This window comes from Equus asinus, chromosome 10 (assembly GCF_041296235.1).
Source record: "Equus asinus isolate D_3611 breed Donkey chromosome 10, EquAss-T2T_v2, whole genome shotgun sequence".
NCBI lineage: Eukaryota > Metazoa > Chordata > Mammalia > Perissodactyla > Equidae > Equus > Equus asinus.
Genome location: NC_091799.1, coordinates 46,719,838 through 46,790,813, shown reverse-complemented (window position 1 = coordinate 46,790,813; position 70,976 = coordinate 46,719,838). Strand labels below are relative to the sequence as shown.

General features: G+C 47.0%; 2 protein-coding genes across 5 annotated transcripts; one reads left to right on the top strand and one right to left on the bottom strand.

Moving 5' to 3' along the window:
* Positions 1 to 17,211: 17,211 nt before the first annotated feature.
* On the top strand, positions 17,212 to 27,597 carry GRHPR (glyoxylate and hydroxypyruvate reductase). Of its 2 annotated transcripts, XM_070519170.1 has the most exons (10): positions 17,291 to 17,448; positions 19,117 to 19,247; positions 19,652 to 19,724; positions 20,255 to 20,371; positions 21,425 to 21,547; positions 21,624 to 21,712; positions 22,863 to 22,967; positions 23,652 to 23,787; positions 25,190 to 25,320; positions 27,279 to 27,597. In XM_070519170.1, the coding sequence occupies exons 1-10, from the start codon at positions 17,366 to 17,368 to the stop codon at positions 27,398 to 27,400; spliced, it is 1,110 nt and encodes a 369-aa protein (XP_070375271.1). In that variant the 5' UTR covers positions 17,291 to 17,365; the 3' UTR covers positions 27,401 to 27,597. The 2 variants fall into 2 exon arrangements, with proteins under 2 accessions (XP_014716634.2, XP_070375271.1); XM_014861148.3 differs by lacking the exon at positions 21,425 to 21,547 and having other exon boundaries at positions 17,212 to 17,448.
* Positions 27,598 to 28,453: 856 nt separating this feature from the next.
* ZBTB5 (zinc finger and BTB domain containing 5) lies at positions 28,454 to 66,105 on the bottom strand. Of its 3 annotated transcripts, none has more exons than XM_014861151.3 (2): positions 65,881 to 66,105; positions 28,454 to 32,885 (listed from the first exon to the last, which is right to left on the bottom strand). In XM_014861151.3, the coding sequence occupies exon 2, from the start codon at positions 32,879 to 32,881 to the stop codon at positions 30,848 to 30,850; it is 2,034 nt and encodes a 677-aa protein (XP_014716637.1). In that variant the 5' UTR covers positions 32,882 to 32,885; positions 65,881 to 66,105; the 3' UTR covers positions 28,454 to 30,847. The 3 variants fall into 3 exon arrangements, with proteins under 3 accessions (XP_014716637.1, XP_014716635.1, XP_014716638.1); XM_014861149.3 differs by lacking the exon at positions 65,881 to 66,105 and adding an exon at positions 65,354 to 65,878; XM_014861152.3 differs by lacking the exon at positions 65,881 to 66,105 and adding an exon at positions 65,504 to 65,842.
* Positions 66,106 to 70,976: the final 4,871 nt, after the last annotated feature.

The window sequence follows — 70,976 nt, the reverse complement described above, 5'->3', positions numbered from 1 at the left end:
ACAAAACCAAGAGTTGATTCTTTGAAAAGGCAAAATAGACAAATCTCTGGGAAGACTGATCAAGGGAAAAGAAAAAAAGAAAATATCCAAATAAATTGCATCAGAAATGAAAAAAGTAACATAACTAGAATTAAAACAGAGATTTAAAACATAATAAGATAAAGACAGTCAAATATCTGGAGATTTTATCTTTTCATGTGGCTATATTTGCAAATAAAAGATTGTTGAGAAAAAGATAATAAGAGAATGCTATCAACAAGTTTATGTCAACAAATTTGAAGTATTAGTAGAAATAGATAAATTCCTACCAAAAGTGGGGGGAAAAAAAAGATATTCTGAATAGTCCTAGAACTGTTAAAGAAATTGAAGCAATAACTGAAAACCTTCCCACAAAGAAAGCTCAAGGCTCCAGTAGTTTTATAGGTGAATTCTACCAACATTTCAAGGGATAGTCCTAATCTGATATAAATTCTGCCAGGGAATAGAAAAGTAAGGAATACTCTCAAAGGCATTCCTTGAGGCCAGTATAATTTTAATGCCAAAATTAAACAAGTATAGCATGAAAAAGAAAATTACACATCCATTTCACTCTTGAATCCAGAGGTAATAATATTATCCTAAGTAACATATTATTAAAATAATCCAACTGTGTATAAAAAAGATAATGTATCATAACCAAGTTGAATTTATCCCGGGAATACAAAGACCGATTAATATTAGAAAATCTAGACAGGTAATTTATCACGTTAATAGATCAAAGAAGAAAAACCGTATGATCATCTAAGTAGATGCAGAAAAGGCATTTGGTAAAAGTATATATTTATTGGTGACAAACCTGTAAGCTGACTGGTAATAGAAGATGATTTCCTCAGCCTGATAAAGGATATCCATTAAAAAAAATCTAAAGGAAACATTACTTGATATGTAAACAATAGAAACATTTCCTTTAAAATCAGGAAAAGATAAGGATGCCCACTATTACCTTTTTTCTTCAACACTGTGCTTTTGAATTTATTTTTCTTAAATACATTAATATATTTAGTGGCAGAAGTTTTTTAATAAATTAATAAAATAAAGAAGATAATTAATGGTGTATATTTGAAAAGAAAGAGAGAAACTGTCATTATTTGCAGACGACTTGATTGTCTATTTAGAAAACCCACAGGAATATACAGGCCAATTATTAGTTAGCAAGTTGACTGGATATGAAATCAAAGGCAAAAGTCGATGAGATTCTTAGTCATTAAAGAAAAACACAAATGGTAAATAAACTTATGAAAATATGCTCAACCTTAGTAATTATCCGGGAAATTCATCTTTAAACAAAGATATGGCATTTTATACTTATAAGATTAGTAAGTATTTTTAAAAATCTGATAGCAGTAAGGGTTGGAGAAGAGGTGGAGTAACTAGAATCCCCATACGCAGCTGGTGGGAGAGGCATTGGTAGGACCGCCTCCGGGAGCCACGGGTCCCATCTAGCTAAGTTAAGCTGAAGATGCCCTGGACCCGGGAAATCTATACCAGGGTACACGCCCCAGAAAATCTCTTCCGAGTGTGCACAAAGAGACATTGACAAGCTCGCTTATGACAATATTGTTTATCATGACCAAAAAAAAAACACCTTAAATGTTTCTTGATAAGGATGAAACATTCATGAAAAAGAAAAATATAATATTGAGTAAATAAGCAAGATATAGAAGGACATGATCCTGCTTAAAATTGCAACATTCCACCCTTACTTCTCTGACTTTTTCTTTTTCCCTTTTGCACCGCTCACATTCTAATATATTACATAATTTACTTATAATTTTTAAATTTTGGTTATTGCTTGGCTCACTCCACGGGAATGTACACACTACAAGAGCACTGGTCTTGTCTGTCTTGTTACAGGGTTAGAATGGTGCCTGACATACACTAAGCACTCAATAAATATTTGTTGAGTGAATTTCTTAAGTGAATACAAGACAGTATGAAACCACGTATTGAAAGTTTAAAAGTATGCAAAACAATACTACTTCACACTTATGGAAGAACACCCCACTCAGGCTCAGGTTACCTCTGTACAGCGGTGGGGCATCCACGAGCCTTCAGGTGTCCCCGTAAGGTTTTATTTCCTAAGCTGGACAATGGAGACGGGAGTGTTGTTAGATTATGACCAAGAATTTCTGCATGATGGAAAAATTTCGCATTACCACTTTCTTTGCAATGCTGGGAACCACAAGCACCTGCGGGGTCTGTTAGAGTGTCTGAGGGTTTTCCCACACCATCTTGTGGGTCAAGCGTGCAGAGGGGGCTTCCTACGAGCTCAGCTTGGAGCCAGGTGCGGCGAGGGACTGGGGGTTCTTCCAAATCTCCCGAGGGGGGAGTCCCACCCCGAGAGAGAGGAACGGCAGCCCGGGGGCCAGCCCACTGGATGAGACGGGGGACGGGGAGCGAGAAAGCGGCTGGTCGTGCCCGGTCCTCAGCCTCGGGCCGGCCCGGCAGAGGGGCCTCGCTCGCCCTCCGCGGCCCTGGGGGCTTGCTGCCGGGCCCCCGTCGGCGGCGCGCTCCTCGGAGGCAGCCCCGGGCTCTGCTTGGGGCCCAGTTCCCCAGCGAGCGCCTGTGCTCTGTCGCCGCTCAGCCCCGCCCCGGGGTCCCGACCCCGCTCCGTCCACCGCGCGGGGCTGCTGGCAGGGTCCAGCAGGGAGGGAAGAGTCGCTGGACAGTGGGGACCCGAGTCTCAACGCAGTCCTGCATTTCCTCCTGTGAGATGATACGTTTGAACACAAACATCATCCATGTTGTTACATGGGCTTCAAAATGGTCGATTTCACCCGCTGAAGAACCATCAAGGATTCGAGCGTAATTCACTAAATCATCCCTATTGTTACAGGTCATGGTCGCCATTTTCCTGAACTATGAACAACACTGTAGTTAACATCTTTACGTCCTTAAATTTTTGCTTTGCTCTTTTGAATTATTTCACTAGGATAAATTCCAGAGGAAATAACTCGTCGAAGTACACCAACGGCTCCCATGGCTCTTGCTCCCTTCTGCCAAGCTGCTGTCTCCCGGGGGGTGGGCCCAGGTGACGCAGGCCTGTGGTGGGGCCACTCCTGCCCGGGCATAATGCAAAATTTGCCAAATTCCAGACTAATCCTGACAAAAGACAGGAGGAGACATTTATATTTTATACCAGGTTAAAAAATGCCCTGCTTGGAAATGCAAATCAAAAGTACACTAAGATATCACCTTACACCCATTAGAATGACAAAAATAACCAAAACAAATAGTAGCAAATGTTGGAGAGGTTGTGGAGAAAAAGGAACCTTCATCCACTGCTGGTGGGAATGCAAACTGGTGCAGCCACTATGGAAAACAGTATGGAGATGCCTCAAAAAATTAAAAATAGAAATACCATATGACCCAGCTATCCCACTACCCAAAGAGCTTGAAGTCAGCAATTCCAAAAGTCCCATGCACCCCAATGTTCATTGCAGCATTATTTACAATAGCCAACACGTGGAAGCAACCTAAGTGCCCATCAACTGATGATTGGATAAAGATGTGGTACATATATACAATGGAATACTACTCAGCCATAAAAAAGAACAAAACTGTCCCATTTGCAACAACATGGATGGACTTTGAGGGCATTATGCTAAGTGAAATAAGCCAGTTAGAGAAGGACAATCTCTGTATGACTCCACTCATATGAGGAATTTAAAAATGCAGACAAAGAGAACAGATTAGTGGCTACCAGGGGAAAGGTGGGGTGGGGTGTGGGCACAAAGGGTGAAGTGGTGCACCTACAACACGACTGACAAACAATAATGTACAACTGAAATGTCACAAGATTGTGACCTATCATTAACTCAATAAAAATTTTAAGGACCAGCCCTGTGGCGCAGTGGTTAAGTTTGCACGTTCCTCTTCTCAGTGGCCCAGGGTTCGCCAGTTCAGATCCCGGGTGCGGACATGGCACCACTTGGCACACCATGCTGTGGTAGGCGTCCCACATATAAAGTAGAGGAAGACGGGCACGGATGTTAGCTCAGGGCCAGGCTTCCTCAGGAAAAAAGAAGAGGACTGGCAGTAGTTAGCTCAAGGCTAATCTTCCTCAAAAAAAAAAAAATTTTTTTTTAATTCATGAAAAAAAACATGCCCTACTTGGCAATATTGTAAATCCAGTTGACAGCTCACTTAAGTGGACAACTTTGAAATTTTTTTTTTTTTTGAGCAAGATTAGCCCTGAGCTAACTACTGCCAATCCTCCTCTTTTTGCTGAGGAAGACTGGCCCTGAGCTAACATCCGTGCCCATCCTCCTCTACTTTATACGTGGGATGCCTACCACAGCATGGCGTGCCAAGCTGTGCCATGTCCGCCCCCGGGATCTGAACCGGCGAACCCCAGGCCACGGAGAAGCGCAACGTGCACACTTAACTGCTGCGCCACCAGGCAGCCCCTATTTGTTAAAAGCTGGGAGAAGTCAGACAAAATGAGACTTCATTAATATTTAACATCTGATAAAATATTTACCTTGCAGATTTAAAATGCTCACAAAATACTACCATTTTGTGGTGGTTTCGCCACACCATCTTCGCCATTGGGCACTATTATTTTGTTGTTTTTCCCCCTAGACAAATAGGTCTGCTTCTAACTACGCGGTTTGCAGCTGCAGGCCTGTGAGCTCCATTTGTAAGGCGAGGAAGGGGAGGCGTGTAACATATGTGCCTCCTGGAACCAGCTAGTAATAGTATGTTCCACCTGCTAAGAAGACCTTCTGCCGTGCTGTGCCAGCCACTGTTCTTGTATTGTCCTCTAACCTTTGCTCCTGTTAGATAGGTACAGTTTCCCCACTTTACAGAGGAGGAAACTGAGGCACAGGTCCCTGGGACATATCACTGTGAGTATAGCAGGTAGAATCAGAGAACAAAGACAGCACTGATGTCGAGAGGCAGGGACCCCGGTCCTGGCTCTGTCCCCAACTCTGGCTCGTCATTCAACCCTTCCGGGCCTTCTCTCTGCCCAGGGAGCAGCTGAGGACCAGCGACGGGTACTGTCGTGCGGGTTCTTCCCACACCAGGAGCGTCACCATATCGGGGCTCAGGTGAGCACATGGGCCACGCCGATCCCCGGGGCAGTGGAGCAGCACGTTCTGGGGTCACAACGCTTTCATCGCACGCTCAGGAGCCTGAAACTCAGCCTGGTCCTTTCCTTCATTCCCCAGACACTGTGTGAGCACTGACTGAATGCAGCAGGGCTGGCCTTGGGGCCAAGAAGCCTGGCTCCATCCACCTTGTGACACCAGCTGTGGGGCCTTGGTAAGTCACTTCTGCGGCCCCTGACCGCAGTTTCCGCATCTGTACAATGGGGATAATAATGACTACCTTGGAGGGTGGCTGTGCAGCTTAAATAAGGAGAAGGGTGTGACTGAGACCACACGAGAGGCCTTGCAAGCGTGAGCTGAAACGGGCTCTCCAGGTGTCCTCTGGCTATGACTCAGGGGCCTGCCGGGGAGTGTGGCCTGACGCAGAATCCCAAACAGACCACAGGGGAGAAAGTGTCAGGCTGGAAGGGGGCAGGAAGAAGGGTTGGGAAGGGTCCTGGGAGGGCTCCCTGGAAGAGGTGGTGCTTGCACTAAAGGAAAATCAGTACTATTGAGTGGTCAGAGCTGCTGCCGGCAGCTGAACTTCCATTTAGAACCCGGACAGCAGACTTCCCACAGGAGGTAGTGTAGGTAACAAACCTAGAGGGGACACCCCAGAATGTCTTGGGGAGCTCTGCCCACCCTCTCTGGCACTGACAGATGCATTCGTTCATTCATTTCGTAAGTGTGTACTGAGCGCCTGCTGTGCGCCAGGGGTTCTCCCAGTGTCAGTGAACAGAACAAATCCCTTCTCTCGGAGCTCACATTCTGGAGAATAGAGGAAAACCAGACAATAAACCAAAAATAAGGATTATCAGGCCGGTGGTGAGTGCTAAGGGGAGAAATGAAACCAGGAGAGGGGAGTAGAGAATGAATGAGGGGGGTGTGAATCAGGGAAGTCTGTGAAGGCCTGACTTTTGGGTGAGATCTGTAGGACATGAAGGGAAGCGTGTTCCAGGCAGAGGGAACAGCCCGTGCAGGAGGAGCCCTGAGTGCTGGGCAAAGAATAAGGCAGCAGGGATCCCCCAGGGAAGCAGGAGAAGGGAAGGAGTGAGGTCAGAGGGCATCGTGTGGGAGTGATGGGCCACGAGGGGCCTCCACATTACCCCCACGGAGAAGGGAGCCCTGGGAGAGCATCCCAAGGAGCGAGGAGTGTGGCTCTGTCTGCCTGGGAGAAGCGATGGGAGCAGGGCAAGGCTGGGGAGGAGATAGCCAGGAGGCCATTGCAGAGGACAGGGAGCCTGGACCAGCGTGGCAGCCGTGGAGAGAGAACAAGGGTCAGATGCTGAGTGTCATCAAGGTGGAGCCCAGAGGATGTGTTGATGAGCTCAACTCGGCCCCCCAAGCCCTCCTGGGGCTGCAGGACCTCACGGTTCCCTGGGTCCTCACCAAACAGCACCTGGAGCCTCCTCATTCCGCAGGTGACCATGGAAATAAGACCTTAAATGCTTCATTTTGGTTTTTCTCCTGAAATAAAACCAAATGTAATCATGGTAGGAAAACTCCCCTCGAGGGCACTGCTCCCTCCAGTGGAGGCAGGGACTGACCAAGATTTGCAGGCTGCGCTGACTCCCAGTTTAGACACTTTCCATAAATTAATTACAGAGGTAAAGCCGGAGAGGCAGGCCGGGCAGGTCCCGGGGCAGCTTTTCCTTCTTCCCAGATGGCTGGGCCGCTCCTCTCAATGCCTGGGGCTTTGGGTAGCTGCTGGACACCTGATTTCTGCCTGAGGTTTGTGCTCTCATGTCTGCGGGTTAAGCATCTTCAACACAAGAGAGGGCCTAGGAGAAAACCGAGGCTTTGGTCTTTCTCCTGAGGGCAACGGGGAGCCATGGAAGGTGGCAGGCAGGGAAGGACAGGACCAGGTTTGCTTTTTCGAAGAGACCCTCTGGCAACTCCAGGAGACTGGATGGCAGGAGGTGAGGCTGGAGGCCAGGAGGTCCAGGTGGGACCACAAGGGAGGGGAGGAGAGTGAATTGTGGCTCACCCATGCCCACCTCACCCAGGGCCCTGAGCTCCTGTTGGTGCAGCCTCTTGGGGCCACTGACTCATTTCTGAACAGTTTTAGATGAATAAGCCAGTGGTACCTGTCACCTGAGCTGTTTGTCCCTGCTCATCACACTTCAGGGTTTTGGCCCCAAAGCTGCAGATGAGAAAGGGATTTCCGGAGGTGGTTTGTGGGACTTTTGCTGAAATAGTTGGGTGAACTTAGCCCATGGCCTGCAGGGAGCCGACCCATCCCGGAGCTCTGAGCTCCCCCTTGGCCTGTGCTCAGTCAGGGCTGGGCCTCGGTCCTCATCCAGGCAGGAATGGCAGCCTTGGCCTTCCAGAATGTGCCTGAGCTCTTCCCTCGGGTCCTGCTCAAACCCTTTTCCTCATCAGAACCTGCATGTCCTGCTGTCCTCACAAGGCGGGCCCAGGCACCCTCCGCCAGGAAGCTGTATGAGGCCCAGATCTCCCTGGAAGGTGCCTGTGGATGGGGTGCGGGCCTAGGAAGCCCCGCTCCCTTGCCTGGGTTTAGGCAGCGCCGAGCTGTAACTACACTCCAGAGGCCCCCGTGGGATCAGACTGAAGCCCCCTCTGCAGGACCTGGCCAGAATCGGGCTGTCTGTCCTCCTTCCCTCCCCTCTCCTGCCTCCCTCCTTTCCTGGCTCATTCTGGGAGCACTTCCCGGGTAAATCGCTTGCACACGAGTCCTCGCTAGGGGCCTGCTTCTGCAGAACCGACAGAGGACACAGCTTCACTGCGTTTGCTCCCGCTCGAGGAGGCGTCCTCCCCGGAGGCTGCCTTATGGGGTCGGCCGCGTCTGCCAGGCCCACACAGCCCTCCTGCCATGGGCTCCCCCGCCACCCTGCCGTCCAGTCTGCCCGCGGCCTGTGCCCCCCAGGCGCCCGGGTCTCCGGGCCATCGGTGCGGGCCGCCGCCCGCCCCGCACCCCGCCGCTCGGCGGAGCCCAGCTCCTGCAGAGAAGGGGAGCCGGGCTGGTCTGCGGCTGCACGGGGGCCGCTCTCCGTCCAACATGCCGGCCGCTGCAGCTCCGCACCAACCCCCAGCCGTGTCCGAGGAGGACGAGGGGACGGCTCTGCTCAAAATCCCGGCGGAAGGAACGCGCTCCCTCCACAGGGGGCTGGCAGTCTGGCTACTGCAACCTTCTCTGGGCCTGTCCTCAGCAGAACGTTCTTGTCTGCAGCCAGCCGGGCCAGCGGCTGCCCGGGCCACCGTCGCCTGTGCCCGCAGGCAGAAGAGCGGCCGAGGGGGCCACGTAGCTGGGGGGGAAGGTTTGTTAGGCCAACTTGACCCTTGGAGGGAGCCTATGTCCAGACAGCAAGCAGCCTGCGCAGGTCCCCTCCTAACGCTCAGCGTTCGGGGCTCACTGACTCACAGAGAACATGTTCCCCAAGTGTCCACTCTAGCTGGGCCTGGACACTACCCTGTTTTGCCCTGCTGTTGCTCCTGGTTCACTGGGAAGATGGGCCGGTAAGGAGAAAGGTGAGGGTCACAGGGAAAACGGGGTGTGTATGGTGGGGGCCAGGTCAGCACAAAACCAGAGGCTTGCAGCCAGCTTCCAGGCCTTAGGGAGGGGCCCTGGGCAGAAGCAGATGCTCCAGGAGATGCCCTGAGGCCAGGGATGAATCCCACCTGGGGATGTGGCCCAGGGAGCCAGTAGGGCTGGCTGGGGCTTGGATCAGGGGCAGTCATGGGTGTGGTGGTCAAATGCTTTGGTGTCACTCTGACCTGGGTGTGAGGCCCAGCACAAACCTGGTGACTTGGGCGGTCCTCTGCCTCTCTGAGCTCAGTCTCCAGGAACCCTTCAGTGCCAGCTCGCAGGACCGTGTGGTGATGCAGAGCGCAGAGTTTGAAGCCCAGCACAGAGCTGGGCTCAGTCTGGGTGAAGGTGGCTCCCCCATGCCCCCGAGGCTGCCAGGCTGGAGCCCTCTGCTCCCCAGAAGAGCAGGCCAAGGGGCTGAGGACCGGGCAGGTGGCTTCCTATGCCAGATGCAGGGCTGTCGTGGGCTGAAAGTCCAGGGGCAATCCAGGTCTGCTGCTGAGTCCGGGAGATCTGGGTGGCCTCCCGTCCCTCCCTCTGCCTGGAGAGTCCAGCCTCCAGAGAGCCTGTGGGGCCGGTCCTGTTAAGCCTCTCTCCTTCCTCGGGGAGGCCCCGGCCCCCCAACCTGTGGCTCCGCACGCTCCCCCCATCCCCAGGGACACACCTCACTGGGAACTGAAACTCAAACACATTTCCCAGGGGCCTGGGCTGGCCACGGGACCCACCTGGGCCCTCTGCTACCCTCTGTGGGCAGAGCTCAGCACTCTGGGTAACATCAGCCTCCAGCTGTCAGATGGGGGCCCAGGCAGGGGCCCGGATGACAGCCACATTGAGTCTGGCTTTCTGTGCGTCATCAAGGAAGTTCGTTTCCCTCTCTGGGCCTGAGTTTCTACATCTGTGTAATGGCTAAGTAAGAGGTCTCTGCCATTGCACTTTGAGGCCCAGAAAGGTGAAGGGAGGCCAGGCTAGAACCCAGGCATCCTGTCCCCCAGGCCGGGGCTCTAGGACCATGAGGGTGAGAAGAGGGAAGCCCCCTGGTCTCATACTGTCAGGCCCAGAGACAGTGAGGAGGAGCCAAGAGCTCAGGGCTCTGGAGTCCTGAACCCCAGCCCCTAGCTTTCTGCATATGCCCTGCCAACATGCCCCCTCCAAGCACAAAGCAGGGGCAGGAACTCCCATCAGGGAGAAGAGAATCAGTCAGATTATCTGGATTCAAATCCAGTTCTCCCCCTTAACAACTGTGTGATCTCAGGCAAGTCACTTCACCCATCTGTGCCTGAGTTTCTTCATCTGTAAAATGGGGGTCCTAAAATTGGCCTTTGCGTGGATTAAACACACTCCTGTGCATGTGAAGCACCTGGCACGGACAAACACCACCAAGTGGAAGTTCCCTTTCCTTGGGGCCTCTCCCCCTCCTCCCTGTCATCGGGGCCTCATCGTCCACTGCCCATCACGGCGGCTTCTACTTCTCCTCCCTTTTAGCACAGGCCCGTGGCCCATGCTTTCCAGCCTCTGGGCCTTTGCTCCAGCGGTTCATGCTGCCCCAGGAATGCCTTTTCTCCCTCTCTCATTCCCACCATTCCGAATCTCACTGCTTTCACCATTATTCAGCTCAAATGCCGCCTCCTCCAGGAAGACGCTCCTCCAAGAAGCTCTGTGCCAGGGGACAGGAACACAGATAACAGGGGCACCAGAAGGGGCAGCTCTCTGCCCACGGTGTCCTCCTCTACCTTCTGCCTGGATCAGGCTCAAAACAGATGGAGAGCATTTTTCTCCCCCGCCCCGCAGTACACAAGAGTGCCCACTAGGTGGAAATAGAATGACAAGGTCCGCAGGGATCCGCAACAAGGAGGCGGGCCTGCCTGCATCACTCGTTCTTTTCTGCAACAAGGATTTACTGAGCGCTGTGGTGTGCCATGTGCAAGACTGCAGGACAACACTTGTAAACAAAGCAAGGGCTCCTTGCTCTCACGGAGCTTCTGTTCTAGTGGGGGGCGCACAACAGAAACAAATAAGGAAATAAACAAAGCTGGAAAACCTGGGACAGAGGGGGAGGCTGTACGGAAAATGCCTGGGCTCACTTGAGCCCAGACCTCTGAGCGAGCATTTCTTCAGTGAACAGCAGGATGGGTAATCAGTCAGGATCTCAGGGACTGGCCGAGGTGGGAGATTCCCCAGCCCCTTGCTGCTGCTTCACGGACCAGCAGCCTCGGTGTCACCGGGGAGCTTATAGGAAATGCACATTCTCCCCCTAGTCTACTGAATCAGAATCTGCATCTTTACAAGATCCCCAGAGAATTCATGAGCATGTTCAGTAAGATGCTCTGCTCTGGTCCAGAGCTCTAGGGGTGACCCACACCCAGGGCCCAAATCTGACCCCCTATTTTTGTGTGACTCACATGCTAATAGTGATCTTGCCCAGGAAAAGAAACCTAAAGAATAATATTTTATGACACATGAAAATTATATGTAAATTCCCATTCCGATGTCCATCAATAACTCTATGTTGGAACACAGCCGCGCCCATTCGCTTGTGTATCATCTGTGGCTGCTTTCACACAGACCACATGGCCTGCACAGCTTCAAATATTTACTATCTGGCCCTTTGAAGAGAAAGTCTGCTACTCGCTGCTCCAGTGCATCCTCCTCGAATGAGGGAGGAATCAGGGCTCTGAGGGGGCAGTTGTGTCAAGGCCTCATAGGAGCCCTGCTTATATTTCCATAGGCCCCACACGTCCTGCGTTCATGGCCTGTGGTTTGGGCAGTTGAATTGGCTTTGCCTTCTCTGTGTTTGGAATGATAGCCTGTTTGAAAAAGGTCCGTGCCTAAGATTTATGGTGTAATCAAGACATTTTAATGAAATTTTTATTTCAAATAAAGCTAGTTTGGAGCCCAGAATGAGATGTGCGTACCTAGTAGAACTGGGTTCTTCTTACTAGAGTGTACATGACCGATATTTGGCCTTTTCCTGAGAAGGGGGATCCCTGGGCTCCTGAAGGGAGGGGAGAGCTTCAGGGGGTCAGTGCAGGGAGGAACCTTTCCTGCACCCTGCAGGGTGCTCTGAGGGTCTGGGCTGGGCCAGCAGGTGAGCACCTACCTCAGGTCACCAAGTACTTCCCTGCTGCATCTTCCTTAGGAGTTTGGAGGTCTCGGTGCTGCCAGGGTGCGGGCACCAGCAGAGGGCAGCAGAGGTCACAGTGGTCAAGGCCTGGGTTCTGCCGGGGGACGGGGGTGGTATGCAGCTCAGAGCCGCTCTCCCTTGTGCAGCCGCATCCATGGTTCCCGCCGTCCTCATGGTGCTGGAAGCAAACTCCTTAGGCGGCCCCAGGCTGGCCCAGACCTCTGGGCCCGCCATGCTCCCTGTGTGTGCCAGCTTCTCAGCCAGGAAGATAGCCGGCAGCTCCCCATCTGGGCCTATGCTTTCCACCTCAGGACCTTTGCTCCTGCTACAGCCAGCTGCTGACCACAGTGCCCTCCCTCTGCCTCCCCACTCCCTCTCCAGATGGTCCCCTGACCCAGGGCTTGTCTCCACGCTGGCTCCCCTGAGAGCCTTCTTTGGCCTCTAGCAGGTAGTTCCTCTGACTCTTCACAGCACCTTGAACCTGGAACCGTTCTCAAGATCAGGAACGCTGTTCCTCCGTCTTCTCTCCCTGTTGGGTGGGGAGCAGGGGGACAGCACAACCACTTGGATTCACACTTGGATTTAAATATCAGCTCAGCTGCTTACTCGCTGTGAGACCTCGGGTGAGTTTCTTAACCTTTCTGAGACTCAGTTTCCCCATCTGCACAATGGGGACAACAACAGCAGCCACCGCAGAGGTTCGGTGTGAAGATGACACAAGATAACACCCGGAAAGGGCAGACAGACACACAGCTGCCGCCAAGAATGTTCGCTCTAACAGCGTATTGGAATAATATTGTTACCCACCGTTTGTTGATTGAACAGCTGGGTGGCACGTAATCCTGAATCCGAGATTTGACAAGCATTTTGGGCCCTGCACTGTGCCTGTCCTGGTGGGCGCTTCTCTGGACGTCCCTCTTGCAGCCACGCCCTCCCTGCCCCCAGTCTGCCGTTGTCCCCCTCGTCCGATCTTCAGGTGTCTCTGGGCCCGCTGCCCAGGCGAGTCCCTCTATGTCTGAGCGGGTGTGGGCAGGGGGTAGGTTACAAGGTGAGCCCTGGAGCGCTGCAGAGCAACCCCAGCCTGGAGGACCAAGGTTGGCCTCTAGCTGGAGCTGGGGGACAGTGTGAGGTGAGTGAGGCAGGCACCCAGGAGAGCTGGTCAGGGCTCAGGGGGCTACTGGGTTGGCTCAGGCCCTCAAGTTTCCAGGTTCCAGAAGTAGGAGGTGGGGACAAGTCTGAGAGATCTGGCAGAAGCCAGACGACCAGAACAGATGTGCAAGGGCCGAGCAGAGCCCTCAGCCAGGCTGACGTAGGCCAAGAGCCCTGAGCACACGGCACCCCGGACCAAGGGCAGGAGGGGTCCAGGGCCCAAGGCAGGGCAGGGGCTGCAGGCAGCAAATGCCACAGCTGTGGGCAGTGAAGCCAGTGGGCACAGGGAGGCGGGCAGTGCCCGTCATGGATGTGGACGTGGCTTGGGCCTGTTTTCTCCCCCTGGCAAAGGGGTAAGGATGAACATCAATACTGTCTGTCAGCGTTTCCCTGAGGCCCGGCCCCGGGCTCAGTGCCGACCATCCACCATGACAGGCAGCGATTGTCCCCAGTCTGTGGTTTAGAAACCAAGGACCAGACAGAAGAAGTGCTTTGCCTGCTGCCATCTGGCTGTTTGCGGCGGAGGCAGACCCTCTGGGCCAGCCTTGCTCTCACAAAGCCTGGGAAATGACACAAACCACAGCTCCCACCTTTCTCCTTCTGAAGGGCCCTCAGATGTGTCCTCGCCTGTGCTGGCGCACCATTGCTGCGTGATGCATGCCCACAGACTCAGCGGCTTAAACAACACGCCTTTACCATACGACCAGAGGGAGCGCTCCGCAGGACACGATAGGACAGGCAGTTAAAAAAAGACCCCAGGACACCAGATCTGGTCTATGAGAGCGAGAGAATTCCAGATCAGTGGGGAAAGATGGATGATTTCATAAAGGTGTTGAACAGCTTGCTAGTTCTCTGAAAAAAATATGGATTAAAATTTCAGTAAAAATTTAAACCATAAAAGTACCAGGTCTAGAAAGCATGAGATATATATTTTTAAAAACTAAACCCAATGTGAGAAAGGCCTTTTTATGCGTGGCAACTTTAAAACACAGCCCCCAAATTCTTTCATACTTTTCCCATCAAGAGGTCTTGGGATCTGGGATCTGGGCTCTGTGACCGTGTGACCAACAGAACACAGCAGCAGTGAGGCAGCGCCACGGCCAGGCTCAGGCTGTAGGAGACTGAGAACTTCCCCTTTCTGCCCCTTGGAGTGGCCCAGGCCACATGCCGAGGTCCCATGGAGACGGGCGGGCCAGCAGCCAGCCAGGGGCCCAGGTGCCAGCCAGCATCAGCGCGCACACCTGCGAGCCAGGAAGCCTTCCGCCGGCTCCAGCCCAGCTACCACACGGCCACACGGCCAGAGACAGCCTGCGCGAGAACACGGCGCCGGCCCCGGCCAGCCTCCACACCCACCACTGACCGTAACAAAGTGACTGCTGTTGCTGTGAGCCACTGGGTTTTGGGATAATTCATTACAAGGCAATAGATGCACTAGGATACACCGGGTGTGACAAACCTGGAGGCCACAAGAATTTAAAAATTCTGCATTAAAAATAATTAACAAAATCATAAGACAATAAAGTGGGGGAAAGATCATATTTGCAATGCATATTACAGACAAAGGGCTAATTTCCTTATTGCACAAACAGTTCCTACACGTCACTAAGACAAATGTACCATAGACTGGCTGGCCACCTCGTCTGCGGTATTTTGTTTTCACAGCCCAAAGGGACTAAGACAGCCTCCCCACTCCCACAAGGCTTGCTTGGGGCTTGAGAGCTCGGGTCTGGAGGCAGGGTGCCCGGTTCTGCCTCTTAGTAGCTGTGTGACCTTTAAGCAATGGCTTCAGCGTCCGTGCCCTCAGCTTCCTTGTCTGTGCAGTGGGGAGAGCAACAGTCCGTGCCTTCCAGGGCGTTGAGACGTTGAAATTAGTGAGTTCCCACGCACAGCGCTGAGGACAGTGCCTGGAACTTGTGAAGAGCTCTGTGAATCTTAGCTCCTTGTTCCATGCTGGGTTTGCCCAGTGAAGCCCGGGTCAGGCCTCCGACCCCTCTCCAGTTCGGATCCTTCCTCTCCCCACCAGTTCACTGGGTCCCTCCTCCTGGGCCCTCAGCTAGCTCCATGTGCCGGCTCATGCCTACCCAGCAGCACTGACTGAGTGCCAGCTGGGTGTTCTGCCTTCAGGGAGGGGACCCACTGACATGTCATGCCCCCTCCTGCCCCTGGTGGACAGACTTGCCAAGTGTCTTCGTCTGTCCTGGTGTGAGGGAGGAGCTGGGCTCTGGTGTCACCACACCACTGATTAACAGAGGATGGAGCCACAGGGCTGTGCTGTCCCCCACAGGGCCTGGTCTGGGGACAGAAAGACAGCTCATTGTGTCAGTGTTTGAGGTATTTCAGAAAGTGTCCTGACGTGGCCTGGCAGTGCAGATACCAGTTGGTGGGTAAGACATTTATCAACGTGTTACTTGGGGGGTGCAGCACTGGCCAGGGATCCAGGTGGCCTGGGGGCAGCTCGGGCCGCTCTGGCAACTTGCTGTGTGATGCCAAGCTGGAGATGTCACCTCTCTGTCCCTGTCTCCTTTCTGGGCCCCGCAGGGGCAGAATGGATTCAGATAAAATCAGCCGAGAGGAGACCACCAGGCAGGACTTTCGCTCTCTGGGGGCTCCCAGGCCTGGGAGCAAGTACTGGAACAGCTTCAGGCAGGGATGAAGCCAGTGGAGCCCCCCACTTGTCCTGAGTCTGGCTTCAGCATCTGCCTCTCTGACCAACTGCTGGCCCCGGGAGACCGGAGCGTGGGTTTCCTGGGCTGTGTTGCTATTGGTCGAGCACCCACTCTGTGTGTTACACGCTGTCATAAGCACTATCCAGAATTCATCCTCTCAACAAGCCAGGGGGCAGGTTCTCCCCTTTTACGGATGAGGAAACCGAGGCGCCCAGGAACGTAATGACTTGTTGTTAGTGGGTGGCGGAGCTGACATGTAAACGCAGGCAGCCTGGGCCCAGAGCCTGCGGCCCTCAGCCCTCTCCTCCACGGCCTGGGTGCTGAGGAACAGCTGGCATGGCCCAGGGCTCGGGCGAATGTTTAGCAATCACAATACCCCCAAGGTAAGGCTCAGAACCCCACTTTAGGAACAGGCTTAGGAAGAGGATGTGAGCTGACACTGATGCGGGGACGGCGAGCCGAGGAGTCGAAAGAAAGATTTCTTGGACTCTCAAGGTCTGGCAGTAGTGCTCTTTTATTTAGAGAATAGTGTGGAATAACATGGGGGCAGGACCCATGGGCAGTCAGAGCTGCTGCTGCAATGTGTTGAGGGTTAGGGCTAAATTTATAAGGCACGGGTACATGACTTATTTTTACTGGAAAAAGAAAAGACGATGTAAAAAGTCATTAAATGGTTTCAGTGCAGATGGGGTCCAGTTATTGTGTGGTCATATAACTTTAGATACGAATCTGGTCATATAGATCGGCATGTAGGCGAGGATGCCCTGGGCTTCTCTCCCTGGGGCAGCCTTAATCCACACCATAAAATCCTTGGGTCATATAGATTGGCATGTAGGCCAGGTCACCTTGGGCTTCTCTACCTGGGGCAGCCTTGATCCACATCAACACGACCACACAGCTGGTAAGCGGCAGAGCCAAGACTCAGACCCAGGTCCCTCTGCCTGCAGACCCGGGCTCTGCCATGACCCACATGGCCCCAGCACCTTGGCCTGGCCCTCTGCATGACCCACCTCCAGTCAGTCAGCAGTGCCCAGCAAGCTGGGGGGCTCACAACCAATTAAGCCCCTCCAAACTGTGGGCTTCATGTGGGAAATTGCACCAAATATTAAGATTCAGACTGTCCTGGTCCAGCCTCCTGAGTATGCACAATAGGCCAGGCTCAGAGCCCAGTGTGTGTGACCAAGGGTCCCTGCCTGGAACAGTGTGGCCATGATGGAACAGACCTAGCGAGGATGACCAGCGCATCAACACCCTGGCAAGGGGTATGGGCCCTGACTGCATGCCCCTCCCACACCACAGACACATTCTGACAGCTGTCAGCTCCCTGACAGACATCCACACACGCTCACACAGGACTCTCCCCTGATGCCCTTTTACTAACCCCAACCCCACACACACCTGCCAGTCTCGGAGGCTCTGGGCCAGTGGGTGCTCAGAGGCCCTGGGGACCAAGGGCCAAAGCATGAGGCTGGAACCGGCCTCAGCTCGAGTAACAGTTGATCACACACCCACAGCTGCACAAGGCACTCACACTCGGAGCCTCACAGTCACACCCCACACAAAGACATCGTCACTGCCACCGGCCCCAGACATGCACAGTCGCCGCACAGCTGCAATCCGACCCGCCCCACTCGAGGCCCACCCGCGGCCCACCCGTGCCCCGCCCCCGCCAGCCCGGCCCCGCCCCTTCCGAGGCCGCGTCCCGCTTCCGGCCAGCCGGTCGGGTCAGGGTCCTGCGGCTGCAGGTTGCATGAGGCCACCGCGACTCATGAAGGTGTTTGTCACCCGCAGGATCCCCCCCGAGGGCCGGGCCGCGCTCGCCCGCGCCGCAGAGTAAGAGCCCGGCTTCCCGCGCCGCTGCGCGCGCCGAGTCCCCTCCGTCCGGGCGCGGGCTGGGGTGGCGGCGCGGAGGGGCCTGCGGGTCCCCGGCCCCCGATCCCACCCAGCGTGACTCAGCGTCTCCAGGCGCGCCTTTGGGGGCGCCCGGGGCTATCTCCGGAGGCCCCAGCTATTTTCACTGGGGAGGCTGGGGCGGTCCTAGGGTCAGAAAGCCGGGATCCCGCGCTTGGGCCTTGGCTGGACTTTCTACCCTGCGCCCGGCCGGGACAGTGTTGGAGTTTTGGGGACGCTTAGAGAAAGTTCTCTGGGGCCAGCTTTCTCCAGGCCGGTTGCAGTGACGCCGGGACCTGCAACTTCCCTGGCACTTGCATGGGGGTGGGGGAAAGGGCTGGAGCCCTTCCTGGTCATCGGCCTGGGGAGAGGGACCGCCCCAACGCAGGGTTCAGGCTGTTAATCCTTTAGTCTCCGAGGTCACCTTTGGCAGGGTCAGGGACCTTGGCAGCCATTGGCCTGGTCCCTTTGGCCAGTGGGCAGGGGAGTTTCATGACCCTTATTAAATTGAACCCTGCATGCCAGCCCTGCCAGGTGTTTCATATAAATGAACTCTTTTAATCCTTGCAATTAGTTTGATCCTGTGAAGTTGGTACTATAAGAAAAATGGAGAGGTTAAGCACCTTGCCCACAGTCACACAGCTCTGCGTGTGGCAGAGCTGGGATTTGAACTCAGCTTGTCTGACTGCAGTCTGAACCCTGCGCTATACACCATACACCGCCAGTGCCAGGCAGGGAGCAGATGGAGCCTAGCTTCAGAAACCAGTGCCAGGGGAAAAGGAGATGCGTTTATTTAGTTCAGTGCGCCACAGCCTTTGCTGAGGATCTCTCGTGCACCAAGCGTTGAGCGGGAAGAGGGGCAGCAGAAACAAGGGCAATAACGGCAGCAGCTCACACTGCTGTGGCACCGGGTGCCGTGCTCGTGAAAAGGAGGACAAAAGGTGGCCTGTGCTGGGCTGTCGGCGGTGCTGCAGTGGGGTGCTCCCTGAGGTGCCAGCAGCCGCACTGTGTCTTGCACGTGAAGATGCTCCATCCATGTTGACTGCGCTGAATTCGGTGGCAGTGGCAGGGCTGGGGGACTGCCCAGTGCGCCCTGGAACTGCTCTGTGTGGACTGGCTTTGATCTTGTCCGTCCTGGCCAAGTGCAAGTAAAGAGTTTTCCATTTCATGGGCTCATAGGATAGGACGTGCAACTGGATGTGGATCCAAGCGGCATCTGATATGGACCCCTGCCCCTGCCGCTGGCCTTCCTCACAGCTGGCCACCCCGAGAGGGGGCTCCCTGCCCACGAGGCCTCCTGTGAGAGTGGGAAAGCTCTTCCTTGCATGAGCTGAGGCTGTCCCCGTGACTTTCTTCTTTCAGTTTAGGCTCTTGTCAGCCCTCTGCTCTGTGACAGCCCTCCACCCTTCAGCCCCGCTCAGGGCAGTTCTCCGGTTGCCCATGCCTGACCCTACTTGCCTCAGCCAGCCCCAGGCAGCCTAGGCCCAGAGCAAGCAGAAGGCCCTGTTTCGCGCTCTGAAGGGGCCTGCAGACGTGGCCTGGAGGACTCGGGAGGCCTGCGGTTGTCTGCGCCTCTCCCCTGCGGCTGAGTGGTCTTTCCTTTGCCTTCAGCTGTGAGGTGGAGGAGTGGGATTCGGATGAGCCCATCCCCAACCAGGAGCTCGAGCGAGGCGTGACTGGGGCCCACGGCCTGCTTTGCCTCCTCTCTGACCGCGTGGACAAGAGGCTCCTGGAGGCTGCAGGTGGGTGCACTAGGCGGGGCCGGGAGGACTCCGAGGATGTCCTGGCTCTGTGGGGCATGTCAGGCTGCTGCTGCCAGCTCCCCAGGTGCGTCTGCAGTGACGCTCGGAGTCCCGAGGCTTGCAGTACCAGGCCAGAGGAAGCAGTTGTGTGCGGCTCTGCCTGGCATGCGCATTGCCTCTCTCTCCTGGCTCTGAATCCCTGGAGGGAGGCCCCAGGAGGGCAAAGACCGTGGCATGGAGGCAGGCAGGTGTGGGGAGAGCACCTGAGGCCTGGGCCCTCGCCCTGCCGTAGCCTTGCTTTTGTGACCTTGAGCAGGCCTGCCCCTCTGAGCCTGTGTGTGGCACGTGGGAAGGCTCTGGATCCCACGAGGAAAGATACAAACGATGCTCTTTCTGCACAACAGGAGCCAATCTTAAAGTCATCAGCACACTGTCCGTGGGTGTCGACCACTTGGCTTTGGATGAAATCAAGAAGCGGTAAATGCAGCTTGGGCTCTGGAAGGAGGCCTGGAGTGAGGGGTGACCCGTGGAGAGGGAGGAAGAGGAGCCAAGTATTTATTTGTTTTCACTTCTTATCTCCCGACTATTCAGTGAAAATGCAAGGTGGCTCATGATAAAATCTGCCTACATGTACACTGGTCAGAGACAGTGGGTGACATCTGTCCAGGTTCAGCCTTTCACATCCGTTATCTTTTTTGACCTCTGCAGCAACCCCTTGAAGTAGAAAAGGCAAGTATTATTTCCCTCTTTAGATAAGGAAATTCAGAAAGATTAAATAGTTGCCCCGGAGTTTGGACTCTGATCTTTCATCTTCATATCCTTCTCAAAGTGGGAAATAATTGAAATGGGAGTGAGGGCTGACCATTTCCTGAGCGCTCATTTACAGCTCTGAGCTCCCCGGCAGGCAGTGCAAAGAGGGAGCCGAGCAGCCCCATGGAAATGTCATAGCAGTAGAAATTGGTGAAGGTGCTGGAGGCCAGTGTCACTATCACACGTTTGATTCACAGTGGGATCCGTGTGGGCTACACCCCAGATGTCCTCACAGATGCCACGGCGGAACTCGCCGTCTCCCTGCTGCTCACCACCTGTCGCCGGTTGCCGGAGGCCATCGAGGAAGTGAAGAAGTGAGTGAAGGCCTGGTGGGAAAGTCGGCTCTGCTCAGCAGCTGGTTCCTGGGCACCCAGTGTCCCCCTGGCCCAGATGGTATCCCTGTCCCCAGATGTGCCCCATCTAGTGAGGGGGGACAGACTCAGCCAAAATACTGTAGTACACGGCGGAGCTGAAGTGCGCAGGGCATGAAGGGAACTTGCGAGAGAAGTAAAGGAGGGACAGGTAAACCTGGCCTGGTTGGTGAGGAACGGAGGGAGGCTGAGGCGGGGGGCGTCCTCTTGAGCACTTAGAGGGCCAGGTCTGCCATCACTCACGCAAGGCAAAAATCCACAGAGCTCTGGAAACTGAAGGTTGTTTCCTGACCCTCCTGGTGGGACGAAGAGGATGCTGTTTGTGGTTTGTCCCCCCGAAGGCAGGCTGGGTGTGGGCACGTCTTGCTGCAGATGCGCCCGTGCGTGGGATACAGGTGCTGCCCTGCTGCTGCAGAGGCGTTTCACAGAGTACAGCACGTGCACATCTTTCTAAAGTCCAAACGTTTGAACAGTCTGGCCTGAGGGTTCAGATCAGGGATCTGGGTCTATATATCCAGAGTTGGGGAGGGCTTTCCAGGTGCAGGACCGGCCTGAGCAAAGGTGAGGCGGCTTTAAATGCAGCCCCTCCGAGGATGTGGGCCCACAGCCTGGGCTTGGGGGGACGTGGCAGGGCGGAGGCTGGACGGCAGCGTGGGGCTGGTTAGACGCAGGGCTGAATGTGCGCTCACCCTCCTGAACACCAAGTCATCAGCCTCATTGGAGGCGGCTCAAGCCAGGCTCCGTGCCCCTGTCTACCCTGAGCAGCGGGGGGTGGGCCTGTGCCTTTACGTTTTGTTATTTCCTTGGAGCGCTGAGAACACTGGTTTTGGAATCTCATATCCCGAGTTTGCTACCTGCTGCTCCCAGCTCTGCCCTGGCTGTGTGACCTCAGACAGGTCACCCTTTCAGGTCTCAGTTTCCCCATCTGCACATTGGGATGAGAACCGCTAAGGCCCCTTCTAGCCATCAGATTCTGTGTCCTTGATGGCTTTGCAGGACGAGTCGTTCCTGCTGCTTGTCCGTGGCACCAGGTGGCTGTGGCTGTAACTCAGGCCACACAGTGGACTCACTGGCCTGGAGGACAGGGTCTACCCTTCGGACCACAGCCCCTGCCCAGAGGTACTGGGTCTGTGTGGTGGGCCCTCGTCATTGCCCAGGGCTCGGGCCTCTCACCTGCCGCTCTCCCTCTCCTCAGCGGTGGCTGGACCTCGTGGAAGCCCATGTGGATGTGTGGCTATGGCCTCTCGCAGAGCACCGTCGGCATCGTCGGGCTGGGGCGCATAGGTAAGGCCCCGCTTCTGTGTGCCCGCCCGCCTCTCGTGGCTTGGTTTGAGTCTCCGGCACCCCGCGTCTGGATGCTGACAATCATGGTTTGGAAAGGGCCACTGTAACTGCGTGTTATCAGTGCACTTGGTGTGCAACGGGCATGTCCCTCAGAAAAGACGCAGCTTCAGAAAACACAGGCAGAAAACCCCAGGAATTCCTTAAGACTTCACAAGATGACAGAAGCGAGTTATAAGAGCCAGGGTTCCTCGTGACTGCAGCTCCCTGCAGAACAGATGAAAGCGATACTGGCTGGGTGGGGCCTTAGGGGGTTTACTGTGGGAGAGCCCGTGCTCCCCTAGGCCTGGGTTCTGGAAGGCATTTGACTTGTAAAGCCTCAAGTCAGGAACCAGAGGGTCCAGTGGGCAGAACTTACCTGCAATTCTGCAGATGAGGCGGAGCTTTTTTCTCCTGTGGCCCCCATTTGGAGAAGTCTGGCATAAAGGCTTTTGCTCAGCCAGGCAGCCCTCATGGCTCTCTGGCCTCCTGCCTGGTGCAGAAGTGAGAGTGAGGATGGAGAGTGGATGATCTGGCCAGCTAGCAGCCCTGCCTCTCACACCAGAGAGTTGCCTGGAGGAGCCCACCAGCTCTGGGCCATGTTCTGAGTCTGAAAACCCAACTGCCCGAGCCTGTGCCAGAAGCAGCAGCTGTGAAAAGGTCTTACAGATCTGGGGCAAGCTGGCAATGCCACCAAAACGTCAAACGAGGTTTGGGGCTGCATTAACAAAAGCAGAGGGTCCAGAAGGAGGGAGGGGACTGTTTGGTCAGATCTCTCCTGGGATGCTGGGTCCAGTTCTCAGGAAAGTTTAGTAAATGAGCCTCAAGATGGCTGGGGCCACGTGAGGACAGCGTTAGCTAGTCACAGCCACAGAGGAGCTGTGGTGCTGCTTCCAGATGTCTGAAGGGCTGTCACATGGACCCCTGAGGTCAGTGTAGGCTGGCTGGGGGCTGGCTACACTGGGGCAGGACCAGTTAAAGCTGGGACCTTGCGGATGAAAGAACCCACTCACCCCGCACCCCCCACGGGGCTCACTGTCCTTGGAGCTGCAGGGTGCCACCCCGCCCTCTGAGGGCTTCGGAACAAGCCATGACTCTGACTCCTTGTCTCCAGGCCAGGCCGTTGCTCAGCGTCTGAAACCGTTCGGCGTCCAGAGGTTTCTGTACGCGGGGCGCCAGCCCAGGCCTCAGGAGGCAGCAGCGCTCCAGGCGGAGTTTGGTGAGTAAGCCCTGGACCTCCAGGGAAGGCCCCTGTGGCTCAGTTCGAGGGCTCTCCCTGTTTTGTGTGATGGCAGCATTTGCAGGCAGAATGCAGAGCTCCAGGTGTGTCCGGGGCCCATGGTGTCCCGTGGGTGTTATCTAACCTACCTGCTTCTGGACACAGAGGCCACTCAGGGAGCACCTGGCGGAGCAGTGGGGACGGGGGCAGATGTAAGGAATTGCTGGGAACTTTCACTCACAGCTTCCTTCATAAACTGGGAGCCACGCCCCGCAGCCTCGTGTCCAGGTGGATCCAGCCCTCAGGCAGGTGCACAGTGTGGTGAGCAGAGGGCAGGCTGGGTTTCGGCCCTTCCTCACCCTGTTGGCACATTGGGCCGTGAAGTTAGTGAAAGCCAGAATGGCCCAGATCCCACTGTGTGACCTTGAACAAGATCCTGCCCGTCTCTGGCCTCAATTTCCCCATCTGTTAGACCAGTGGGTTGGACGAATGATGTAAGACGCCAGGATCCCACGAGTGGCTGTCAACTTCGTATAATTATCAGAGTTGTCCAGGTAGAGACAGGCCTTCAGGAAGCATTTGGGAGTTTCCATTATGGGAGAGGGAAAGACAGGTCTGGTCTCCTGCACTCTTGCTGTCCCTAACCTGGGACTCAGCATCTCATGGAGCCCTGCCCTCCCCCAGTGTCCATCCCCCAGCTGGCCGCTGAGTCTGATTTCGTCATCGTGGCCTGCTCCTTAACGCCTGCAACCACGGGGCTCTGCAACAAGGAGTTCTTCCAGCAGATGAAGACAACGGCTGTGTTTGTCAACATCAGCAGGTAACCTGGGGCCGCCTGACACCCCTGGGTCACCAGGCAAGCCTCAAGAAGGGCTGTCCCTGCTGCTGTGATCTAAGGTTTTTCTTCTCCATGGCTGAGCTCGCTACTCTCCATACCAGCCAAACAGCCAGCTCAGAAATAGAGTCAAGGCCCCAGAGAGCTCCCCAGGCTGGGAGCGAGGAAGAGCCGCAGAGCAGGGCTGGGCCTGTCTTGTTCCCAGCAGTACCCAGCCTTGCTCAGGGCCGGACACATAGCAGAGTTGGTTCAGGGAGTGAAGGCATACGAGCAGCGAGTTACCAGGAACCTGGGCAGGCTGTGTTCCTCTGTACCACAAAGGGTTGGACTTCACCATCTTAACAGCCCTTCGGAGGTTAACCTGCCATTGCACTGCGCCTGGGTCTGTCTGTGTAAGTCAGGAACAGCTTGAACCTTTGTGCTCCTGGGAAGGCAGACCCAAAACCCAGTTGTCTTGGTTCATCAAAATGTCCCCAGGCTGCTTTCAGGCCACTGGGCATGTTATGGGAGCACAGTTTCCCTCTCTGCCACTGCGGCCCCTTCCTAGCTGGTGCCCTTTGTACCTGCTTAAATCAGATTGGAAGTCAACAAAGATGAGAGAAGGGATTGGATGAGGTCACCCCCAGTGCTCTCCACCCCAAAGGTGCCTGAATTACTGCGGTTTAGCTACAAAGGAGGTGACCTGGAAGAGGAGGGAAACATGCAGGAGCCAGGGCTCCCGCTGATGGCCCCAGCGCCACAGCTCCCGTTGCCTGCACACCTCCACGCACCCAGGCATGTGCAGGATGCTGCAGTATTGATTATGGCACGAGTAGTACTTAGTGCACAACAGCGAGTCTAGCAGATCGGCTCTTCACTGCGGTGGCTCAGTCACAGGCAGGAAGGCTGCTCACTCAGGTCGACGTAGTTGGGTGCATCCTGTGTCTCTGCCCTCGGCTAGGCAGCTGCCTGATGGCATGCTGCAGTGGGTCTCGGGGAGGGTCTGGGAACCCACCACATCAGAAACACCTGGATGGGGTCCCACACTGATGCCCACTCCCGGGCCCTGTCCATGCAATAGTGCCTGACAGTGAGCTTTAATCCTCCCAGCCCTCCCGGGAGCTGGCTGGTGTTCCCCCTGTCTTACAGAGGAGCCTGACACACAGTATTTGAGACACTTGCCCAAGGTCACACAGCTAGAAAGTGGCAGAGCTGGGGTTCTCTGATTAGAAGACCTGTATTACTCTACTGACTTACTATAAATAAGTATACAATAAGACTTATTGCCTTAAAAGTCAGTGCTAAGAGCTAAGTGGGTGGGAAAATTCATTCTGTGGGTTGTTATGCCCTAAAAGCGGCCTGGGCAGAGGGAACTTCGGGGCACCCACATCACCACCATCATTCCCAGGGGAGACGTGGTAAACCAGGATGACTTGTACCAGGCCTTGGCCAGCGGTCAGATTGCAGCTGCTGGACTGGATGTGACGACCCCAGAACCACTGCCTACAGACCACCCTCTCCTGACCCTGAAGAACTGTGGTAAGAACTGCGCTTTTCCAGTGCAGTCACAGAGGACCACGGTGGTTAAACGTGGTCTGGAGGGGCTGGGTATGAAGCTACCACGGGCAGTACCGAACACAAAGGGACACACCCAGGGACCGTAAATGTTTGCGCTACTAGTGACACTGGTACATAACAATGTAGGGGAGAGCCTCCTGAGCATGTCCCTAAAGGAGTGAATGTATTATATTATTTAAAAACAGTGGATTAGGGGCTGGCCCAGTGGCGCAGTGGTTAAGTTTGCGTGCTCTGCTTCAGCGGCCCAGGGTTTGCAGGTTTGGATCCTGGGCACAGACCTACACACCACTCATCAAGCCATGCTGTGGCAGCATCCCACATACAAAACAGAGGAAGATTGGTACCAATGTTAGCTCAGCGACAATCTTCCTCAAGCAAAGAGAGGAAGATTGGCAACAGATGTTAGCTCAGGGTCAATCTTCCTCACCAAAAAAAGAAAAAGTGGATTGACTTCATGTCTTATATCCATAGCTAGTCATGGGTAAGACCCGTTACTATAAATTACTGTTAGCAGTTCAAGTGTGAGAAATTAGTGTAATTACAATACCAATATCTGTAACTTGTGCCAGTTATTAAGCTGTTGTCTTGGTTCCAAACCCACCCTTGTGTATTCTGCTTTGTGGCGCAGGGGCTGGGACTCTGCACACCCCATTTCTGCTGGGCCCTGTCAGGGTGATGCTGGGGGCAGCAGGCCCCAGCTCCCTCCCACCTGTCTGCCTGTGAGCGGCATGCAGCAGCAGTTCCTTCTGTAGCGGCTGGTGAAGCCAGCTTGCAACTTTCCAGCATGTGGTTAACCATCGTGCCTCCTCAGACACGGGCCACAGCCAGTCAGTGCCCCAGCCACAGAGGGCTGAGCGCAGCTCCAGAGGGGCCCTTCCTTCCGTCTTAACACTCCCTCCTTTTCCCTCTGCCCCCCAGCCCTGGGGAGGTGGATGCTTTAGTGCAGGGTTCTCAAGCTTTCATGCTCATCAGCCACCTGGAGGAACTGATCCCATGCAGCGTGCTGGCCCCCAAGGGCTTCTGCTTCCGGAGGTCTGGGGTAGGGCCCGAGTGTGCTGCTGGGCCGGGGACCATACTCAGAACCGCAGGCTTAGTGTTCTCTTTTTAGACTCCTCAGTTACCTAATTAATAGTTCTTTGTATTCAGTTCTCGATTCAGTTACTGGTGTGGTTTCTGCCTCCGGGCTAATACATAACTGAGTGCTAAGGGCCTTAGGTTGTCTGGCCAGTCCATGTCCTTTATTTACATTCTGGAATGGAGACCCAAAGAGAGGGTCCTTAGCCGCCTTCCCCGCAGTGAATGCTCCCATTATTGTAGCCCTGGGAAATGCTCCTGTCCCTACCCATGACTCCAGGCTGAAAGGAACTTTGGCTGTGATGACCTGGAAAACTGCTCCATCCCCCCAAGCCCTGGGAGTTCAGCTCAGTGCCCTGGGTACTCTTTCGAAAGGTGCTCTTTGGGGACAAGTGACCTCACTCGCCCTGCAGTGGGGCCAGAGGCAGTGGTGCTGTGCAGCGTTCCATCTTGTCATTCTTGTAGATCAGCAGCACTGAGGCGTTGCTCTCAGAGTGCAGGGTGTGGACGAGCAGTTACGCTGGTGCCTGGTCTCACCCTCCGGTAACTGAAGGGCTGGGCCTACACAGGCTCCGAGACCCCTTCTAGCCCGGCATTCTTTGTTTAGGATACATACCCCTTGTCACCCTTGCGTCTGGGTTCCAGTAGCCTGGAGTCCCTTTACTCTGTTACTCTGCCCCGAGCCCTGGAGTGCAGTGCTTAGTGACAGTGGGAGGGAAGGCAAATCAAGGAATACTGAGGCTGATTCTCTTTGTTCTTCTTACCGGCAAACCTGAGCCATGAAGAAGGGCCTGGTTTAAGGCTCCTGACCCACCCCCCTTACCTCCCTCTCTTCCTCTTTCCAGTGATCCTGCCCCACATTGGCAGTGCCACCCACAGAACGCGAAACACCATGTCCTTGTTGGCAGCTAACAACTTGCTTGCTGGCCTGAGAGGGGAGCCGATGCCCAGTGAACTCAAGCTGTAGCCAGACAGGAGACAAACAGCGCCCTGGGAACTGCTGGATGTGCCCAGGCTTGGACTAGACCCTCAGGATGGAGCCAAAGTCCAATCTGTACTGATTCTGCAAGGGGAAGACTAGTGCTGAGAGATGTGCTTGCCCCCCTTTGTGGTTGGAAATTTCTGAGCCAGAAGTATGTAATCCTATTAAATAATTCTCTGAGAGATCGTCTTGGTCTGTAACTGGGCGAAGCTAATGACACAAGCACCTGCTTAGCTTTTCTAAATCAGGGCACCTAGTGTGGGTTCTGCTTCCCAGCCTAGTCCTCACTCCAGCATTTTAATTATTAGAACCGGCCCAGAACACCTTGCCCTTCATCCTCTGCTCAAATTCCTTCACGTGTCCATAACTGAGGTGGGGACAACCATAGCCCACTTGTGACCATGGCACTTGAATCTGTTACCCAGACCATCAGGGCAAATTAAATATACACAGCAAAGAACTAGGTAGGGTCAAGAATAACTGGAGGCAGGTGGGTTTCTTAATTTTTATTTTAAAATTAGGATTAGCACCTTCACGCTTTGCTCCCTTTGTCCCTCTGCTCCTCCAACCCCACCCGCAGGTGGATGCCCTTTTTCTAATCACGACCTCACTCCTCCCCAAGGCCAAGCCTCCAGTGCCAAGGCCCTGCTCCTGCCATAGGCATCAGGTTCCAGCTCTTCCTCACCAGCCCAGCCAAGCTGAGGAGTGGAGTTTCCAACCTGGGAGGCAGGTAAGGGAGTGGCAGGAAGCGCACGATTAAGCAGGCCCTCTAAGAGTAAAACTGGGTGGACCAAGCACGAAACTTTGCACAGGCCACGGCTCACAGGCAGACAGTGCGGGCAAGGCAGAAGGGACTACACCGAGGGGAACGACCAGCGACTGTTACTAACTGACAGCATTAGAGTATTTTCTGGGAGGCTTGGTAAAAAACTACTGCCTAAAGCAGCGTTAGCAGAGAAGGCAACACTGCTTGCTTTTATTGTTCCAACCTTAATAACCTAAGTAAAGGAAAAGAACACATATTTAGATAGAAGTATGTATGTGACAAATTTTTTATTTCAAAATCTCAAATTTTGACCAGCATAGCACCACCGACATGGGTGCCCTGATAGAACTTTATGATTTGATCACCAGAAATGATGCTGCCAGGCTATAATTAAGGCTAACCAATCAATATCCAGGTACCCAATACCAGTTATAATTCAGGTAGAAAACTAGGGATCACAGGAACCCTGGGATTGGTTTTCCAGGGAACCTCTGGATTATTTTTTAAGTGCTACAGCATGTATGAGGACTCTGGCCCGCGAGCTTGCTTCCCACACGCAGAAACTGATTGCCTACAGAGGTAGATGAGATTCCAGATTCCATCCAGCAGTGGAGAGGCAGGGCTCCAGCCGCTGTGTCAGAGACAGGTCCCGAAGCAAAGTCCACTTACGCCCGACTGAGGTGAGGGGCAGCCTCCTGGCACCCTCCTCAAGACGGAAGGGAAGCAGGGCCGCCACTCTCTTCTTGGTGTCACTGGTTCCTCGCCCTGGGCCCAGGCAGGGCCTCTCTTGTTGTCCGTGGTTAATCTCCTCACAAGACACTGTCACCACATCACGGAGAGGGTTGGTTGTTGAGCCTCCTCGCGTCCAAGTCAGAACATGACTGCTGACGAGCTGCACGCAGCTCAGCTTCCCAGGTGACCCCATTCCCTCCGACAGTCTCCCACGTCTGCTGGGAAGGAGAGGAATCACAGAGGTTTCCCTTTTGGCTCTCCTCCCTGGGAAGCAGTTCACAGGAGATGCTAAACCCAACTATGAACATTATGAGTTTATCCACAGACAGATGTGTAACTGCACACAGTAGATTACGAGAAAACACACGCTAACTTTTATTTTAGGCTACACATTCCTAGCTTTCTAAACACAAGAACTGAAGGATTTCTCTCAATTATGCACAATGGTTTGGTGTCTCTAAGCTGTATAAAAAATGAACTCGTGTTCATGTATGAATTAAACTGACTACATGAGCTCCACAGAGACACATGAACCTGTGCTGTTCCCTGGAAGCATATGAGCCAGGGCTCAGTCTAACACAAGTGCCACCAACAGCCCTGATGGCACAGGGTCAGAAGACGACAAGGCAGGTGGGGCTGCAGAAGTGAGGCAGTGGGGCCTAAAGAGCCCTGGGCTGTGACCCATGTGTCTCCTGGAACAGTCTCAGATGCTACTTGGTGACTTCTGTGTTCTGGGCTGTCCAGCCCTCTTAGAGAGTCTGGAAAATGTTGACCCGCGAACACTGCCATGTTTGGCTTTCAAACAATTTCAAACCTTCAGTATTGGGTTGGGGCAACAACAAAAGTGCAGGGTCTCTACTTTTAAACTCTAGTATATATAGTGGAGGGCAGGCTGACATCATTTTTGGTTAGTTTATAACTGAAAACAGTCATCTAGGCCTGGAAAAGACAGCATATGGGGCACAAGAGTGAAGAGAGGAAGCACAGGACGGGCCTATCACTGGGTGAGACGGGTCAGTCTGGACTGGCCCCCGAAGTCTGGATGGAGCAAAGGGAACGTGCACCATGAAAGATCCCACAAAACAGGACTCCACGTCATCAGAACAAAGACAAACACTAGCTCTTTTCTGACTTCCAAACATGGAACTGTAACATTTGTAATCCAAGTGGGTTAAAATACTGCTAAAATAGCACATACAGAAACAATATCTTACTTGTCACTCCCTACAAGAACATACTCTATTTACAACTTTGTTTTTAAAACCAGAAAAACCGTTAAAACATCTATTCAACAGTGATGTTTTCAAAAGTATATACACCTAACAGCCCAGAGAATGCTCACTCTGGACCCAGTGTCAGCACCATCAAAGTGCAGTGTCTGTGACTGCAAATCAGACAAAAATAAAAAAATACAGTACTTTCTGAGGCCTAAGACTAGCTCATGATAGACTTTAAAGCATTTGTGGCAGACAGGCGTGTCCTCAAGAGCCTTCCTCTTAGGCATAAAGTTGCCACTGGTTACACATAAGTGCGTTTTGCATCACTGTACATGTATATAATATTTCCATCAGAGGGTATAGGAAATTAAATGCTTCACAAAGTTTTACAAAAACTGCTAAAAAATTTTTTTGCACTTCAATTTTTAATTTTTAAATGTGCCACTTTTAACAACATCAATTGCAAACTACTTTCTGACTGCATACGCAACCCTAGGGAAGAACCTGACATCAGGGATGGCACTCCCCTCTGAAAGCGTGCACGTCACTCAGAAACGCAGCAGCACGAGCGCTACGCACACTAGCTCTCCACTTAGTATCAACGGAATCTGCAGAGAGCCACTGGGCAGCCTCAACCTCAACAGCATTAATACCAACCGAGAGAGATTTCAGTTTTGGTCCCAGCCCTGGCGTCGGCCTTATCTCGAGAGGTCGAGGTCAGAGCAAAGTGCTGGGAAGGTTGCTGCTCTGCCAGCGCAGGCAGGTCGTCTTCGAGTGTTTATACAGATGGCTGGACTGACTGAACCTCTTGCCACACTTGAGGCAGGCGTAGGGTTTTTCACCCGTGTGAACACGGATGTGTTTCTTGCAATCCGTCAAGGTCAGGAAAGTCTTGCAGCAGATTTTGCAGGCGTACTTGCGAGCTCCCTCCACAACCAAGACATTATGCTCAGACAAGGCCTTCTTGCACTTCGACAGGACGTCAGCTGATGCCCTAGTCAACTGTGGGGGGCCGGGCTGGGAAGGATGGCCGTTTTCAAATGAAGACGTGGCCCCATTCATCATTAACTGGGAGCTCGCTGGGTTTTCTGGGATCTGTGAGCTCCTGACAGAAGTTACAACCGGCATTTTGGGAGCTATCCGGCGGTAGTATGGAAAGTTACTGGCTCCTCCTCTCGGGGAGCCCATCATTACCCTGGAGAACGAGGAGTGGAGGCCCAAACCAGACCTGGAAAAATCCATCCCAAACTGTTCTCCTCCTTGGTAGCCTGAAGTCTGCACACACGGCAGGCCCATCACTTCCTGCATAGGCCTAACAAAGTGGGACTCTGCAGGCTCACTGAATGGGTTCTCCACATGAGCACCAGGGGCTGAGGAGGGCCCAACCGCAGGCCCAGCCTCTGGACTCAACAAATAAGGGGCCTCCCCCTCCAGCCGGCAGTCACTAGTGGTGTTTGGGATATTATCATCATTGTTCTGATTTGCACTAAAGTTACTTCCTCTGCTCTTGTTAAGAAAACTTGAAATGCTAAAGGTGGATTTATGTTCCAGGTTATTTGTGACTTCCAAAATATGGATGTCACCTCCCCTGTCAGTGCTAGACTGGGGATCTGAAAAACTCCGATCGCTGCTTTCAGGGCTGAGGTCTATCTTCTCGGCGCTGACCACAACTCCTTCCACTTCCACAGACTCGCTCCCTTCTGCTTGTGAGGTCACATCGCTTACTTCATCCTGGGGCTCTGGAGAGCTCAGGGGCTCCGATTTGACCACCACTCTCATGTGCTCCTTCTCACCAAGGCCACCCTCAGGATTTTCACACTGAAAACCACTTTTCTCAGTTGCGGCCTCCTGCTCAAAGCTAGTCTCAACCTGAGTTGCGCGAGAGGCCATGGACAACTGTGCCATGTTGCCAGCAGCGTTATCAGACTGACTAGGCACCTGGGCATCTTCTTGAGCACCAAAAGACTGGTCAAACATGATGGCACTGTCTTCCTGGTTGTCGGTCATTCCATCAGCCTTAGGGTTATCCACAATTTTCAGAGAATCTGGTGAAAAGAACTCCTCCCGAGAATGAACGCCTGATGGCCCATTCTCTGGTGTAACATCGGTGATGGCAGACTCATCCATGGTAGGTCGGAGGCGTTGTCTGGCCCGCTCCTCTGCAGACTGCTTGCGCTTATGAAGGCGTCTCATCGGGAAGGCCGTCCGCTGGTCCAGGTTCCCGCGCATTGATGAGCTCATGGGAGCTGGCTGCTCCTCGCCACTTTGGCTGGAATTGAGGGCTGAGCTCACGATGCTGAGTCCCAGCTGCTGCAGCATAAAGGAGCGCTGCATACGGGCACTCTGCTCCTGAACGCGCTCACTGGGGGGAGACATGGGCAGCGTCCTTGTCGTTAAGTAATGTTTACATGCCTTAACAACAGAGTTCAAATGCAGGTGAGAGGCTGCCAATAAGACATCCATAACATTGCTTTCCCCCAGCATGAGGGTGGAGGTGTACATCATGTCAATCAGGGCAGCAAAGGCCTCTGCTGTCACTACCTCGCTATCCAGCTGGATCATGTTCATGGTCTGATCTCCCTCTGCCACTGAAAAGAGGGCTCGGAAATGCGTGCTGCATGCTGCCAGTACAGAGCGATGGGCTTTAAAATGTCTATTCCCCACTACAATGACACAATCACAGAGCTGGCCGTGAAGTCTCTGGTAGTTCAGTTGTTGGAAGATCTGTTCAAAATGTCCAGGAAAATCCATGATCCTATGGGAAAAACAAGGAAAGAAAGTGCTGAGACTCAGAAAAGCTTAAGTCAAAGTCAGAGTACAGAGGATGTGATGAAAAGAGACATAGATGGCCAAGCTTGGACCTTTTAAAGCTTGTGATGTGAGCCTGGCCCAGTGGCATAGTGATTAAGTTGGCACATTCCACTTCGGCAGCCTGGGGTTTGCAAGTTTGGATCCTGGGCATGGACCTACACTCCACTCATCAAGCCATCCTGTGGCAGCATCCCACGTACAAAATAGAAGAAGAGTGGCACAGATGTTAGCTCAGTGACAATCTTCCTCAAGCAAAAAGAAGAAGATTGGCAACAGATGTTAGCTCAGGGCCAGTCTTCCTCACCAAAAAAAATAAATAAAGCTTGTGATGTTTCTGATGATGAGCACAGAGACTAAAAACCTGTCAAATAAGGGGCAAATGCTAATTCAGCTAACAGCCCTAGAAGCACGCACACATGTGGGATCAGCTACTGGTTGGTTATAGGCTCCCCTTTGCTCTTCATATGACCCACTTTAAACACTTAGGGCCCATGTTAGAAAAAACCAGTGTGGGTGTGGGTGATGAAATATCCACCCTACAGAAGTTGGTTAGAGTTCTGCATTCCCTGAGGACAATGAATAAACTCCAAGGAATTCCACATGAGTCTTCTAGCAACCTTAAATAAGTGAAAAGGGCAAATCAATATCAGTGGGGAAGATTTCCAGTTACAGATGGTCACAGATTGCACACGTGTTTACCCCCTACTCATTCCTGAAACCCCTTTAAAAAGATACTAAAGTGTTTTGGTTTTGTTGTTGTTTTAAAGGTATAAACCCACAAGGAAAAAAAGAATGGGAAACAAATATCAATAGCATTTTGGGAGCTGGTGAGCAGGTGAATGAATGAGTGCTAACTGACTTAGCATACCTAGAAAGCTAAATCCTAACTGGCAGTGGATAAAACCACCTGACTTACATATAAGCGCCCCCACTCATCCAAAGGCTCCAGTATTGGCTGCTAGACTGAGGATCTGCTATAAGATAATAACCTCCTTGGAACTTGGCACTTATTAGTATCTGAGTTTACTTTCTAAGGAGGGGGCTATAGAGTTGTGAGCAGTAATTGCATGTTGTTTAATCTCCCCAAAGCCTTGAGCTCTGTGGGCCCTGAGTGAGTTGGGTGGGGATCGGGGTGTATGAGCTGCAGCCTACCATTGTTGACCCTTTGCTCCTAGCAGGGAATCTTCATCAAGCAAGAGAGGGGCAATGGGAAACTATGTGTTTTAGTGATATATTTTGTTGTTGGAAGCTCATCAAAGGTAGAAAAAACATAGGAGGTAAAAGAATGTGGCCAACATGTGGCCACTGCTTTGAGGCGTTTTACCATCCCAGTTGTTGCTCTGTAAATACAGCAGAGGCCTGTGACTTAATGCTCTCGTTGGCACCTTAAGTCCTGGTTTTTATGGATTTAGAGTTTGCCATTTTTTTGCTATTTCTGAGGGAGCCTGAAGGTGGGCTGTGGTCACTTGTTTTGCTGAGTCCTAACTTTGGCCTAATCTCTACTGCCAGGGCCCCAGAGCAGGTGGTTGAGCCTGGTGCGCTGCTTGACACCCATGTTGCCTTCTGCTTGCCACCGTCCTTGCAATGTGCCATATGGTATTTGTGAACGTGGAGATTTGCAAAGATCTGAGGGGATATACCATTAGAATGTCAAGGATCTACCATGTTTTTTTAAATTTCATTTTATAAAAGTTAATATGTGTATATGTTTATATTTTAAAAGCCACATAGTTCTATAAGGCTTAGAGCTAAAAGCAAGTAGTCCCCTTCCCCTCCAAATTGCCACTCCTCAGAGGCAGCCGCTTTGAGTTGTTTCAGGCGTTCTTCCACTATTGACTTCTGTATTTCTAAGTAACACACTTTATTACTAGTTCTGGAGATAGTGTTTCCGACAGTATTTCTTGACTACTGGGGAAGGTGAGAATTCAGCTTTCTCATACCACATCTCCTCTGCCTCCCCTCCCGTGCGAACTGGCCTTCCCTCACTCTTCCAGTAGCTCAGATTTGGTTCAGTGTTCACATTATTAAGACTACGTAAATGTTGTCCACAAGCAAACTACATAGTGTGCTGCAACTAAACACCACTTATTTTTCCTGGAGTTAATAATTGCCGCTTTTAAAGTTTCTTTTCTTTTTAGTGACCTATCCTCACACTTTCATGGAACTGTTAAATTCTTAGCGCTCTCAATCGTATGATGCGATCTACCCATTCTTCTCTTTTTGTTTCTTGGGGAACACCTTCTTGGAGTCCTCTGTTTTCCTGCTCCAGTCCGAACTGGTTGCTCTCCGGCCCTGCTGCCTAGCTGTCATCGGGGCTTCACTGTCATCTTTAACATTCTCTTTGCGCGTTTTCTGTGGTGAGTCTCCAATTGCCTACATTCTTTGTCTTCCTTTTCTTGGTTTATTCTTAGCTTCCTTAAGCACCTTTAGTAGTTTCCTGTGAAAGGATATGTAGGAAGTAAACTTTTGAGTTCTTGCTTGTCTGAAAATGTCTTGGTCTACCCTCATAATTGATGGATAGTTTGGCTGGGTATGGTCTAAGTTGGAAATAATTTTCTTGGAGAATTTTGAAGGAACTCTATCACCTTTTAGCTTTCAATATTGCTTTTGAAAAGTCTAATGCCAGTTTTATTCATGATTCTTTGTAACCGGAAGTGTGTGGCCAGGTCCTCCTTCTAGCCTGTCTTAGTTTGGGAGCTTCACTGAAACCTGTCCACCATGGGTGATCCTGCTGGTATGTGAAATAGCAGTGGCATAACTTTCAGCATCACAACAACACACAGCTGCCACAGTATGACAACCGACAGACATAGTGTGCTTCCCTGACTGGGGAAGAAACCTGGCCTCGGCAGTGACAGCACCAAATCTTAACCACCAGACCACCAGGGCTGGCTGGTAAGAAGCTAGGGTAAATAAAAAAAAAGCTCTAGAGTGCCAGCCCTGATGACCTAGTGGTTAAAGTTCGACACACTCTGCTTTGGCGGCCAGGTTCGGTTCCTAAGTGTGGAACCACACCACTCATCTGTCAGTAGCCATGCTCTGGCAGTGGCTCACATAGAAGAACTAGAAGGACCTAGAACTAGAATATACAACTGTGTACTTGTGCTTTGGGGAGGGAAAAAAAAAAAGAAAAGAGGGGAAGATTGGTAACAGATGTTAGCCCAGGATGAATCTTTCCCAGAAAAAAAAAAAAGCTCTGGAGAATTTAAAACTGAGAAAATTTAAAAATATTTATTTGTTAATTTATTTAAAAATAATAATAAACAATTACATGTTAACACAAGCAACTTTTATGAAAAAACTAAACTTTCCCCAAAAAAGAATGAGAAGAGTGGTATTGTTTTACATTTTTGCATTAAAGAAGCTAGCTAGATTCTCATATTTGCTTCTGCATTCAGGCTTTTGCAACATCATGCATCACATGGCCTCTGGAAAACTCCACTGTACACTCGTGAAAGAACTGAGAGTGAAAAGGGCAACTCAGTCTTTGTATTATTATAAAAATAGTTCTGACCTCACAGACCCCTTGAAAAAGTCTCAGGGGCCCCTGTGGATCCTTGGACTATACTTTGAGAACTGCTGATCTAATGAAAATTCTAACCATACTGGGAGGATGGAGGAATGGGGAGTCTGAATTGAAATACAGAGAGCAAAACTAGTAGAATTATAAGGAGAAATGAACAAAGTCATAAAAAACAAAATTCTTATTTCTAACCAAGGGGAAGTCAATAGATAATGCCTAAACTGAAAAATTAAGTAGGTCCAAGCATGTCATTTAACATATGTATGTAAATAACATAAGAATTAGCTAAGAGTTGAAAGTGGTGGTCTTGGGAAAGAGAAAATGGGGAGCAGGGAGTCTAGGGCTTGGTGTTGGTCTTGAGTCTTGTAGAACTATTTCATTCTTTAATGTGTACTTAGCAAACTACATAAACCTTTGGTAAAATTTCTTTTTAAAAATCTAAAAAGAAAGAGGGCTTGAACAGACCATAAACACACACACAGACACAATTAGAAAAAACTGCCAAAGAATTACTGCCCCCTTGAAAAGGCATCAGTACCAGATAGTTTTATAGAAAATATCTACCAAATGCTATGGAAAAGATAACTCCTACATTATTTAAATCACTTTAGGATAGAAAGCTTCCCATGATGCAATACTGAAGTAAACAGTTATTATATCACATGCCAGGCAATGCAAGCAAATACTGACCAATCTTTCTGATTGGATCAGTAAGGATGAATTATACATAGGGAAGAGCAACCTACTGCTATGAGTACACTGACTAACTTTTAAGAGAAGCTATTTAATATCCAGTAATGCATGCATAACTCAATTAAGGTAAAAATGGAGCTATCAGTTAAACCAAATGAGAAATGCAGCTGACACACTAGCATCATTTTTTTTTTATTAATGTTATGATAGATTACAGCCTTGTGAGATTCCAGTTGTACATTATTGTTAGTCATGTTGTGGGTACACCACTTCCCCCTTTGTGCCCTCCACCCACTCCCCCTTTTCCCTGGTAACCACCGATCTGATCTCCTTGTCAATATGTTAACTTCCACCTATGAGTGGAGTCATATAAAGTTAGTCTTTCTCTGACTGGCTAATTTTGCTTAACATAATACCTTCGAGGTCCATCCACATTGCTGCGAATGGGCCAATTTTGTCTTTTTTTATGGCTGAGTAGTATTCCATTGTGTATATATACCATATCTTCTTTATCCAATCATCAGTTTCTGGGCATGCAGGTTGGTTCCACGTCTTGGCTATTGTAAATAATGCTGCGATGAACAGAGGGGTGCAAGGGACCCTTGGGATTTCTGATTTCAGGTTCTTAGGATAGATACCCAGTAATGGGATGGCTGGGTCATAGGGTATTTCTATTTTTAACTTTTTGAGAAATCTCCATACTGTTTTCCATAGTGGCTGTACCAGTTTGCATTCCCACCAACAGTGTATGAGGGTTCCTTTTTCTCCACAACCTCTCCAACATTTGTCGCTCTTGGTTTTGGATGTTTTTGCCAATCTAACGGGTGTAAGGTGATATCTTAGTGTAGTTTTGATTTGCATTTCCCTGATGATTAGCGATGATGAACATCTTTTCATGTGTCTATTGGCCATCCTTATATCTTCTTTGGAGAAATGTCTGTTCATATCCTCTGCCCATTTTTTGATCGGGTTGTTTGTTTTTTTGTAATTAAGCCGTGTGAGTTCTTTGTATATTATGGAGATTAACCCTTTGTCAGATAAGTGGCTTGTAAATATTTTTTCCCAATTAGTGAGCTATTTTTTTATTTCAATCCTGTTTTCCCTTGCCTTGAAGAAGCTCTTTAGTCTGATAAAGTCCCATTTGTTTATTCTTTCTATTGTTTCCCTCAACTGAGGAGTTATAGTGTCCGAAAAGATTCTTTTGAAACTGATGTCAAAGAGTGTACTGCCTAAATTCTCTTCTAGAAGACTTATTGTTTCAGGCCTAATCTTTAGGTCTTTGATCCATTTTGAGTTTATTTTGGTGTGTGGTGAAAAAGAATGGTCAATTTTCAATCTTTTGCATGTGGCTGTCCAGTTTTCCCAGCACCATTTGTTAAAGAGACTTTCTTTTCTCCATTGTAGGCCCTCTGCTCCTTTGTCGAAGATTAGCTGTCCATAAATGTGTGGTTTTATCTCTGGGCTTTCAATTCTGTTCCATTGATCTGTGGACCTGTTTTTGTACCAGTACCATGCTGTTTTGATCACTGTAGCTTTGTAGTATGTTTTGAAATCAGGGATTGTGATTCCTCCGGCTTTGTTTTTCTTACTCAGGATTGCTTTAGCAATTCGTGGTCTTTTGTTGCCCCATATGAATTTTAGGATTCTTTGTTCAATTTCTGTAAAGAATGTTCTTGGGATTCTGATTGGGATAGTGTTGAATCTCCAGATTGCTTTAGGTAGTATGGACATTTTAACTATGTTTATTCTTCCAATCCATGTGCATGGAATGTCTTTCCATCTCTTTATGTCGTCGTCAATTTCTTTCAAGAAAGTCTTGTAGTTTTCATTGTATAGCTCCTTCACTTCCTTGGTTAAGTTTATCCCAAGGTATTTTATTCTTTTCGTTGCGATTGTGAATGGGATTGAGTTCTTGAGTTCTTTTTCTGTTAGTTCATTGTTAGTGTATAGAAATGCTACTGATTTATGTATGTTGATTTTATACCCTGCTACTTTGCTGTAGTTGTTGATTATTTCTAATAGTTTTTCTATGGATTCTTTGGGGTTTTCTATATATATAAGATCATGTCATCTGCAAACAGCGAGAGAGTACTTCATTGCCTATTTGGATTCCTTTTATTTCTTTTTCCTGCCGAATTGCTCTGGCCAACACCTCCAGTACTATGTTGAATAGGAGTGGTGAAAGTGGGCACCCTTGTCTTGTTCCTGTCCTCAGAGGGATGGCTTTCAGTTTTTGTCCATTGAGTATGATGTTGGCTGTGGGTATGTCATATATGGCCTTTATTATGTTGAGGTACTTTCCTTCTATACCCATTTTATTGAGTGTTTTTATCATAAATGGGTGTTGGATCCTGTCGAATGCTTTCTCTGCATCTATTGAGATGATCATGTGGTTTTTGTTTCTCATTTTGTTAATGTAGTGTATCACGTTGATTGACTTGTGGATGTTGAACCATCCTGTGTCCCTGGTATAAATCCCACTTGATCATGGTGTATAATCTTTTTGATGTATTGCTGTATTCGGTTTGCCAGAATTTTGTTGAGGATTTTTGCATCTACGTTCATCAGTGATATTGGCCTGTAGTTCTCCTTCTTTGTGTTGTCCTTGTCAGGTTTGGGGATCAGAGTGATGTTGGCTTCATAGAATGTGTTAGGGAGTACTCCATCTTCCTCAATTTTCTGGAATAGTTTGAGAAGGATAGGTATTAAATCTTCTTTGAATGTTTGGTAGAATTCTCCAGAGAAGCCATCTGGTCCTGGACTCTTATTTTTGGGGAGGTTTTTGATTACCATTTCTATTTCTTTACTTGTGATTGGCCTATTCAGATTCTCCATTTCTTCCTGATTCAGTTTGGGGAGGTTGTAGGAGTCTAGGAAGTTGTCCATTTCTTCTAGGTTGTTCAATTTGTTGGCATATAGTTTTTCATAGTATTCTCTTATGAGCCCTTGTATTTCTTTGGTATCTGTTGTGATTTCTCCTCTCTCATTCCTAATTTTATTTATTCGAGATTTCTCTCTTCTTGGTGAGTCTGGCTAAAGGTTTGTTGATTTTGTTAATTTTTTCGAAGAACCAACTCTTTGTTTCATTGATCCTTTCTACTGTCTTTTTTGTTTCAATATCATTTATTTCTGCTCTTATTTTTATTATTTCTCTCCTTCTACTGACTCTGGGCTTTGTTTGTTCTTCTTTTTCTAGTTCTGTTAGGTGTCGTTTGAGGTTGCTTATGTGAGCTTTTTCTTGTTTAGTGAGGTGAGCCTGTATTGCGATGAATTTCCCTCTTAGGACTGCTTTTGCTGCATCCCAAATGATTTTGTATGACGTGTTCTCACTTTCATTTGTCTCCAGATAATATTTGATTTCTTCTTTAATTTCTTCAATAATCCATTGTTTGTTCAGAAGTGTGTTGTTTAGTCTCCACATTTTTGCACCTTTCTCTGCTTTTTTTCTTGTAGTTGATTTCTAGTTTCATAGCATTATGATCAGAAAAGATGCTTGATATTATTTCAACTCTCTTGTATTTATCGATGCTTGCTTTGTTTCCCAAAATATGGTCAATCCTTGAGAATACTCCATGTGCACTTGAGAAGAATGTGTAACCTGCTGTTTTTGGATGAAGTGTTCTATATATATCTATTAAGTCCATCTGGTCTAATTTTTTATTTAATTCTATTATTTCCTTGTTGATTTTCTGTCTGGATGTTCTGTCCATTGGTGTTAATGGTGTGTTGAGGTCCACTACTATTATTGTATTGTTGTTGATGTCTTCTTTTAGTTCTGTTAAGAGTTGCTTTACAAATTTTGGTGCTCCTGTGCTGGGTGCGTATATATTTATAAGTGTTATGTCTTCTTGGTGGAGGGTCCCTTTTATCACTATATACTGTCCCTCTTTGTCTTTCTTTATCTGTTTTGCTTTGACGTCTACCTTGTCTGATATTAGTATAGCGACACCTGCTTTCTTTTGTTCATTATTAGCTTGGAGTATTGTTCTCCATCCCTTCACTCTGAGTCTCACACTAGCATCATTTTTAATATATGTTTTGGCCATCTCAAAGTGCCACAAGTCACTATTCTAAGAATAAGTTGGAAATAGGGCATTACTATGATGCCCAAAAGTGATTCCGAAGACCATGAATATGAAGCAGCTTAGATTCATACTGTCTTAGGTAGGATTTCCCAGAAGCAGACCATGAGAGAAGAATTCAAGTGCAAGTAATTTATCAAGGAGGTGCTCCCAGGACAAAGTGGGAGTGGGGAGCAGGAGAAAGAAGCAGCAGCAGCCAAGCAAGGTGCAACTGGGGCAAAATCTCAGCCTTAGCCTGGTCTAGCAGGGGACCTCAGGAGTATAAATGAGTCTGAGCCACCTCAAGGCAAGGGAACTGGTCTTTCACAGCCCTGCGTTAGTCAGTCAACAGCTAAGAGCCTCTCCAGGGGGATGCGAACTGCTAGGCACTTGCAGCTCTCTGGGCCCATGCACAAAGTAATGCCAGTCACTCAAAGACAGTCCTCAGAAGAGTCACAGACACAAGCCACTATAAGCAAAAGGACACAGAAGCTGCATGACAGATGCACAGAACCAGTAAAACGGATCAAGGGGATCTGGTCAGAGCCCAGAGAGTATCTGCTACACACACTTGCTGATAGTAAAGAATAAAGTGATGTGTAACTATATGGATAAATAGATGTTACTGTCAGAGTAAAGGATATTTTTGTAGAATACTTAACATATGTTTTATTCCCAATCCCCCACTGTTGCCCCAAAACTATTATTAAGTCAATGAGAAATCTCAATTCCTTTCTTGATTCTAAGATGCCACTTAGCCTTTAGAGGCCCCATTGTGGTAAAAGTTATTAGGAAACACTGTTTTAACAAAAGTCATTAACAAAATAATTCACCATAACATACTTTCTCAATTGAGCTTTCTGGCATAACTAAAGAAATCTAATTAATTTGGGTATTAAAATACAGCTAGCTGTAGTTACGATGGTCTGTCAGCTAAGGCTTTGTACATACCACAAACAGAACCCAACTCTGGCTTACTGGAGTGAAAGATATCTGAGTCTCTGAGAGCTCAAAGACTTGGGAGGAGAAGAACCAGATAGCAATCAAAGGAGATCTGAAGAGCTAGGAAGCAAAATCCTCAGTCACACTGGTACAGAAGTAGGGTATCCTTGGGCTAGCGCCCCTGCAGTAAACCGCCTCCAACAGTTCCTTCAGTATAGACATCACATTCTCAAGATTCAAAGTTCCAGGGAGAGCTCCTACATGCTGAGCTTAGCAACCTCCCCCAGACCATCCTTTATTATGCTGGGGAAGCAAAGAGGAAGGGCCTTTCTGTTTTCACTTCTGTAGTGGAAGGCTGGCTGCCGATTTATCTACCTAACAATTTACACATAAACGGGGTCAAAATATTTCACAGATAGGAAATCAGAGTGCTATTAGGGACAAAGAAAGAATGCCGGAGAGCTCTTCAGTCATACTATATAATACATTAATCTGGTCAATATAAAGTCAACCCAAGAACTGGCATAACCTAATTTATATTTCATGTTCTTTATAAAAAGTAGTCACTTGAAATAAGGTAATGTCTATAGCAGATTGTATTTTCCAGGATAGCTGGCCACATTAAGAGCTCCCATCCTGCATTCTTTCCTACAATGTGACACTGGACATTCCTCTCATGGCATTTATGTTCACTCCCCTTGAAGTCAGGCAAGTCTATGACTATGGCAAATGTAACTTGTCAGCTAGGTCATGAAAGTCAACACAGCTTTCACTTGGGTCTTTTGGCTTGCTCTTGGAATCCAGCCACCACGCTGTGAGGAGGCTCAGCTGAAGTCTAGCTAACAGTCAGCACCCGCCTCCAGACGTGAGCATACCTTCAAGATGACTTTGGCCCCAGTCATGGTCTCACTACAGCCACATGACAAGACCCCAAGACAGAATCATCTAGCTGAGCCCACTCAACCCCTAGAACTGTTAGAGATAAGATGATTTTTGTTGTTTTAAGCTATTTAGTTTTCAAGTGATTTTCAAATAACAAGTATCTGTAACAATGTGAAACTTATCGACGTCTCCCCACAAATCAACATTCAAATTTTTTTGTCTATCTACTGTGTCTTTGAGGGAAATCACTCTTCACCCATTCTTAGTCCATGTGGTACAGATCAGACGGTCCCAAACCTCTGAGTTCCTGGAGTGGAGACATGATCCAGGAGGCCTGGCCAATTTGGTACCCATTCCTCTTGATTACAGAGGTTATTTCAGAGTTGGGTATGTGACCCAAGCCATGCCAATCAGAGTCTGCCCTGGGGACTTTTGCTGGTACTATCAAGAAAGAGATATTCTCAGGTTCAGGTCCATGGCGTAGTGGTTCGGATCCTGGGTGCAGACCTACACTATTTGTCAGCCACGCTTTGCTGATGATCCACATATAAAGTGGAGAAAGACTGGCACAGATATGAGCTCAGGGCTAATCTCCTCAGGCAAAGAAAAAAAGAGAGAGATATTCTCTTCACCCAGATTGCAAGCTATGAGGGAGATGTAAGTCTAGCACTGACAGTAGCCATTTCTGCCTGAGAGTGAAGCCAACAGAGAAGAAAGCAGTAGTACCAAAGACAAGACCTGATGACGTCAAGATCCTGGGATCCAGCCACAACCGTAGTTACTATCACCCGAAGACTTCCTATTTCATGAGTCAATGAATTCCCCTTTTACCTTAACCTGGTTTATGTTGGACCTCTGCCACATGGTGAGGTTCAAATCATAATCTCAGAAAAATCTAAATAACACGGATAACTTGAAATCTTTTTGGACCTAGAAAGGGGTAATTTAAAAATTCAGTTAGTTTGGCAGGCACACAGATCAATGGAACAGAATTGAGAGCCCAGAAATAAAACCATACATCTACGGACAGCTAATCTTCGACAAAGATACTAAGAACATACAATGGAGAAAGGAAAGTCTCTTCAGTAATGGTGTTGGGAAAATTGAACAGCCACATGCAAAAGAATGAAAGTAGACCATTCTATTACACCACACACAAAAATAAACTCAAAATGGATCAAAGACTTAAAGGTAAGACCTGAAACCATAAAACTTCTAGAAGAAAATACAGCCAGTACATTCTTTGACATTGGTCTTAAAAGGATCTTTTCGAATACCATGTCTACTCAGACAAAGGGAAACAAAAGAAAAAATAAACAAGTGGAACTTCATCAGACTAAAGAGCTTCTGCAAGGCAAGGGAAACCAGGATCCAAACAAAAAGACAACCCACCAACTGGGAGAAAATATTTGCAAATCATATATCCGACAAGGGTTAATCTCCATAATATATCAATTCACACAACTGAACAACAAAAAACAACCCGATCAAAAAATGGGCAGAGGATATGAACAGACATTTCTACAAAGAAGATATACAGATGGCCAGCAGGCACAGGAAAAGATGTTCAACATCACTAATCATCAGGGAAATGCAAATCAAAACTACACTAAGATATCACCTTATATCCATTAGAATGACTATAATCACGAAGACCAAAAATAATAAATGTTGGAGAGGTTATGGGGAAAAGGGAACCCTCATACACTGCCGGTGGGAATGCAAGCTGCTGCAGCCACTATGGAAAACAGTATGGAGATTTCTCAAAACATTAAAAATAGAAATACCATATGACCCAGCTATCCCACTACTGGGTATTTATCCAAAGAACTTGAAATCAACAATTCAAAGAAACTTATGTACCCCCATGTTCATTACTGCATTATTCACAATGGCCAAGATGTGGAAGCAACCCAAGTGCCCATAGCTTGATGATTGGATAAAGATGTGGTATGTGTGTATATATATATATATATATACACACACACACACACACACACACAATGGAATACTACTCAGCCATAAAAAAAGACAAAATCATCCCGTTTGCAACAACAGGGATGGACCTTGAGGGTATTACGTTAAGTGAAATAAGCCAGACAGAGAAAGACAAACACCATATGATTTCACTCATATGTGGAAGATAAACATGGAAGTCAGAGATGGATTTCATTCATATGTGGAAGATAAACATACGGACAAAGAGAACTGTTTACTGGTTACCAGGCGGGAGGGGGTTGAGGAGTGGGCACCAAGGGGTGAAGGGGCACGTTTACATGGTGACTGACAAATAACAATGTACTACTGAAATTTCACAATGTTGTGAACTATCATAACCTCAATAAAAAAATGTATTAAAAAATTCAGTTAGTTTGGGAGATACAAAATTTGTTACTCTCTGCTCTGATGGAAGGGAATCATGAGTCAAGATCATGGTTACTCAAAACTCTCAAGGAACTCTAGCAAACTCAGAGGTCCAGTCTAAAAGCTATAAAAGAGCTCATGCAGAGAAGATAAGTGTTTTACCAAAAGCTGTATATCTGAGGCCTTCAAACCAAGGAAAAAAGCTTCAGGTGACTACACGAGTCTATACAGCTGGAGGAGATATGGCAGGTAATGTAGCAATTTGTAACTGTGTCCGAACCAAAGCAAGTGTACACTACAATATTTACTATCTGCAGGAACAGATTTTTAGCAATTTCCAAACTAAACATAATTAAGAGACATACTTATACCATTGCTCATTACATTAATATGAATAACCAAGAGTTGACTGCTTTCTCAATAGATTTACTTTCCTAATAATGCTTTACCTGGACTAATAAAAAAAGTTCATTTGTGTTCTAGGAGAACAAGCCAGTTAATAGCACATTTTAAACTATCTGATTTATATATTGACCTACCCACATGCTTTTCAATAACATACACAGTTCATAAAGAAAAGTACACCCATACTCAAACATCATCCACTACCATGGCAAGTGAGTCGCCGCCTGTCTGCCAGGCAGGACTGCAAAGTTTCCACCTGCAGGAAGTGTTTTAACATTCTAAGGAACTATTAACATTCAATATCCCTAATCTAGATAAAACCCTAGCAGAAAAATAACAGAACTTTTCCTCCACTTGTAGAGACGATATGGATGAAAATAAATGTAAGAAAACAAAACTAGGCAAGGTCCCAGTCAAGCAGGCTAGGATTTTTGACAGGGCTCCATATCCTGGAATCGTGGAATATTCGTCTATTGTTCTGATTTGTCAGAAATGGGAGTAGGAAAAGGCTAGGATTAGGTAGGCACACAGGTGCCCAAGGTTAATCCCAGATCCCAGATCTGTCAGCATGACTAATTTCATAATCTCTCTGGTTCTGCTCCATAAGGGCTGGCTCAGAAACTGGACAGATTAAGTCTATTAAAAAGGGAATCCATCAATGACTAAAGGGCAGCATGGCTGGGAAAGTCAAGCTCATGCCAGAAGCCCTCAGCATCTCCCCCTCTCCTCCAACTCCCCCCTCTCGGCCACCTTGTTTTTCAGGTCAGAATTCTTGGGGATTAGCTGACCTAGAACTTCACAACTCAGTTTGAATAAGAAAACGTACTGTGCCCTACTTACATTGCTAGTGCAAACTCACAACACTCTTTCTACTAAAATAGCTTATTGAGGCCAGGGACTATATTTTTGTTCTCTCTTCCAAAGTGCCTGATACATAGCTCAATAAATTAATGAACTTTTTACTGTTATATAGATGAAATACAACACCATATTACCCAACAGTAATTTTTCTCACAGTCCAACGGTCTCTAAAATCAGCCAAAAACCAGCAAGAAAGTCTCAGAATATCCAAAATAAAGATCAAAGCCTGTGTACGAGTGATTTCCTCAGAGGAAACTCCCTCAAGCCTTCACAGTCTTCTGTTGTAAACAAACAAAACTGAAGTTCTTCTAGTTTCCTAACTGAAAATGAGCAACAGCAGTTTTAGAATGAGGGCAACAGGCGACTGCACGCTGACAGCTGCAGACAGACAGCCGCCCCACCAGGGAAGAAAACAGGACCAAGAGCTTGGAGCCATGTACTGGAGGGGCTACACAGCCCTTGAGGTCTCAACAGGCCATGAAGGTGCCTGTATATTTCACACACAAATTCATTCATCCAACGTTTTGAAGTGCTTACACTTCATTCAAGGTTAAGTGCTGTGGAACAGAGATTTGTATGGCCACAGTCCTGTCACAGGTGCTTAGTGGAAACAAGACATACACAAATAACCATATGACAAAGTAGAAAGCATTAAGTGCCACATAAGAGATGAAATGTACTTGATGGCTCAGAGGAAGCAAAGGTTATTTCCAGCTTCGTGGTGGCACTGACAACAGAGCTAGGCATTGGTTTGGATTTGGATAAAGTGAGATGTAAAGTACATTCTAGACAGAGGTAAAGGTGGGGAGAGGTCTGAGGTGGGGGAAGCAATGTGTCCATACTGGCTGAAGAGCAGGTAAGGCTAGAGACGTAGGTATTGGAGAGTGAACGCTCATAACTGATGTTAATGATTAATCCAAGTCATTGGAAAAGTTAACCACGAGGCACATAATTTTGCACTAAAGACTATCATCACTTTTCAGATAACTTTTGTAAAAAATATTGTAACTCTGGGGCTGGCCCGGTGGCGCAGCGGTTAAGTGCACACGTTCCGCTTCGGTGGCCCAGGGTTTGCCAGTTTGGATCCCAGGTGTGGATACGGCATCGCTTGGCACGCCATGCTATGGTAGTCGTCCCACATATAAAGTAGAGGAAAATGGACAGGGATGTTAGCTCAGGGCCAGTCTTCCTCAGCAAAAAGAGGAGGATTGGCAGCAGTTAGCTGAGGGCTAATCTTCCCCCTCCAACCAAAAAAATTTTTAACTCTACCTTTTAAAGTTTAAGCACAGTATCAGTCAGGGTTCTCGGCTGCAGCGACAGAAATGGATTCTAGCTAACCTAAGTATAAAAGTAAGTTGCTGAAAGGTTATTAGTTTGCTCACAGAATTGACAGGAAGGCTGGACATCTGAGCTTGAACTGGGCAGTAAGGATCTGGCCAAAATGCTGTCTCTGTCTGTGCTGGACACTGCCACTACTCAAGAATCCTGACTCTACAGGGAATCTAATCTCTTGGTTTTATTATTGTTATTTAGTCTCGATTCTTAAATACATGTGTTTTTTTAATATTATGCAAGATGAAATTGGAAGTACACTTGAAGTGACTGTGCTGCATACTAAAATACAATGTTGTCTCAAGGAAGGATATTTGTGCAATTTTTATATATATATATATTTTTATTAAGATTATGATAGTTTAAAACCTTGTGAGATTTCAGTTGTACATTATTGTTAGTCATGTTGTGGGTACACCACTTCCCCCTTTGTGCCCTCCCCCCACCCACCCCCCCCTTTCCCTGGTAACCACCGATCAGTTCTCCTTGTCTATATGTTAACTTCCACCTATGAGTGGAGTCATATAGAGTTCGTCTTTCTCTGTCTGGCTTATTTCATTTAACATAATACCCTCAAGGTCCATCCATGTTGATGCGAATGGGACGATTTTGTCCTTTTTTATGGCTGAGTAGTATTCCATTGTGTATATATACCATATCTTCTTTATCCAATCATCAGTTTCTGGGCATGTAGGTTGGTTCCACATCTTGGCTATTGTAAATAATGCTGCGATGAACATAGGGGTGCATGGGATTCCTGGAATTGCTGATTTCAGGTTCTTAGGATAGATACCCAGTAGTGGAATGGCTGGGTCATAAGGTATTTCTATTTTTAACTTTTTGAGAAATCTCCATACTGTTTTCCATAGTGGCTGCACCAGTTTGCATTCCCACCAACAGCGGATGAGGCTTCCTTTTTCTCCACAATCTCTCCAACAGTTGTCGCTCTTGGTTTTGGATATTCTTGCCAATCTAACGGGTGTAAGGTGATATCTTAGTGTAGTTTTGATTTGCATTTCCCTGATGATTAGTGATGATGAGCATCTTTTCATGTGTCTATTGGCCATCCTTATATCTTCTTTGGAGAAATGTCTGTTCATGTCCTCTGCCCATTTTTTGATTGGGTTGTTTTTTTGTTGTTGAGCTGTGTGAGTTCTTTATATATTATGGAGATTAACCCTTTGTCAGATAAGTAGCTTGTAAATATTTGTTTCCCAATTAGTGGGCTTTTTTTTTGTTTCAATCCTGTTTTCCCTTGCCTTGAAGAAGCTCCTTAGTCTGAGGAAGTCTCATTTGTTTATTCTTTCTATTGTTTCCCTCATCTGAGGAGTTATGGTGTCCGAAAAGATTCTTTTGAAACTGATGTCAAAGAGTATACTGCCTATATTCTCTTCTAGAAGACTTATTGTTTCAGGCCTAATCTTTAGGTCTTTGATTCATTTTGAGTTTTTTTTTGTGAATGGTGAAAAAGAATGGTCAATTTTCAATCTTTTACATGTGGCTCTCCAGTTTTCCCAGCACCATTTGTTAAAGAGACTTTCTTTTCTCCATTGTAGGCCCTCTGCTCCTTTGTTGAAGATTAGCTGTCCACAGATGTGTGGTTTTATTTCTGGGCTTTCAATTCTGTTCCATTGACCTGTGCACCTGTTTTTGTACCAGTACCATGCTGTTCTGATCACTGTAGCTTTGTAGTATGTTTTGAAATCAGGGATTGTGATGCCTCCGACTTTGTTTTTCGTACTCAGGATTGCTTTAGCAATTCGCGGTCTTTTGTTGCCCCATATGAATTTTAGGATTCTTTGTTCAATTTCTGTAAAGAATGTCATTGGGATTCTGATTGGGATAGTGTTGAATCTCTAGATTGCTTTAGGTAGAACAGACATTTTAACTATGTTTATTCTTCCAATCCATGTGCATGGAATGTCTTTCCATCTCTTTATGTTGTCATCAATTTCTTTCAAGAAAGTCTTGTAGTTTTCATTGTATAAATCTTTCACTTCCTTGGTTAAGTTTATCCCAAGGTATTTTATTCTTTTCATTGCGATTGTGAATGGGATTGAGTTCTTGAGTTCTTTTTCTGTTAGTTCATTGTTAGTGTATAGAAATGCTACTGATTTATGTATGTTGATTTTATACCCTGCTACTTTGCTGTAGCTGTTGATTGTTTCTAATAGTTTTCCTATTGATTCTTTGGGGTTTTCTATATATAAGATCATGTCATCTGCAAACAGCGAGAGTTTTACTTCTTCATTGCCTATTTGGATTCCTTTTATTTCTTTTTCCTGCCGAATTGCTCTGGCCAACACCTCCAGTACTATGTTGAATAGGAGTGGTGAAAGTGGGCACCCTTGTCTTGTTCCTGTCCTCAGAGGGATGGCTTTCAGTTTTTGTCCATTGAGTATGATGTTGGCTGTGGGTTTGTCATACATGGCCTTTATTATGTTGAGGTACTTTCCTTCTATACCCATTTTATTGAGTGTTTTTATCATAAATGGGTGTTGGATCTTGTCGAATGCTTTCTCTGCATCTATTGAGATGATCATGTGGTTTTTGTTTCTCATTTTGTTAATGTAGTGTATCATGTTGATTGACTTGCGGATGTTGAACCATCCCTGTGTCCCTGGTATAAATCCCACTTGATCATGGTGTATAATCTTTTTGATGTATTGCTGTATTCGGTTTGCCAGAATTTTGTTGAGGATTTTTGCATCTACGTTCATCAGTGATATCGGCCTGTAGTTCTCCTTCTTTGTGTTGTCCTTGTCAGGTTTGGGGATCAGAGTGATGTTGGCTTCATAGAATGTGTTAGGGAGTACTCCATCTTCCTCAATTTTCTGGAATAGTTTGAGAAGGATAGGTATTAAATCTTCTTTGAATGTTTGGCAGAATTCTCCAGAGAAGCCATCTGGTCCTGGACTCTTATTTTTGGGGAGGTTTTTGATTACCATTTCTATTTCTTTACTTGTGATTGGCCTATTCAGATTCTCCATTTCTTCCTGATTCAGTTTGGGGAGGTTGTTAAGAGTCCAGGAATTTGTCCATTTCTTCTAGGTTGTTCAATTTGTTGGCATATAGTTTTTCATAGTATTCTCTTATGAGCCCTTGTACATCTTTGGTATCTGTTGTGATTTCTCCTCTCTCATTCCTAATTTTATTTACTTGAGATTTCTCTCTTCTTTTCTTGGTGAGTCTGGCTAAGGGTTTGTCGATTTTGTTAATTTTTTCGAAGAACCAACTCTTTGTTTCATTGACCCTTTCTACTGTCTTTTTTGTTTCAATATCATTTATTTCTGCTCTTATTTTTATTATTTCTCTCCTTCTACTGACTCTGGGCTTTGTTTGTTCTTCTTTTTCTAGTTCTGTTAGGTGTCGTTTGAGGTTGCTTATGTGAGCTTTTTCTTGTTTAGTGAGGTGAGCCTGTATTGCAATGAATTTCCCTCTTAGGACTGCTTTTGTTGCATCCCAAATGATTTGGTATGACGTGTTCTCATTTTCATTTGTCTCCAGATAATATCTGATTTCTTCTTTAATTTCTTCAATAATCCGTTGTTTGTTCAGTAGTGTGTTGTTTAGTTTCCATTTTTGCACCTTTCTCTGCTTTATTCTTGTAGTTGATTTCTAGTTTCATAGCATCATGATCAGAAAAGATGCTTGATATTATTTCAACTCTCTTGTATTTATTGATGCTTGCTTTGTTCCCCAAAATATGGTCTATTCTTGAGAATGTTCCATGCGCACTTGAGAAAAATGTGTAACCTGCTGTTTTTGGATGAAGTGTTCTATGTATATCTATTAAGTCCATCTGGTCTAATTTTTCATTTAATTCTATTATTTCCTTGTTGATTTTCTGTCTGGATGTCCTATCCATTGGTGTTAATGGGGTCTTGAGGTCCCCTACTATTATTGTATTGTTGTTGATGTCTTCTTTTAGTTCTGTTAGGAGTTGCTTTACAAATTTTGATGCTCCTGTGTTGGGTGCATATATATTTATAAGTGTTATGTCTTCTTGGTGGAGAGTCCCTTTTATCATTATATACTGTCCCTCTGTCTTTCTTTATCTGTTTTGCTTTGAAGTCAACTTTGTCTGATATTAGTATAGTGACACCTGCTTTCTTTTGCTCATTATTAGCTTGGAGTATTGTCTTCCATCCCTTCACTCTGAGTCTGTGTTTGTCTTTGGGGCTGAGGTATGTTTCCTGGAGGCAGCATATTGTTGGGTCTTGTTCTTTGATCCATCCTGGCACTCTGTGTCTTTTGATTGGAGAGTTCAATCCATTTACATTTAGAGTGATTATTGAAATGTGGGGGCCTCCGGCTGCCATTTTATCTCTTGTTTTCCGGTTCTCTTGCATTTCCTTTGTTTCTCGTCCCATGATTTTTGGATTACTAATTCAGCTATGTAAATTTCTGTATTGGGTGCGTTATTTGTAATTTGTGTCTTTGTTCTTGTTATTTGTTTAGTGGTTACCAGATGGTTAGTATAAAACATTTCATAGATGAGATACTCCATTTTCTGATAGCCTTTTATTTCCTTAAATTAAAACCTTCTATCCCTTTTCTCTTCCCCTCTAGGTTGTTATTGTCAGATTTTTCCCCTTCTTTCTTGTGTTGTGAGTTTGTGGTTAAAATGACAAGGTTACATTTATTCTGGGTGTTTCCCTTCCTTTTATCTTTAATGTTTTGTTTAACTCTTGCTAACCTGTTCTGATGGAGAGCTGCTACTTTCTGTTATTGTCCTTCTACTTTTCTCCTTTGCTCTTGGTTTTGTAGCCCCTTTCCTTTTTTTGATTTTTCAGGTATGAGTGTTTTCCTGAGCATTTCTTGAAGAGGAGGTTTTGTGGCAATGAACTCCCTTAATTGTTGTTTATCTGGGAAAGTTTTTATTTCTCCATCGTATTTGAAGGATATTTTTGCTGGGTAGTGTATTCCTGGCTGCAGGTTTTTATCCTTCAGAGTTTTGAATATATCATTCCACTCTCTTCTATCCTGTAAAATTTCTGCTGAGAAATCTGCTGATAGCCTTATGGGGGTTCTTTTGTAGGTTATTTTCTTCTGCCTGACTGCCCTTAGTATTTTCTCTTGTCGTTGACTTTTGCTAGCTTCACTACTATATGCCTTGGGGTTGGGCTTCTTGCATTGATAAAGTTTGGAGATCTATTGGCTTCTATCACATGAAGTTCCATCTCTCTCCCCAGGTTTGGGAAGTTCTCAGCCATTATTCCTTTGAACAGGCTTTCTGCCCCCTTCTTCTCTTCTTCCTCTGGTATACCTATAATCCTTACGTTGCATCTCCTAATTCAGTCAGATAATTCTCAGAGAGTTTCTTCATTTCTTTTTAGTCTTAGTTCTCTGTCCTCCTCTGCCTGCAGCATTTCTATATTCCTATCTTCCAAATTGCTAATTCTGTCCTCCATATTATCGGCCCTACTGTTCAGTGCGTCTAGATTTTTCTTAATCTCCTCTATTGTGTTCTTCATTTCCAGTATTTCTGTTTGGTTCTTATTTATAGTATCAAACTCTTTTGTGACATAGCTCCTGAACTCGTTGAGTTGTCTATCTGAATTCTTTTTTAACTCATTGAGCTTTTTAATGATGGCTGTTTTGAAGTCATTGTCATTTAGGTTATATATTTCATTGTCTTTGGGATTGTTTTCTGGGTATTTGTCATTTTCCTTCTGTTCTGGAGATTTAATATATTTTTTCATGTTGCTTGATGGTGTAGATTTGTGCCTCCGCATAGAGATAGAGTTTAGTTACTGCTTGTACTTGTTTCTACTGGTTTGGTGGGGGAACAGCTGTTTATACTGCACTGACCAGGAACCCTATCAGCTGTTGCTAACTGGGCCTGGGCCCCTCCTCGTAGTCACAGTGGTCCTGTGGGGTCCCTCTTCAGCTGTGGGGGCAGTCACAAGGGGGCTTCAGGCTGCTGGTGCCTACTGTTGTAGACCACCTAGCCATGCTCCCTCCTTAGGGTCTGCAGCGGTGTTATGGGCTTTCCCAGCGGCCAGGGGCAGGATCACCTATATTTGCAGCTCTGTCACTGTCAGCGCCCACAAAATCTCACTTGTCCACTATAGGTCACAGCAGAGCTATGGGCATCTTCTGCAGTCTGTGGTTAGCTCACCTAGCTATGCTACTTTTGTCCCAGGGTCTTCCAGCCTTGTGGTTGCTGGGAAGGGGCTCTCTACTAGTGCTGTGCAGAGGCTTTCGCTGAGGCTGCTGTGAGACTGTAGAGTTTCCCCCTGGGCCACGGAGCCGGGGCGCTGGAACTCCACCCAGCCCCAGTCCTCTCCCCCAGGATCTTGGGGAGCCCCTTGCCCTGTCTGGGGGACAGCTGGAGACCGTGAGTTCAGTGGCGGCTGGCCAGCTGCTGCCCTGCCTGGGATTCTCCTCTTTGGGACCCTCCCAGCATTCTGAATGCTGGGCAGAGCCTCTCCACTAGTGGCAAGTAGAGGCTTTCCCTGCTGCCAGAACGGAACCCTGGAGTTCCCCCCTGGGCCATGGAGCCGGCCGCTGGAACTCCACCCAGCCCCAGTCCTCTCCCAGGAGATCTCCGGTAGCCCCGTGCCCTGACCGGGCGCCAGCCACAGTCTGTGAGATCGGCGGCGGCGGCTGGCGGGCTGCTGCCCCGTTTGGGAGTCTCTTCGGGAGCCTCTCGGCGCTGTGGATGCTGGGCGGGGCCTCTCTGCTAATGGCGAGTAGAGGTTTTCCCTGCCGCCTCTGGTGTGGGACCCTGGAGTTTCCCCCTGGGCTTAGGTGTAATCGCGGGGGGCTTAGGTAGGGCTGTGGTCACCTGTTTCCACTGTTGCTCCTCTGGTGTGCGCACCCTCCTGCCCTTGGTGTGTGGCAATGTTCTGGGGGCGTCCGCTGGAAGAAAGCCGCTTGCAGGTACTAGGCTGTTCAGGGGTTGGGATTGGAGAGTTTTCACCTATCTCCACCTCCTCCCAGGGGGAAGTCCGTCCGCCTTCCAATATATAGCAGCACGGGTGTCTCAGGCATCCTGAGATGCTATATGGATATCCTTTGTTAAGCGATGAATGTCCAATTAGTTGTAGATTCCAAGGGGGAGAGACAAAGAAAACTACTCACGCTGCCATCTTGGTGACATCCCCCCAGATATTTGTGCAATTTCTGAGTTGTAAGCTGAAATAACTGTTTTCATGGAACACCATTATAACTTGAAGAACAAATGACAAACTATGGTTATTCAGATTTGAGTATGTGCCAGACATTTTCTTGAAAATGAATGAAATGAGATTGCATTTCAAGGAAAACAACTTAGGGTATTTGTTGCCTATGATAAAATTCAAGCTTTCAGGAGAAAATTAGAATTTTTGAAAATGTGTATCTGTCACTGTGAACTTGACAGTTTCCCAACTTGCAAACCCTTTTCATGAGATCACTGGTGATATTAATGAAATGTGATTTTTTTTTAATATTGTATAATAAATGTGCTAACACTTGGAAGATCTGCATAGCTCAGTGAATCAATATTTTCCAAATGACCACTGTTATAACCACGATGTTACAAAATAAGATATGGGTAAAAAAATTCATTCGAAGTGCAAGATATAAACTAATGTATTTTAATGTAACTGAATATGAAAAGTTCATTGATATGGTTTCAGATTCCACATTGCAACTAACCACTTAAGAAAATACCATTTGCCGAGTCTTGTTATAGTATCAGAAAAGCACATCCAGGGCCAGCCCAGTGGCGTAGTGGTTAAGTTCACATGCTCCTCTTCAATGGCCCAGGTTCACAGGTTTGGATCCCAGGTGTGAACTGACACCACCCATAAGTCATGCTGTGGTGATGACCCACATACAAAAAGTGACCCACATACAAAAAGTGGAGGAAGATTGGCACAGGTGTGAGCTAAGGGCTAATCTTCCTCAAGGAAAGAAAGAGGAGGACTGGCAACAGATCTTAGCTCACGGTTAATCTTCCATAGGAAAAAAAATAGCATATCCAAAATTACCTGAAAAAACTACTAAAATACTCCTCTCTTTTCCAACTACATATTTGTATGATGCTGGACTTTTCTTGGTATACTTTAATCAAGAGTACATCACAATACATAAAGCAACTATTAACAAACCTAAAAGAAGATGTCAAAAATAACACAATAATAGTAGGGGACCTCAACACCCCACTCACATCAATGGACAGATCATCCAGACAGAAAATCAACAAGGAAACAGTGGAGCTAAACAAAAAGCTAAAACAGTTGGACTTAATAGACATATATAGAACACTTCATCCAAAAACAGCAGAATACACATTCTTCTCAAGCGCGCATAGAACATTCTCAAGGATAAACCATACGTTGCGGAACAAGGCAAGCCTCTACAAATTAAAAAAAACTGAAATAATAACAAGCATCTTCTCCGATCATAGTGCTATAAAGCTAGAAATTAATTACAAGAAAAAAGCTGAGAAAGGCACAAAGATGTGGAGACTAAACAATATGCTATTGAACAAGCAATGGATCATTGAAGAAATTAAAGAAGAAATCAAAAAACACCTGGAGACAAATGAAAATGATAACATGCCATACCATCTTAACAAACAAGAAAAATCCCAAATAAGCAATCTTAAACTACACCTAACTGAATTAGAGAAAGAAGAACAAACAAAGCCCAAAGTCAGTAGAAGGAGAGAAATAATAAAAATCAGAGCAGAAATAAATGCTATTGAAACAAAAAAGGCAGTAGGAAGGATAAATGAAACAAAGAGCTGGTTCTTTGAGAAGATAAATAAAATTGACAAACCCCTAGCCAGACTTACAAAGAGAAAAAGAGAGAAAGCTCAAATAAAATCAGAAATGAAAGAGGAGAAATAACAACAGACTCCGCAGAAATACAACGGATTATAAGAGAATACTACGAAAAACTATATGCCAACAAAATGGATAACCTAGAGGAAAATGGATAAATTCTTGGACTCCTACAATCTCCCAAAGCTTAGTCAAGAAGCAGCAGACAATGTGAACAGACCAATCACAAGGAAAGAGATTGAAACAGCAATCAAAAGCATCCCAAGAATAAAACCCCAGGACCAGATGGCTTTCCTGGGGAATTCTACCAAACTTTCAGAGAGGATTTAATACCTATCCTTTTCAAGCTATTCCAAAAAATTAGGGAGGATGGAACACTTCCTAACACATTCTACGAGGCCAACATCACGCTGATACCAAAGCCTGACAAGGACAGCATGAAAAAGGAGAAATACAGGCCTATATCGCTGATGAACACAGATGCAAAAATTCTCAACAAAATTTTGGCAACCTGAATTCAGCAATTCATCAAAAGGATCATACATCATGATCAAGTGGGATTCATACCACGGACACAGGGATGGTTCAACATCCGCAAGTCAATCAATGTTATATACCACATCAACAAACTGAGGAATAAAAACCACATGATCATCTCAATAGATGCAGAGAAAGCATTTGACAAGATCCAACAGCCATTTATGATAAAAACTCTGAACAAAACAGGGATAGAAGGGAACTACCTCAACATAATAAAGGCCATATATGACAAACCCACAGCCAACATCATACTCAACAGGCAAAAACTGAGCGCCGTCTCCCTGAAAACAGGAAAGAGACAAGGATACCCTCTATCACCACTCTTATTTAACGTAGTACTGGAGGTTTTGACCAGAGCAATTAGGCAAGAAAAAGGAATAAAAGGAATCCAGATAGGGTGGAAAGAAGTGAAACCCTCCCTGTTTGCAGACGACATGGTCTTATACATAAAAAACCCCAAAGAAGCCATTGGAAAACGTTTAGAAGTAATCAACAACTACAGCAAAGTTGCAGGGTATAAAATCAATTTACATAAATCAGCAGCTATAACTATAACATATACACATAGTTTATATATGTAGTGTATATATATATGTATGGTATATATATATATACAGTATATATATATATGTTTATATAAACATATAAACATAGTTAAAATGTCCGTTCTACCTAAAGCAATCTACAGATTCAACGCCATCCCAATCAGATTCCCAATGACATTCTTTATAGAATTAGAACAAAGAATCCTAAAATTCGTATGGGGCAACAAAAGACCCCGAATTGCTAAAGCAATCCTGAGAAAAAAGAACAAAGCTGGAGGCATCACAATCCCTGACTTCAAAACATACTACAAAGCTACAGTAATCAGAACAGCATGGTACTGGTACAAAAACAGGTGCACAGATCAATGGAACAGAATTGAAAGCCCAGAAATAAAACCACACATCTATGGACAGCTAATCTTCGACAAAGGAGCTGAGGGCATACAATGGAGAAAAGAAAGTCTTTTCAACAAATGGTGCTGGGAAAACTGGAAAGCCACATGTAAAAGATGAAAATTGACCATTCTTTTTCACCATTCACTAAAATAAACTCAAAATGGATCAAAGACCTAAAGCTGAGACCTGAAACCATAAGGCTTCTAGGAGAAAATGTAGGCAGTACACTCTTTGACATCAGTATTAAAAGGATCTTTTCGAACACCATGTCTTCTGAGACAAGGGAAACAATAGAAAGAATAAACAAATGGGACTTCATCAGACTAAAGAGCTTCTTCAAGGCAAATGAAAACAGGATTTAAACAAAAAAACAACCCACTAACTGGGAAAAAATATTTGCAAGTCATACATCTGACAAAGGGTTAATATTCATAACATATAAAGAACTCACACAACTCAACAACAAAAAATCAAACAACTCAATCAAAAAATGGGCAGGAGACATGAATAGACATTTCTCCAAAGAAGATATACGGATGGCCAATGGGCACATGAAAAGATGTTCATCATCGCTGATCATCAGGGAAATGCAAATCAAAACTACAGTAAGATATCACCTTACACCCGTTAGATTGGCAAAAATATCCAAAACAAATAGTAACAAATGTTGGAGAGGTTGTGGAGAAAAAGGAACCCTCATCCACTGTTGGTGGGAATGCAAACTGGTGCAGCCACTATGGAAAACAGTATGGAGATGCCTCAAAAATTAAAAATAGAACTACCACACAATCCAGCTATCCCACTACTGGGTATCTATCCAAAGAGCTTGTAGTCAGCAATTCCAAAAGTCCCATGTACCCCAGTGTTCACTGCAGCATTATTTACAATAGCCAATACGTGGAAGCAACCTAAGTGCCCACCAACAGGTGACTGGATAAAGAAGATGTGGTGTATATATACAATGGAATACTACTCAACCGTAAAAACGAACAAAATCATCCCATTTGCAACAACATGGATAGACCTTGAGAGAATTATGTTAAGTGAAATAAGCCAGATAGAGAAGGACAATCTCTGTATGACTCCACTCATATGAGGAATTTAAAAATGCAGACAAAGAGAACAGATTAGTGGCTACCATGGGAAAGGTGGGGTGGGGTGTGGGCACAAAGGATGAAGGGGTGCACCTACAACACGACTGACAAACAAGAATGTACAACTGAAATTTCACAAGATTGTAACCTATCATTAACTCAATAAAAAATTATTTTTAAAAAAAAGAGTACATCACAATAAATTGAATACAGAAGCAAGTATGGGAATCCACCTGCCTTGTATTAAGTTAGACATTAAAGAGATTTGCAAAAAAACATAAAATAATGTCACTCTGAACATTCCCGATGTCCAGATCTTGGTTTCAAATACTATTCTCTAATAAAAAGGACCAGCGCTCCTTGGAGAAATGGCTGATTCTAGGACTGGGGCAGGAAACATACAAGATAGGCCTGCAGAATCTTGCAGTGCCAGAAATAAGGGAGTACTTCAAACAAACAAATGAGACAATGGGAGTATGTGAAAGTGACATAGGACCCAACAGAAGAAAGTGCTCTCAAAGGCCAAAGATAGAAGATTTTGGTTAAGAAGATAAAAAAATAGTATTGGATTATAACCCAAAGTATAAAATAAATATTCATAGGTTCATACTGATATAAATGATTAAATAAATGGAAAAGGAGACAAATCTCCTGTGCACAAGAATTCCAAAAAATTTAGGTACATACTCTGTCCTCAAGGAAATGGAGCATAACTCCCCACTCCTAAAGTGTGGGCTGTGAAGAATGACTTCCTTCCAGAGTGCAATATGGAAAGGGTGGGGAAAAGAGTAACTTTACACTGGAGAAATCTGACAAACTCTATCTCAGCCAGGTGACCAAGGGCAACAGCAACGGTGATGAATCATGTTGACAGTATGCATCACATGTTGATGTGATGAGAATGGCACTTTACCTCTGTGGTCTTCCCCCTCCAAAACCCATAACCCAGTCCAACCATGAGAAAAACATCACACAAATCCCAATTGAGGGACTTCTGCAAAATATCTCACCAGTGCTCCTCAAAACCATCAAAGTCACCGGAAACAAGGAAAGTAGGAGAAACTCACAGTCAAGAGGATCCTAAAGAGATAAGATGACTAACATAATGTGCTATCTTCAATGAGGTCTTCGAAAAGAAAAAGAACAAGAGGTAAAAACTAAGGAAACCTGAATCAAGAATGGACCTTAGTTAATACAAATGTATCAATAATGTTTCACTAGTTATAACTAATGTGTCACACTAATGTAAGATGTTAATCATGGGGAAACTGGGTGTGGGTATATGGGAACTCTCTGTACTATCTTCACAAAGTGTTCTAAAAAGTAGTTTATTATTTTTCTTAAATGTTATTCTTTTCACTATTTATTTTGGAACATATTTATGTTAACAAAAAATGGATTTATTATTTCTGATGAATGAATAAAGTTTTTTCCTCAATTTTAGTTTCTAACATGTTAAATACTGAAAGCTATGACTCACAAAAAAAGCTGTTTGGAGTCATCAATAATTTTTAAATGTGCAATAAATGTGCAAAGGAATCCTGAGATCAAAAAGTTTGAAAACCACTTAAGTAGATAAGTTTCACATATATGGAAAATGCATTTTTGGAGCATCTCAGTCTTCCAAAATATAAGATAAATGAGACTTTAGTGTAAAGACAGCCTTCAATTTATACATATATTGTGCTACTCAAGTTTGCAAAATAAATTGCCTAGCATTTTCTCAGCAATAATTTTTTCAGCAAAAAAAAGTGATCTTCCAGGATCACTCACAAAGTATGCCTTTAACCTGTTACTAGGGTAGCAAATTGTCAAAGCACCAGTGCAGTGTAAGTAACCGCACCACACTTACTACTATAGTTGGGTGGTAGAGGGTTGGCTGGGTGGCATGAAAGGGCTGGATGCCTATTAAGAGCCAGGATCTGCAGGTTCTTTACATACTTTCTCTCTTATGGATGACTGTCAAGCACTGACTGTCCTCCCCATGTCTAGGACCAACATCACCCAACTAGTACTGGAAGCGAAGGTGAGGAGATATGAACCTAGGTCCAACTATGAATCCTCACTTTGCAGTAACGGGACAGCCCCCAGTAAGCCACGGGCCAGGAGGCTGATGACAGGATACTTAGAGCAGAGAGAGTATGTAGTAAAGAGTGTGAGCAAAGACTAGGAAGACTGGAAGGAGACTGGGAGGAGTTTAGGGCATGAAGCTGAAAAGCAGGTTCAGGGTCAAGGACTGGAGGTGAGAGTGAAAAGGCAGGTGTGTAAAATAACAGCTAAGGGAGTGACAATTGGAGCAAAGGTTCTGGAAGAGGTGGCAGGAAGGGGTTTTTCTTCTCCTCTCTTACTCAAACCCACCCTTGCTGCCAATGCCACATGCCGCCACCACAGACCACACTGCCAAGCCTTCATCACTGCCGAGAGAGCCCGGTTTGGAAGGTCAGGAGATGCCTTCTCCTCCCACTGCCCCCTGCCATGGCTCCTCCCCAACCCTGCCTTACATGAGGCTGGTGCCCAACAAGAATCAGGGATCAGAGCTCTGGGGAGAAGGGAAGGGTGACAGAATACATTCCTGGCAGCAGGGTCACTTGTTGAAGGGGGAAAATCTTGGCCCACCCAACCCTGTTAGGGAAGTGGTCTGTCAGGGTGGCGGCCCACCAGCAGAGTGCTGTCTGAAAGATGGGCATGCCCAAGACAGTCACTTAATGACAGAGTCTGAAGACATTTAAACTTCAAAATAATTTACGACAAATTTCACTGCTTTATCCTGTTTAGAATTTTACATTTACACTGTAACTGACCTAGAAATTTCCCTTTCTCGGGTACTACATTTTCTAAAAGTTAAAATGAATTTTAAAAATTAAATTAAATTGGGGCTGGCCCCGTGGCCAAGGGGTTAAGTTTGCGCGCTCCGCTGCAGGCGGCCCAGTGTTTCGTTGGTTCGAATCCTGGGCGCAGACATGGCACTGCTCATCAAACCACATGCCACAACTAGAAGGACCCACAACGAAGAATATACAACTATGTACCGGGGGGCTTTGGGGAGAAAAAGGAAAAAAAATTAAATTAAAATTTTAAAAAAACATTAAATAAGAAAATGAAGAGCCAGCTGGCTGATTATCTACATAAAAGAACATGTGTAGCCAGTTACCACTCTAAAGATCATACAAACTTCACAAAGACATCCAAAAATCCACAGAAACCAACTATCGATGGCTTCTTTTAGCTGCTTATAAATCTGAGACTATATCTATTTTAACATCTGTTTAAGAAGTCTAAATATATTTTCCCTCTATTATTTAGAAAATGCTGCCTGCCACCCATCCCAGTTGCCCCCCTCTCACAGCCTTTTCAGTAATTTTTAAAAACAGCTTCCATTGCCTTTTACCCAACAGATCAAGAAACATATTTCTTAATTAAAAAAACTAAACTTTTATGAAGAAGAAAGCTATGCCAAAACATTGGAATGCTATTACTGATGGTGCCTTTCCAGCAGAGAAGATGAAAAATGGATTTGATTTCTTATACCTAGTTTACCTTCAAAGCAGTCTATTTCTTTAGTTCTGAATCATTCATCAAATCAAGTGTTCAGCAAGTGACTAATACTTTACCTGTTGAGTTGCTTTTGATGTTCTACTCAAAATAAAGAATACAATGTATGTTACCAAGCGTGTTTAGATTTTTGTATTATCTGTGGGTTTCTCTCACAACTGAACCTCAAAACAATGGGTTTTCTTCTCCCTGTCCTTCCTCAAATCCTCTCTGCAGGAGAGACGAAAACAGAAGTACTAAAACATTGAACGTCTTGCATTTTTAGAGGAAGACAACCGAGCAGACTTTTATAGTTGACTAATTAAGAGGTACTGAAAAATCAATCACACCAAGTCAACAATATCACATACAGAAGAAAAGGGGGAGCAATTCACCCTAATCATTTTAAACTTAAGACGTTGGAAATAAAGCATTTGTAAACTTATCATGTACACAAAGTAACAGACTACCAAGTAAAATTTCCAAAGAGCTGACCCACCACCCAATCATACTTTAAAGTTTATAACAAAACACTGTATTTGTTAATTTCCATTTATAAAAGAAAAAAATTTCACTTCCAATAAGATTCCTTTCAACAAGAAACTCCTTCAGAGTACAAAGGCACATTTGGAAAATTAACTGGTTACAATTACAATGAATACAAACGTCTTTCAACTGTATCAAATTTCATTAAATCTAAGATGCCAATGACTATGAAATACAACATTATTTTATGTAACATTAGGAAAGGAAAAAAAACTGCCAATTAAGCTATGGCATAATGCTTGCTTATGGCATCGTTTCAAGATTAAAATATGAACAAAATGTGGTTTAGAATCAAGGAAGTACTGGAACCTTAAACACTATCACCCAAATATATAGGAGATCAGAAGGAAAATTACCTACAGAGAAAATAATCTTGGATACTACGACAGTAATCTATTTACACCTAGTATATTACAATAAAGTCACACTCCAACACATATTCCTAATGTTTGAGCTGTCGGAAATATAAATCAAAGCTTTTAGCAATTATATGTATAATTAATCAAATGAAAGTCACTCCCCAAAATTGAATCTTGAGATTAAAGCCACTATTCAGTGATGAAAACAACCGTAAAGAGCAATAGTTCCCTCAGAAACAGCTGGTCTTTGAGCATATGAGCAGTTCACTTCACATTTAGACAAAAGCTACAGTGTAGTGTTACATTCCACTCCACCTGCTACACTGACAAAAACTGGCTCCACTAGACGGCATCCATATTTGAGAAGTGTCAGGTACAGCAAAAGAGCGTATGATTTACATCCTTAAAACTGACAGAGGGGAAAAGTGTTTGTTTACAACAAATTTACATTTTAAAAAAAGTTGAAACCTAATATGGAATCAATACCTTGGGTTTTTCTTTTCTCTTTCCAAGGAAAACTGAGGCAGATTCAAGATTCTGTGCCAGCTCTACAGCAAGCTATATCATATCTCACCGTACGGAGGATATTTTTAAGTCTTATCCACACCAAAAACTCCAATTCACGTCAACTGGTGATAATCTTGTGCCAAAGTCTCTTTTGAGAGCATGGACCTCTAAATTCAGGAAAACACCCCACTACAAGATGCTTTTCTTCCCAATTTTATCACTTTCAGAATTCTGCTCGAGACACCTCAATTAACCAGAAAACAGCTTGCGAGTATACCCAGCTAACTATACAATGTAGTGACACAATTTTTAGGAGAAAGAAAGCAAGCGAAAACAAGTTGAGTTCAGGACTCTTTAAAAAGTCCTGGCTCATTTATTCAGCAAAACCCAAGGGCCCCGAACAGGTCAGTCACCAAGCCAGCGGCGGTGGCCGGGCCGGTCTTCCCAGGGTCGCCGGGATCTCCACAGGGGCTTAAAGCAACAGCGGGAGGCCTTCCCTCGGTTCAGGGGCTTTTCTCCAAACTTCCCCCGCCTCTGCTCTCCTGCCTACTGCCCACCGCCCTCCCCACGAAATCGCGAGGCCTTGGCAACGAAAAGCAAGCCGTCCAGCAGCGAAGGGAACCCCGCCCACCCTCTTTAAAGAGCCACGGCACCGCCCCCGCGTCACCCAGCACCGAGGCACGGCCTTCTCTTCGCCTCTCAGGAGAGGGCCCCCCGCGATGCAGCGCCTTCTGCTCACTACAACTGAACAGCATGTGGACACATTTTGAGAAACTGTTTCAGCTCTTGAAGGTGAAGGGTTTCTTCTATTCTAATTACTCAGAACCGGAGCATACTACTTGGTAATCAAGACTTCACTGTGCATTTAACACAAAATTTTCCTCCCAATAGGATATTCACAACTGGTCCCCTATAGGGAAACCAGCTTCCACGTACCCCGACTACGCCGGAACGCGGACCCGACGGCGCAGCAAGCCCCCCGCCCTCCGGCCCGCGGCACTCCCGGCTTCGGTACCAACCCGCCCGGCCCCCAAAGGGCGCCGCGTCTCACCTCCGCCCCCCACGCCCCTCGGCCTGCAACCAACGCCACCACCACTCGTCCCCGGACGACAAGCCGGGCATTCCACAGCACTGCTCCGCCCCTCCGGGGCACCGCCGCCTGCGACCCCGGCCGCCTCGGCCTTGCTCTAGCGACACAAACCTCGTCGCTCAAGGAGACCGAGGCCGGGCGCATGGGAGCCACCCGACCCCATCCCGTAGCGGGATAGGGCCTGTCTTCACCCCGCCAGGCGCTGGGCCGGGAGGCCTTTCCTGCCCCATCCCGGGAAACAGCGCCGTCCGCCCGCGATCCGGGGGTGCCAGAGCCCCCGCCCCAGCCGGCAGGAGACAGCCTGGCGTCGGGACACGGGGGACGCCTGCGCAGAAGAACGCGCCCGGCCCCTCCGCCACGCAGGGTAACAATACCCCTCAGAAAGACCGGCTGGGGGACGCCGCGCGCGCCCCGACGCGTCCCGCAGCGCAACCGTCCGCACGTGAGCGCGCGCGCCACCGCCGCTCCCGCTGACAGGGTCGCCTCACCTGCGCCGGGCTCCGCCCCCCTTGTCGCTGGAGGAGGTGGTGACCCTTCTCCGACCCGACCCGACAGTGTCGGAGGCGGGAACGTCCAGGCCGGCGTCTCCGTGATGGGATTTCCTCCCGCTTCCGCCCAGCCCCGCCCACCCCGCCTCTCGGCCCCCAGCTCCTTCAGGCCGCCCGCCGCCGCGCTCTGAGAACACCGCGGCGGCGGCAGACAGCAAACGGAAGTGACGCGATGCGAGCTCGCCGGCTCCTCCACCCCTCCGCCCCGCCGGCCGAGGTGCAACCAATCAGCAGGGGCGGGGGCGGGGCCGAGCAGAAATGCAGCCAGCCGGCGCGCGGGGTGCGGAGGCATTTACTCGGCCGCCGGCTCGGTGACCAATCCACGGTCCCAGGAGCCTCTCCGTGTTTACTACCGACCGAATCCGTGAGCGCTGTGGCCAATCACCGTTTGCCGTGCAACAATGTAGACTGTTGTCAAACGCCTTTTAAGGCGGGATGTGGCGGGGCAGGTTGGACTGCAGAGGAGCCCTGTGTGCCGCTGTCCGTCGGCGACCGTCGCGGCTGAGGGCAGCCGTTTTTCCGCCTCGCTGCGCCAGTCGGAGTCACGCCGGCCTGCGGGCTGCGCGAGCGGTCGATGGGCCCCAGAGTGGCGCGTCCCCCGGGCACTGGGCCCGGAGGTTTTCTCCGCGCTCGGCTGCGGGGACTCCCGGCGCCCTGGCCCAAGCGAGTTCTCTTCGGGAACCCGCACACGCACCCGGGTCGAGATTCAGTTCCCACCTCGTAGACTTTGGAAAAAAGAAAATGAAATTCCAAGACGTTCTTGGGTTGAATTAAGCCAAAATCCAGGCTGAAAAAGCTGAACCAGCAGTGCCGGCCGTCTGACGGCTGTGTCCGCTCTGCCCCTCTTCCGGTCCCGGCGCCGGCGCCTGCGGAGTGTGCCGGCTCCCGACCGGCCCGGGGCTCCGCGTTCGGCGCCGCGGGTCCAACAGGCCTGCAGGCTCCGGGACCAAGCCTCCAAAACAACGCTGGAAACCCTGTGGGCCGCCGTCGAAAAGGGCAGGCTCCGGGCCCCGAGCCGGGGAAGAGCCGTCCGCCCGGTGCAGAGGGGAGAGGAAGAGCCGCGAGGGGCCCGGCGGGGCTCCGGGACCGGCAGGCCCAGCGAATGGGAGCTATTTTGAAAATGGGGCACTTCACTTTTTCAGAAACTAACACCCAAATATCAGTCCAGTTGATCGAGCCCTTCGGACGCTGGAGGCTGGGAATGTTGCCCTTGGGTTTATTTCTTAAAGGCCTCAGAAAGGTCTGATAGTAGATTCTGTTCAAGATTGCCTGACATTTCATAGCCCTTGAACATGTGTTCCTGCCAGATTGAGGCGGTAAAATAAATAAAATATGGAATGCTGACAGTAAGCCAGGCAATGTGAGAGGTCCTTTCACATATATGACTCTTACAAACATACTGTGAGCTACATATTATCTCAAATTTACAGTCTGGTAAACATTAAAAAGATTTGTATGTTCAGTATTTAGGAGAGTGTGAAAAGGGTCCATCCTATATTGTTGATGCGAGTACCATTGACGCTATCTTTGAAGATAACTTGTTAGTATCTAGCAAAATTTAAAATACGCATTCACTCCCTTCTAGCTGGCAGTTCCTTTCTAGAAATGTATGTATTCTACTGAAATACACAAATGTGAAAAAATATATGAGGCTGTTGATCACAGCTTTGTTTGTGGAAGCAGAAAAGAATCTGTCCATCTACAGAGGATTACAAAACACTGATATACACATATTATGGCTCCTTCATCACTAATGGTCCTGTATACATACAAGACCAAAACAATAAAAGCCTGTGTAGAGGTACACATAAAAGTTTGCAAATGTAGGGCTAAGCATGGAAGGATACTATCAACCTTAACAAAAGTTATTTCAGTGAAGGGGAGTTGGGGGCGGGGGTAAGGAAATGTTTTAAGAGGGCCTCCTTATTTCTCAGTCTTTGTATACTTCTGTATTAATTTTTATAGCAAGATTTATTGGTTTAGTAGTAGTTATGAAAAACAGTAATTTTAGGATGTTTGGGTCTTCAAGTCATTGGCAAAATTCTTCCTAAATCAAGCTATAAATTTCCCATTAAAAGTACCAGTAAGATACTTTTTGAAACTATGACACATTGATTCTAAGATTCTTAAGGAAAGATAATATTGCAAGAATAGCCAGGAAAACTCTGGAAAAAGTTAACAAGGCAGCCATAGCCCTAACAATTAAAAATCTATTTCATAATGCTTTATTATAAAAAAAAATGGGAGAGAGGATTCTGGGAAGATGGCAGAGTAGGAGGCACCAAGAATCTGTCTGTGCACCCACACAACAATTGCACTGGCAGAATCTGTCTGACGTAACTGTTTTGGAACTTGGGAGTCTATTGAAGGCTTGCAGCCTCTAGTGGGGGATGGTAAATTGCAGTTAATTTTGGTCAATTTAGCACAGTAGAAGCTACCTATCCTGCAATGCTTGGCCACTTGGCAGGCAGCTGTGCACAGGTTCCTGGAGCATCTTGCACTAGCTTATGGGAGCCAAGATAGGCAAAAAGGACCCTGTCTCCAAATCAAGGATTGCTGATTGCTCCTTTTGATTACAGAGGCGCACATGAAGACACAGGCAGCCACTGTTGTTTCACCTCCCCGTCATTGTTGCGAGCCCTTCCCCCTCCAGCTGAAGTGACTTCCAGGGGGAGTTTGAAGCAAAAACGGACAGAATTGAGGGGAGAAATAGACAGTTCCACAATAATAGTTAGAGACTTCAGTACCCCATTCTCAATAACAGATAGAACAACCAGACAGAAGATAAGTAAGTAGAAGGGGACTTAACACAATTGACCGACTAGATCCAATAGATGTGTGCAGACACTACCCAACAAAGATGGCGGACATGCTCTTCCCAAGGGCACCTGGGACATCTTCCAGGGTAGACCGTGTGTTAGGCCACAGTCTCAGTAGGTTTTAAAAGATACATATCATGCAAAGTACCTTCTCTGACCACAATAGGATGAAGTTAGAAATTAATAACAGAAGTATAATTCACAAATCTGTCGAAATTAAACACCACACTCTTTAATAAAATAACCAATGGATAAAATTAGAAATTACGAAAGAAATTAGAAAATACTTAGAGATGAGTGAAAATGAAAGCACAACAGACCAAAACTTATAGGACACAGCAAAAGCAGTGCTAAGGGGGAAATTTATAGCTACAAACACTTACATTAAAAAACAAGAAAGATAAATCAACAAACTAACTTTACAACTTAAGAACTAGAAAAAAAAGAGAATAAGCTAAACTGAATGCTGCAAAATGAAAGAAATAAAATAAAGATTAGAGCAGAGATAAATGAAATAGAGAATAGAAAAACAATACAGAAAATTAGTGAAAGTAAAAGTTAGTTCTTTGAAAAGATCAAGAAAATTGACAAACCTTCAGCTAGATGACTAAGAAAAAAGGAGAGAAGACTAATATTACTAAAACCAGAAATGAAAATGAGGACATTACTACCAATTCTGCAGAAATAAAAAGGATTATAAGAGAGTACTAGGAACAATTGTATGCCAACAAACTGGATAACCTAGATGAAATGGACAAATTCCTTGAAACACAAAACCTACTAAGACTAAATCACAAAGAAATAGAAAATCTGCATACACCTATAACTAGTTAGGAGATTGAACCAGTAATCAAAAATCTTCTGACAAATAAAAGCCTGGGACCTGATGGCCTCACTAGTGAATCCTACCCAACATTTAAAGAACTAGTACCAATCCTTCTCAAACTGTTCCAAAAAATCAAAGAGGAGGGGCCAGCCTGGTGGCGCAGTGGTTAAGTTCACACATTCCGCTTCTCGGTGGCCCGGGGTTCACTGGTTCGGATCCCGGGTGCGGACATGGCACTGCTTGGCACACCATGCTGTGGTAGGCATCCCACATATAAAGTAGAGGAAGATGGGCACAGATGTTAGCTCAGGGCCAGGCTTCCTCAACAAAAAAGAGGAGGACTGGCAGTAGTTAGCTGAGGGCTAATCTTCCTCAAAAAAAAAAAAAACAAAAAACAAAGAGGAGGGTACACTTCTTAATTCATTCTAAGAATTAGAACTATTAACAGCATTACTGTGCTACAGAAGCCAGACAAAGATACTACAAGAAAAGAAGACTACAGACCCATATCCCTTGTGAACACTGATGCAAAAATTCTCAACAAAATACTAGCAAACCGAATCAGCAGCATCTTAAAAGGATTATATACCATGACCAAGTAGGATTTATTCCTGGAGAATAGTTCAATATATGCAAATTGATCAATATAAAACACCACAAGAAAAGAATGAAGGAAAAAAATCCACAATCATCTCAAATGATGAGACAAAGCATTTGATGAAATTCAACACCCTTTCAACAAACTAAGAATAGAAGGAAACTACTTCAACATAATAAAAACCATATATGAAATCCTACAGCAAACATACTCAATGGTGAAAGACTTACAGCCTTTTCCTAAACATCAGGAATAAGACAAGGATGCCCACTTTCACAGCTTCTATTCAACATAATACTAGAATTTCTAGCTAGAGCAATTAGGCAAGAAAAAGAAATAAAAGCCATCCAAATTGGAAAGGATGAGTAATATTATGTCTCTTCACACATGATATGATCTTATATGTAGAAAATCCTAAAGATTCCACCAAAAAACTATTAGAGCTAATAAATGATTCAGCAAAGTACCAGTACACAAAGTCAACACACAAAAATCAGTTGCATTTCTATATACTAACAATGAACAATATCAAAAGGAAATTATGAAAACAATTCCATTTACAATAGCATCTGAAAGAATAAAGTACTTAGAAATTAACCAAGGAAGTGAAAGAAAATGAAATTATAATTTCAATGTACAATGAAAACTACGGAAGTTTACTGAAAGAAATTAAAGATGAATAAATGGAAACACATTCCATGTTCATGGATTGAAAGACTTAATATTGTTAAGATGTCAATACTACCCAAAGCGATCTACAGATTCAACGCAATCACTATCAAAAATTCCAATG

Bases quoted from the DNA above. Each gene is read 5' to 3' on its own strand.
- GRHPR (XM_070519170.1), top strand. From the start codon at position 17,366: ATGAGGCCACCGCGACTCATGAAGGTGTTTGTCACCCGCAGGATCCCC. The intron at 19,248-19,651 runs GTGGGTGCACTA...TCTGCACAACAG, and splicing joins GAGGCTCCTGGAGGCTGCAG to GAGCCAATCTTAAAGTCATC. The intron at 21,713-22,862 runs GTAAGGCCCCGC...CCTTGTCTCCAG, and splicing joins CGTCGGGCTGGGGCGCATAG to GCCAGGCCGTTGCTCAGCGT.
- ZBTB5 (XM_014861149.3), bottom strand. From the start codon at position 65,424: ATGCCCGGCTTGTCGTCCGGGGACGAGTGGTGGTGGCGTTGGTTGCAG. The intron at 32,886-65,353 runs GTGAGACGCGGC...TTTTTCCCATAG, and splicing joins GAGGGGCGTGGGGGGCGGAG to GATCATGGATTTTCCTGGAC.